The sequence below is a fragment of the Cinclus cinclus genome, chromosome 13 (genome assembly GCF_963662255.1).
Source record: "Cinclus cinclus chromosome 13, bCinCin1.1, whole genome shotgun sequence".
Taxonomy (NCBI): domain Eukaryota; kingdom Metazoa; phylum Chordata; class Aves; order Passeriformes; family Cinclidae; genus Cinclus; species Cinclus cinclus.
This window is the reverse complement of record NC_085058.1, coordinates 7,517,931-7,590,019: the sequence shown is the minus strand read 5'-3', so window position 1 is coordinate 7,590,019 and position 72,089 is coordinate 7,517,931. Positions and strand designations below refer to the sequence as shown.

Sequence of the window (72,089 nt, the reverse complement as noted above, 5' to 3'; positions counted from 1 at the left end):
AAGACCCTGTAAGCTTATAAATTGTTTTTATAACTTGAAAAAGTGTTTGCAAATTACATAATTCTTTCGGTGGCTATGAAAATAGCACAGGATATTAGCATATAAACACAGGAGCCTTTGTGGTTCTAATAAGCTTGCTTTCAAAAGCTGCACTGGAAAATCTTGACAAAATGAATTAATGCGACACTAATACCCAGCTCAACTTCAGTCCAAAGGCTGTGCTGTATAAACACTAGGAAATGCCTTTGCTGGATAATAAACTTTCTTTCCCTTCCGACTCACTGATGACACGAAGTAACCAAACCCAAGTGCTCATTTTTATGACCTAATTGTGGGCAGACACATGACTTCATGTCTGACCTCTGCTGCAGTGAACAACAGGGGTGTGGTGGGGAAAATGAAAGAAGAAGAAAAATTTAAGTCTCCATTTCACTGTCAAAATACACTTTATATATATTGTCGTAGTTGTGTGCAGGTTGGATACTAATAATAAGAAATAATACATACTTAAATGGTACCTGGTTTAGTAGATTACAAGAAAAAGCTTGAATAAAGTAATAATAAAATGGTATCTGAGGATACTGAATTACTGAAAAATTACGAGTGACATTTAAAATGTACATTAAATGTGACATACTGAGTTTTTATTTGCATATGAATGCTCTGTAGATGCTGCAGGAACAGATACGTGTCAGAGACAATCTCAGCTATGGAACAAATTCTACCCTGAAGAGTCTTGAAATGAGGCAGCTTTCTGGCCTAGGAGATCTTCGGGGAAGAGTTGCAAGGTAAAAGTCTCCATGAAGCTGTGTTTTGGGGTCTAGCCAATCTTGTTTTAATCCCAAAGTATTAATGATAATGGGTTGAATTCAACTTTGGCAAAATTCCAAGGACAATTTTTCTCTGCGTTTTCAAGAAAATGAGTAATAATACTTTGCATTCCAGTATTACATACTAAATGTGGCAATATCACCCTTAAATCCTAAAATTCCTGAAATTAGTTCTAAATAAATTGCTTGAAATTCCCTAGGAATTTGGGTTTGGTTCAGCTTTTAAAAAGTACTATGGTTAGACTCATGTGTCTTTGAAACACGTTAATTAGCACAATTAAAAAGGCAGCACAGAACAATCTGCACTTGTGAAGAACAAAATAGTTGCACATTTTTGCATATATTTCAGAAGTAAAAATCTGCACATTCAGATAGTGGTTAGCCATATTAAATCCCTCATGGGCTACATGACACATAAGGAGCAGAAAACTGTACAGTAACAGAGGTTTTACAGGATGCCCAAAGCTCCAGGTTACAATTCTGTGGCCACAAAGACTTCAGTTGTGCCATCAATGACACATTTACAAACCCCAGCCCAACAATATTTGCTTAAGTGCCTGTAAAGTTGAACACGAAAGACAGAGGCTATGTACAGCTATGTACATATTCTATATGTACAGGAAAAGGACATAATCTGGCCTACAGCTGCTTGGGTAATAACTTTGGTGGAGTTATACTTGTCCTGAATTTGACCTGTTATCTACATTGTACAGGTAATTTTGCTTCCTTTTCTGCATGCCACCTGATTCAGTGATAACCCTCAATAACATACAGAAATAATCAGAGAGGGATTTTCATTGGACTAATTTTCTCATATTATCTGAAGCTTCCACTGTAATTTTCATAGTCCATTTTGTAGACACTACTTTAAAGGGATCTCAAAAAGAATCGAACACTTAGTAAGTTATGCACTGTCCTTTACCAAACACAAATGAACTAATTTATTTTTTCAAAACAGAAAATTGATGGAAAAACCTAAAGAGAGATAGACATACACACACATATCCTGCTGAGAAACCCCCTCAAAATTTACATGCTTAGATCTTCCTGCTTCTTTCTATAAAAATACTTTGAAACCATACTATATCCTGAGAGGAGTTCTATGTGGAACAGCCCTGTTACTGACACCTTGGAAGGCAAAATGTGGTGCCTTTGCCCTCAGTCAGGGAAGAAACTCCTGCTGGTGTGGGTGTCACTGTCCTGGCCCAAGTACTCGGTGTGGGAGGGTGGGGACAGGGCACAGGGTGTGCCAGGGCTTCTTCCTTTATTTCCTTAGGACACCACCCTTGTGCTGTGCCTGGGTTGCAATTTATCTGCAAATTGAATGAGATGATACCTACGTGCCTTATGTCAGACTGTGCGACGAATGCAGGTTATTTGTAGTCATTCCTGTAAGAGAATCAGTTTATTGCCTTTTAACTGATACCTTTCATTCTGCATTCTATGCTTCTATTCAGCATGCTCTCTAACAAAAAAAAAAAAAAAAAAAAAAATTAAATGAATGTGGAAAAAAAATCCTCCCTTTATCAGAAAGCAATTCAAAGAAGTGGTCCTTGAGAGAAATCTATTTGCCTTTATTTACAAAACATATTCTACTTTGAAGTTAGTGTTCCAGTGAATAACACTTAAAGGACTAGTTGGAGATTATGGTCAAGACAGTGGTTTGTTATGCCTTTGGCACAATACAGAGACTTTCCCTGAGATAAACACCTTCTGATTACTTTAGCCAATGTTCCTTATATAAAATACACTTTTCTCACCTAATGTACTTTTACCTCTTGTGCTGCTAGTTTCCAGATGAGTTCAGAGTGAAACATCAGAAACACGATCAAGTTACTGTGGGTTATCAGCTTCCTGTGCATCACCTTCCAGCCAGTGAAGATACATTGAGAGGCTCAGGCTGCAGTAGCTCTGAGTACTGTGTTTGCTCCAGGCTGCCAGAAGGACAGTGGGAATCAGTTTAGACATTAAATCCCAAAGCCTGAGCCCTTTGTCATGTAATAGCTTTAGTGTCCATCTTAGGATTATGGCCAAATTTCAGTTTCAGTCATTTCATGCATACTAAACATCCTGTTTAAGTTCAGTATTGGAGAGAGGGGTGTTTATTTCCTAACACCAACTGTTCTGTAACATGTCAATATATCATCAAACAACTGTCTCATTATTTCTTGAGGGCTGGTGCTGTTATTGATGGGAACAAGGGATCCCTACATGCACATGCAGTTCTGAAGCACAGCTCCAAACCACACTCCTCACAACTGTGCAGGAGTGAGATTCCAACATACCTCACTCACATCACAGAATCAACTAATATTGCTATCAGAACATGACAGAATACACATTACAGGTCATGTTTCTGGATCCTTCCTCAATAAGCACAGTTTACTGTTGAATTTGTAAACCGTAATCACAGCCCTGAATTATTGATAAAAATCAGTATTATTATTAACTTTAAGAAAAAAATATTACTTCTATCAAATTCAGTAACATATGTAGCAGAAAATTAGATCGGTGCCAGTAGATCAAATTCTCCAGCCTCCTGTCCCTTATGTTGTCAATTTTGTATTATACAGATTTACCAATTCTTTTTTCTAATGATAACAGATCATAAAATTCATTAGTGCCTTATTATTTATTTAGAGAATTACTTGTGGATAATGAACATTTGCCTGGAAAGTTTAAATCCAGCAGCCTGGTTGGAACAATAGCTACTGCTATCTTCATAAAAGCTTCCTGAGAGCTGAACCATCCGGAGAAATGGCAATTATGTGTGTTCCAGCTGGGCCTACTTTGCATGTATAGATGATTTTTTTTTAATCTACATTATAGAGCTGATTCATTTCAGACAACCTGGACTCATTACACGTAGGCAGATTTTCCTGCTGCACAGATTATGAGTCTGGTGCATCTGGGCTTGCAGCACACTGCCAGCTCCCCAGGAACAATAAATGTGCTGCCCTCTGGCCCTTGCTGTGTGAGAGGTGACACCACCAGGGCAGCTCTGGGCTCCCTGTCCCAGCCCAGAACAATCCACCAGCTCTGCTGCTCCTGCCAAGTGCCCCCACTGGGCATTTCAACTTGCTTTTCACTACTTGTTCTCCAGCTACTTGTTTTTCTCTGAAACACTGGCATTTTAATTGAAACACCTCCTGTTAGAATAAACCAGGAACGTTAAAATCTCTCTCCATACCATTACAGCATGTGCATATAGCAGCCAGCTGCAGAGTACTGGCACAGTTCTCACTTTATCTATGTCCCAGTCATACTGAATGGAGCAACTATTTGTCTTTTGATTTCTTTGATGCTGAACACTAGTATTTTCTTCCAGGTCAAAACCAATCACGTACTTGCAAGTGTGTGCAACAGATACAGAAGATAAAGTGAAATAATCTGATCTGTGTGTACCAGGCAGACATTAAATTCACATAGTAAGAATCTTAATCTTTCAGTTACCATGGAACTACATGAACCCTTTGAGCGCATAACTGAACTCCATGAAGAAGAGAGATGCTCCGTGATTAAACCCAAAACACTAATTTACTTTAAAAACAATTACAGGTGCTTTCTGATCACATTTACTTCTGTAGTTTCAAAGCTGTTGTTTTTTATATTTTCTGCCACACCTCAGAGAAACAAAACTAACCATTTTTGGAGCCCACAGCCTTTTGGCGACTAGATGCAAGATAATTCCATTTTTCTGATTCTCTCTGATTGTAACAACATGGAGAGATTTGGCTTCTCTGGCCTTTCTTAAGAAACTGCCTGATTGTGAGCCTTACAAACTTTTCACTGCCATGTAAACCCTAGCCAGGCTTCCTGCAGATATTGCTAACGGGTCTCACAATGCTGGACTGCTGCACTAGAAATTAATTTCCTCAAGTTTTATAATGCCTATGCTATTTTACATCACTGTTTATTTTCATATTGAAACCATAATAATAAGCAGATGCTCCATTTGTCATTTTAGCTGTGACTTTCCTGTCATGTTTAATGACAATGGCACTTCGTGTAACTGAGGTGATGAAAATGCATGTTGAAATGAAAGCCTTCAAACTGGAATGTGACTAAAAAGGTGACAAAGTGTGTCATCGGTTTAGATAATGACTTAACATGCCTCAGCTTGTTCCATTTTACTGCCTTTTTCTCCCTCAGATTCTAACTGCTGTCTGTTCCTCATCAGTTTCCTATATCAAATTTGGTAACGCTAATGATTACATATTTCCCTTAGCAAAAAAAAAATTATATATGAGTCATACTTCACAGAGGTCTTACTCCTGAAATCACAGTACTGATATTTTTACAGCTCAGTTAATGCCCTTGCTGCATTACTGTAGATGAAATCCACCTGATCAAATTATTTTAAAAATCTGGTAGAAACACATATGTTCTATATCATATTTATCCTGAAAATGTTACAGCATCAAGAAATGTTCCAGTGTGAAGAAAGGAAACAATAATTATTATGTTCCAGGACATCATTTTATAGCCTTTTCTGAGACAAAATTGCCATTGCTTTCAATGACAATTTATTTATTCACCTAAACAAAGGCTAAGAACCATACAGTTTGCCCCACATTGTTAACTATGCATATCAGCTGTATACTACTATTTCACAAATAAAAATGCAAAGCTACAAGAATGAAAAAATGGTCCTCAGTTATTTAGGCTACTAATCATGTAGGGGAACTCATACACACCTTATCAGATATCTTCTGGAGTATGACAAAAAGATACAGGAATGAAATTCTGCATCTTTGCATTTCTGATGTGATTTCCCTGAGTGATAACACAGCCTACCCATATAATGTCAGTGCCAAGAGCAATGGAATTTGTGTGTCAGACTACTTGACCTGGAGGCCTATTTGGGAGCACTTTGCTGAACACTATAAGATGTATTGCCATTCTTACAGTCTCAAAGACATTGCTTCCCTAGCCAGCCAGGAATTCCACAGAAATGGCCAGTATGAAATGGATAATTTAAAAGGCCTGGACCTTATATTCTATTTGGCTGGTGCTTTGTTTTTTATCTGTTCAAACAGGTGTGATGCTGGGTTAGCCAGGCTGTCTGCAGAGCATAAAATTACGTATGAAAGGCTTCAGAGTCTAAGTAAAGACCAACACACCTCCAAGCTGATCTTAGAATCTAAAATCAAAGAGGCAGAAATACAGGTATGGTATTTAGACCAAGGCAATCCCTGCACAGGTAAGAGTTCTAGTCTAATTCACACTGTCAGTTATTATCCTGGGAGGCCACAGATTTACAAATTGAGAGGTCACAGTCCTTATTACACTGACCATTGGTACCTAGGTGCATTACTTACTGCTGTAGCTGAAAAAGGTCCTTAATTTCTGCCTGCAGCATGCTGTGCAGAAGGAATTAGTATGTAAAGGCACATGCTCAATGAAACTAAAACAATGCAAGCCTCTGTGTCTTTCACTGTATATTTTGGCCTTTCCAGGATGATCCTATATGTATTTGAACAGAGTTTTAGAAGGTCTGCAAAACAAAACTGGCTTTGGGTTCTGTGAATCCATTGATCTGTCTGTCAGGTTTCTCTTCCATTGGGTTTGAGAATGGAAGTGAGCACTAATAAGTGCTCACTTACAAGAGCAGAGACTTGGAGTTATGAAGAATCCTTTTCCTTAATGTCACATCTCAAGGCCCTCCCATTTTCTTGGTCAACAGAAGTATTTTAGATATTCATGTTGTGGTACGTAAATGGCTAAAATCCACTTTGCTTTCTCAGAAGCCTCAGTGTAGTATATTAGCATGCCAAGAGCATGTTGTCATGCAACTTGAAGTGAACCAGAACAGTATGCTTTGAGAAAGTGGGATGGTTATTTTGGTGACAAAAATTCTCTTGTAGTAATGACCTGGCCCCAGTTAAACCCAGCACTTCTATCACTGCAGTACCCCTCATACACAAAATGATGGAGGATATCCCTCAGTATTGGTGGAGTGCTTCAGCACTTGTTTATTCTGATTATGTGGCAGCTTGGAGATGTATGGTTCATTCAAATTCAGCTGTCTCAAGGGGGGACCAGGCAGAGATTTTCAAGGCAAAACCATTCACATTATTTAAGGCAAAAAAATTTGCAGTTTTCAATATGCTGATACCTACATATTGAGAGATAGCATATTTTCATGATAAAGTAAAAATATGCAAATTCAGTAATTTTTGAAATGTTAGCAAAAGTGAGTTCTCTCTAAGACCTCCTCCACTGTTATGAAAATGTCCCAAATGGAACTGTGATGCAATGATGTTGAAAAATAGTAAATTCTGAATTTTGTTTCAGATTTCTCATCTGCTGAGCAGAGTGGAGCAATCAATAATGCAACAAGAAGCAAAGCTGAAGATTGCCTATAAAGAGAGCAACCAACAGCTGCAAGTCCTGGACACAAAGTAAGTGCCTGGGAAGCTTTGCTGCTGCTGTGTACCCTGGGAGTAGGGCCTCAGTTTTCCCAGTCTGGTGTAATCCTCAGGTGTATAAAAACAGGAGCTTCTATGAAATACATGTGTTTACTCCACAGATATTACAAAAGCTGACTGTCAAGAGATCAAGAGGGACTTGCTTTCACCAAGAAGTCTGCCCCTGTTGTGGTTAGGCAGTTCTGAGAAGTTGATTAAGTTGTTGTTAAGCATTCAGGCAGAACTTATGTTAGAGGACACAACTAAGAGTTTTTGTCAGAGTGGCCTGGTGCCTTTCTGCAAGAACTGTCTGAAGCAATGAATACTGGAGGTGGCTGTCCAGAGCAGGGGGGAAAGTTCAGCTGAAGCAAGCAGGAAGCAAAACACAGCACTCATAGAGTGCTACTGCTTTGAACTGGCTTCAAACATGAATATAACTGGAATACCTAAACTATTAGTGATAAGATACTCTGTACAATTAGACATCACATGGGGTTGTTCTATTCAATTCAGATGTTAACTCCTTTCCAGGCATTTTGCTCAGCAGCAGTCCTGGTATAAGCCATCCACATCCTCATTTCTGACTGCTTACCACTGTCCTCATGCAGTCCAGGTTTCACATATTCACTGGAGGAAAGAAACAGTTTCATTGGCACAGTTGGTTGGTGTAAAGTTGAGGTGGGTATAGGCAATGTAAGTGGAGCTACAGGAACCAGCATTGTCACCAGAATAAGTGGCTACCAAATCTTTGCTGAGATTTAATGCATATAGACATGAAGTTTATAATCTGAATGGATGACCATATTCTGTTTCCAATGTCACAATGAATTTTCATCTACTGTGATTCAAATTTTGTAATGCATTTCATATAAATTTGCTGTGAACTTTCACCTTTTTTATCTAAACCAATGTTACCATATACAGTTTAATAGCCTTAAAATTCAAAGGCTCACCTTAACATGATGTGAAGAATATATTAAATGGCCATTTTGTGTTTTTATGAACACGTTCATGAAAAAGTCACTGTTGAATGACCAGTTCTTTTCTTTTGTATCTTCAAATTTCTATTGTGCTCCTAGATTAAAAGATGCTGTTGAGGAGCTCAGCAATCAGATTTTGTCTGCACGGAGCTGGTTGGAACAGGAACACGGAAGGACTGAAAAAGAGCTCGTGCAAAAAATTGACCAACTCTCACTGACTTTCAAGGAAAGCACTGTAGGTTTCATTCAAATGTCCTGTAATACTTCCCAGGAAGAATTCAAAAGCATTATTAATAACTAAGGTGATGTAATTGAGATATTATTTGAGTGAGATTTTCAGATAGCCTCTGAATTTGCCAAGTGTAATACCTACAACCTGAGAATCTTTAAATAAATCTGGTCACTGCTAAATAGATCAGTATTTTAGCATACACTAATCAAATAATTTGAAATGATTTTGTGGAAAATTGTAATTCCTTACATTTTGAATTCTGGATAAAAGATGATTAATCAATATCTATTTTATATTTTTAAAAGACCACTGTTATTCCACATGCAGGGCAAATTATGAGCATTCTTTTTTCTGGCTCCAGGAAATGAGTGAGAGAGGTATTGAGATGAAATTCAACCAAATGGCAGAGAAAATTGAGAGAATAGAAGAAATGCAGAAGATAACCATGGAAGCACATGAAGCAAAACAGACTGAAGAAAAGATAAATATTCGCATTGCCAAACTTCAGAATGAGATAAATGAAGATATAAAGGAAATGAAAGCTGAAGTTAATGCTGGTAGGACCATAGCTTTCCAGTTCTTTATTCTGAATTGTAGTGACAGTGACCAACTCATGCTAATACACAAAATGTCTTTGCTTGTATCAAAGTAATTTAAATACTTTTGGGGCAGCTATAATGGCTACACTTGTGGCATTAAGAAGGATTTTCATTTCTTGCAAAAAGTTGAGTAATAAGGGGTGACAACCAGCTTAGAAGTGCTCTCCCCAGAGCAGGCACAGCCACAGCTGGGCATTTCTGCTATCAGCACACAGCTGCCTCCCATTTTCCATCAGAACTTTTGCAGTGTCCCTAGTGCAAAGCAGACCATTATAGAAGTGCATTCTGATAGCAGTGATGTGACACTCTTGCTGCTCATGATGAACTAATGGAATTCTCACCTGCAATTAGGTTTTGCAGCTATCTATGAGAGCATTGGGTCTCTACGGCAAGTTCTAGAAGCAAAAATGAAGCTGGACAGAGATGAACTGCAGAAGCAGATCCACCAAATGAAGCAGGAGGTTCCAAGATGGGGAGAAGCTGGACCATGACTGCAAGATTTTGTTGGAGAGATTAGTGTTTACCTGGCTAACTAGGCAGACTCTAGTGTTGTTCCAGTCTGTAATGCCAATTTCCTGCATGTACCAAATGACATGCTGCTGCTGCTGCTGCTGCTGCTGCTGCTGCTGCTGCTGCACAGGTGTTTGCTCACAGCAGTAAATGCAGGCTGTTCATACATAACTGGCAATGAGCCTTTGGAGCTGAGGTGTTGCTTTGCCCCTGCATTACTCCAGTTGCTGTCAGGAAATTTAGCACTGTGTAAAACTGGAGTAATACAGTGGTGAAGCTGGCACCTAGTTTGCTAAAGGCATTCCAGTTTTGCAGGCTTGATCAGGCAGCTATATGCTTTTATATGCACCTGTACCCCTGTACCTTTAAAAAAAGAAAAAAGGTAAGTCGCTATCATTTGCTTCATAAGAATTTGGCAAGCTTCTCCACCTTGATACAAATTACTTGAAATCAATGGACATTTTTAGAGTGACTTTCTCTACTGTTGATTTCCTGGGAAGACAGAATTGGCACTAAACAGACTAATCTTCAAAATCTAGGCACCATCAGAAAATCTTTGTTTAGGTTTGCAAATATCCTGTGTGTGGAAACTAGGTAGTGTTGCATAATATAGTTGTAGACTAAGATGATTAATGAACAACATAAGAAACTTAACTTACATGGTCTTAAGTATTGTAACCTTTTAAAATAATAACCAAGGGGTGTTGACACAAGATAAAAGATGCAGATAGAGTATTTTTTACTGGACATGTGTTCCTGTGACTTGCTTCATTATATTGATAAAAACTTAGAAAGGTTTGAAAACTAAAGACAAGGTAATAACCTAATCTAGTCTGGAGACTGTAATGTAAAATAAAATGCAGTTTATGATCTCCTTAGAAATTTTTATTGAGGTAAAAAATTGATTAATCATATTAGTAGACTTTAATTATTTAGCAGACTCAAATTGCTAATTGCATTCACATTTTTTCCTGATAATAATTTCCACTCCCAGAAGAGACTACATAATGAAAATCAGCACCCATGTGGCATATTATCTAGATAGGAAAAAAATATATGTTTTTTTTATTTCTTCATTCATAGCATGATATATCGCTCCTCATGTTTCGAAGTTTGTAAGTTTTTAATGCAGGATTAAACCCTCATGAAAAATAAAAGACTTTATCCAGCATCCTATTAATTGGTACAATTAACAGCAATTAATATACAAAAATAATATTAATTCACAGAATTTACAGTACTGTTAACCTGAATAAATTAATAGGATGTCTCTACACTGCCCTTAATGGACCTTTCATTCAGCTAGTATTGGAAAAATACATATTTTAGTTGGAAAATCAGTGGCAAATATCACTTCCATAAAAGACATTTTGATCCACAGAGTCACCATATATAAAACAAAGAATATTAAAAACTGCTTCAAGAACTTACAGTCATTAACTTCAGTATGTCAGTGTAGAGGGTAAAAATCAAGTAAATGCATATGTTTTTACAGGATTAACACCTAAATTTATTTTCACTTCCTCTACAGCTGAAAGTCATTGAAGTCTCAAAGATCCATTAAGCATTTGCAGCTCTGGCTTCCAAAGCTCTCTGATACAAAATAGGAATACCAGAGGCACTTTTGTTATCATCGGTGTCCAGCGAAATAAATTTACAATGGCAGCTAAGGGGAAAGCCCAGTTCCCTAAAGAGAGACAATTAAATGCTTGTAGATATTTCTCAGGAATTGTCTTCAAAATTCAGTCTTAATTCATGTATGTATTCTTATCTATTCTTAAATATTTAGCCATCTGCAGTAGAAAAGCTATCACTGTTGTTTTATTAAAAAAAAAAAGGAACAAAAAGGAAAGAAACTAAAAGAGACAGACCAAAACCAGAATAATTTTTTTAATTCTGTAATTGGAAGTCTGTACCTGAGAAAAGCTGGTATGACATGAAGAATATACAAGGTATCAGAAACAATTTATATAGGACTTTAGTAAGTTGTTTCTCTTGTAAAAATCATGTGTGATTGATCCAGATACAAAACAACTCATGAAAGCCTATCCAATTTTACTTTTTCTGTCTTAATTTTTTTTTATTTTTCCCCTAAATCTCAGCTAAAGCAAATAAGTAAAAGCTCAATTCAAAAAATACTCAAGTGATTGCCAAGCAGTGTCTCCAAACCCCAAAGTGGTGAGTGGAGGGAAGCCCAGGTGAACCATGTCTTGTTGGAATTGGCTGCCAGGGAGTGCTGCTATGTGATGAGTGAGTCCTTCAAGGGGGAGCTCAGAGCCTCTTCTGAGGGCTGGAGTGTCCTCTGACCATCTCAGCATGCTGGGGCAGAATCCTCTCCTCAGACACAGCATCTCCTCTGGGGAACAGCTGAGAAGCCACAGGGGCAGTGCTGAAGACACTGAGCTATGGAAGCTTCAGTTTGCCAAATGGAAACTGGTTTTGAAAACTGACCCGCAGATATCCTGTAAAGCCAAATAGAAGGAAACAGTGCTTGAAAGCAGAGCAGCTCCTTTTTTTTCCCCCTTCCATGCTGGTGTCCAGTGGAATTCCTGTGTTCCAGTCCTTCAGGGTCACAAGGTCCTCTTTGGATGGTGGAAATAATGTGCTTTGTTTGTTCAGCACAAGCACTCATGCGATGAGCCTCGGGTTTGTGCACCAAGTGCAAGCTTACCAAGCTCACAAAAGGAGCAAGGCAGTGAGGGAGTGCTTGTGTGGATGGCACTCGAGCAACAGAATGAGATTTGGGAAAGTATAATACTAGATGTTCACAAAGTACTATTTAAATCACAAAGCTCACTGACAGCCATAAACTCACTGAAGGAAGGTCTGGGAGCAGCCTTAGGAAGTCATCTGTTCCACCTCTCTACTTTGAAATAGATCCAACTCTACCTAAAAATGTTTGCCATAGACACCTCTGTAACTTGCTTATAACAATCTTTTAAGAATAAGCCATTGATTAATGCAGTCTATTCCACTGCTTAAAGAAGATTGCCTTGCCACCCAAACATCTCAACTAGGACAAGATGTAGTAGCCTTAAATTTCAAGCACAGAGGACACAAAACCCAATTTACTACCTTTTCTCCTTCATGTTCATTAGTTTTTTAAGGCAATCTGTGTATAACGGATGATTCAAATGGAGCTTCACAGGGATATTTACCCAATATTTCTTACTTTTTTCTCCTGCTTACATCCATATAAAGCCAACCAAACCAGCAACACCCAATCCAAAGAAACCACCACCACAAAACCCCCAAAACAGCCAAAAGCAGACCGCTTGCTCTCATGAAGTTTTAAAATCTTTCTTTTGTCAGCTATTCCACCTGCATGAGGCTTAAATCACTTGCAGCATGCAGACCATACTGTTCAGTCAGCTATGTAGCACATACAGTAAACACTGGAAAATGTTTAACTGAGGTACATGGCTTTTACATTAGTATGTGATAACACAGTAGAACCATGGTACTGTGCAGTGAGGGAATTGGCTGGAATCAGAATTATGTCAGTAATTACAGAGCAATTGTGCTGTTTATACTCATTAAACAAACCAAAGGAATGGTGCAAGTAAGAAGTTCAAAGGATGACCCTAACTTCCACATGCAGTTATTTATGTAGTAAGTTTTGTGTTGTGGATACCTTTATATTGTGGATATCTTTGTCATTAGAATCTGATATAGTTCATTAGACAGTTGCCATGTTAGAGGAAAGCAGTATGAATGATAATGAAGAGCAGTGTATTCCTGTAACATCAATCTAAAGTGAAATGCAAAATTCTCTTTTCTCAATTTCTGTTTTGTGTTTCCCCTCCACAAGCATCTGGCCATCTGGGGCAGAGTATTCTCTAAGAATTAAAGTGCTCATTAGACATGCCTTCCAATAATGGAAACATCTAATAAGGGACGCTGAAGCCCTCCTATGCGAAGGGGAGATTCCTCCAGTGACACTCCCACGGTGTAAGAAAATAGGAGGCAAATTTTAGAGAAACCAAGGGAAAGGAGCGCACGGCCTCTACTCAATTTGCCACAGGGTGTCACTGTTACTCTTGGCAAGTGAAGGACGGGTCCCGATGTACCCGTGTGATCCATAGATGCTGCAATTCCACTGGGATGGGGTTGAAAGTATTTACCATGTATTTTGACAAAAGAAAAAAAAATTCTAAAGACGTCACTCTGTAAAATCACAATAAAGACAGATGATTAATTGAGTAAAATATTCTGATTGTCATGCTCCTTTAGACAATCTGTGCAGAATGCTGAGTGGGGACCAAAGCTCTCTGCTGCTTGTTCTGTCAGCAGGACTCTGTCAGGTCAACAGAAACCATCAAAAAGCCCCAAACAAACTCCCTAATCCAGAAAAAAAATAGGGAACAGTTCTAAAGCACCAGATCTTAAATAACGTACAGCTGAAAGAGCAATGTGCCTTTCACACTGCTGCAGATGTGCAGAAGAGGCTCCTCCTGCACTGCCTCCTGCTCTGAGACTGGCTTGGGCTGAAAGAGCTCAGGATAACCTCAACACTTACACCAGCACAAAAAGCTGCTCTCAATCCATGCAAGGATTATCTCAACAAATAATACAGTGAAATAGCCTCAAATATTGCAAAATATGTGAGAGAGCCATGAGTTTTTGGCACAGATCAGTGAAAAACTGCTTTGAGCTCAGTGTAGTACAGAGAACCAGGACCAAGTTTAAGAAGAAAACTTAGTAGCAATTGTCATAATACAACAATGAAATGTATGAGAGGGTGAGTAGGAATTGCTGGTGAGAGAGGAGAAAGATTTACTTCTAGTAGGAAGGAATTAAAATAGAACACATCATGCTCTGCTGCACATACTCCAAACAGTTACTCTCATTAAACCTGACTTCAGCTTCTGCTAAGGCTCATTTTCTAACGCCAGGGCAGTAAACAGGCTTCCATTCTACGTGACTGAAGTTGAAGCAGACTGTAAATGAAGACATCTTTCAGTGCCTGTGCTGCCTCGTTGTTGTGCTGACACTTCCTGATAGTATCAGGACAGAGAGGCAGGCACCCACCCTGCCAGGTGGCCTTTGTGATCTTGCCATCTCCCCTAAGAATAACTTAGAGGTTCAATAATTGCATATTAGAGTTTATATATAGCTGCATAAATAACACTGAATTTCCATGACCATGCTCCCTCATTCTTCACTAGCTTTGAGAATTGTAATTTCAGTACATTGCAAGTATCTTGTCTTACATAAATCATAACATTCAGGAAAGGTATAATGATTCTAAGCAGAGCTTTTAAAATGCAAATAACTGGAAACAACAAAAGTTAAAACATATTTTATGCCACTGCCATGCTTTGAAAAGCTAAATGCCAGCCTGTTTACTGCTATAAATAATAAACCTTGTTCACTTTATAAAGATCTTACAGGGATTGATCACTCTGTATCTTACACAAGCTTGAATACGTGAAGTGCTGTGACCCAGTTCCACATATGCTTTCCTTTGTGAGATTAATCTCCCCAAAATGAATGTGGCAGCTCACATTGTAAACTGCTTGCTTACCTCTTTGCATGTATAATGTCTTATGTTTCAAAACAAAAGGGACTGCTGGTCTCTAGTATGGTCTCCTGGTATCTTAGAATCATAGAATCGCTTAGTTTGGAAAAGATCTTTCATTAATAGCAAAATCCTAAACATTATTTAATATTTTGTGTTTCCAGTTATTGAGGACTAACAAGACAAAAAAAAAAAGAAAGAATAGTATAATATTATCAGTGTATATTTTAGTAATATATCTCCATTTTCCAGAGGGAGAGGAGATAAGGAAAATCCGATACTGACATCATGAGACAGAGTACAGTGGTGGGATACTGAATCTCTTGATAGATTTTGGCCTAGTCTGGGCCCATTATGTATAGCTCTGTGCCATTTATTTCAGTAAACTACCTAGTGGGAAATTAATTATTTACATTTATCAGGCTGTTCCAGACCGCAATAATTTCCACACCATGTTAAATTAAAAAAAAAAAAAAGGAAAAGGTAAAAAGTAGCATCTATAGTACCTCTATCCCTGAGGTCCCACTACCACCTGATGTCACTATTCTCATCAGGCAAAGGCAGGCAAGCTGCGAGTCTGCAAGAACTGACAGCTCTGGAAAGGATTCCAGCAGGTAGGAAGCCCCAGGGAAAGTCATACAAATTATTTCACTAAGTCAAAAGATTATGCCTTATGGACAGCACTTGTTAAGACAAATCCATTAACCAGGGCAAACACAGAGATTCAGTTAAGGGTGAGTCTCCTTGAGGTCTTCTGGGGATAGGCTGGCACTGCCTGGCACAAATGGGCAGGAACTCCACATGGCAAACAGCTCAGTGGGGCAAAAAGTCCTCCCCCCTTGCATTAATTACTACAGCTTGGCTCCTAGTAAAGCACACTAAAGTGGGAGAAACTCCACAAATAAGACACGTCTCTGACACAAAGTCCAGGCAGACACCAAAAGCCTCACACATTTAGTATTGGCTGTGAAGCTCCTCCTGCCTGTCATTGGCCCCAGAGAGTCCTCACTGAGCTACAGGGGAACAGTCTAGGATTCAAGGCAAGATTTAAGTGACAGGGACAGGAATGGAGTCACCTGCACACTGAGGTAATCATCTGTGTTTGCATCTGGAAAACTCAAGGGAATATTACGGCATCAGAAACAGAACAGCATGATTTTCAGTGAGAAGGTATTTTAATTGGCATTCAGAAGTAGAAGGATAAATAAGCAATGTGCCCAGCAATGCTCACTTGAGAGCCTTTAGCTTCACGAGCAGAAGCACAAGGGAGGTCTGAAGGAACATTGGCAGAGGGTCTGGCTCTCTGGCCATGTGGTATGACTGGGACTATTTGCAAATGATTAACAGCTTCAACTCATACACACACTCTGGCTCACAGAAACATATAGTGGTTAAAACTGAAATGTCTACACATGTGGCATCTACAGTACATCTTATATCTTGGATCTAAACAAATTTTCCACTTTGTGGAGCTTGGTTTTCCCAAGCACAAAACATATTTTAAATACTTGGCTCTCCTGGGCTGTCAGACACCTTTCTGTAACCCTGGTTTTAATTATACTATTGGCCAACAACTCATAGTCCCAGAACATGTTTTATTCCCCCTAAGGTTTCTTGTAACAATCAGTCAAATCCCTATCTCTGCACAAGGTAAAAAAAAAAAAAAAAAAAAAGAAGAAAAAACAGAAAAAAAAGGTATTAGAGACATTAATGGCCCAGTTTGGTACAGATAAAAAAATACTACAAAACAGTGTTCCAGACAAGTAAGGGTTGTTCTTTCTAATTTTTTTTTCCTTTACTCAAGGCAATTTATTTTGTATATTAATGGAGTCTGGTTAGCCAGTAGCTTTAATTCACCCACTGTGGAATTTAATGGTTTCAAATTCCCAGAAGCTGAAGAACTCTGCAAACGTGTTCTTGTTGCTCTATAGTTATGTGTAAGCACACCAATACAATTTTGCTGTATGATAAAACAATTATCAGTTTTGTAATAGCCCTGTTAGATAGGGATTATAACAATTCAGGTTAGAGGAATGGCATACCATTAATTGTAGTCATCTCTCAAGACTACACAGTGGAGCTATGACACAGCAAGTGTAGCAGTCACTACCAGCTCCTGTGTACCAGTGTCAACCATCCTCAAACATAAAACTTTCAATTAAACCATGGTAGTGAGTAAATGCTATTTATACAGAGCTTGCAGCTTGACTGGTTTATAAATGAGTATGTGGGAAGCAATGTGAAATATCAACTGATAGTTAATATTTAAATCACTGCTCATTTATACTTTAGGCAAGTTTCATTGCTATTTGCAGGGAGTTTCAAAGTTCAGAATTCTGTGAATCACTTCAAGAACTTTTATAAAATACACTCTGTTATAAGGGAAAAAAATAAAACCAACTCACGATGAGTAAAACTTTCTCCCAGGAGAAAAGAATGTTTTTTAAAGACAGTGATCATTTTTTTTACTTGTAGAAATAACAGGTTCTTTGGTCTGTCTTAAAAAATCATTCAGGAAGAGGAATGCTTCACCTTAACAGAATTCATCCAGAAAGTCAGGAAATTGACTGTACATAGGATAATCTGCAGTTAGAAATAACAATACCTTTGCAATGTCATTGCTCACCCAGAGGGTGGTTGGGCACTGGAAGAGGCTCCCCAGGGAAGTGGTCACAGCACCAAGCCTGCCAGAGTTCCAGAAGCATTTGGACAATGTTCTCAGACCCATGGGGACTCCTGGGGTAGTTCTGGGCAGGGTCAGGAGCTGGGCTTGGTGATCCTCGTGAGTCCCTCCAGCTGAGGATATCCCACGATTCCATGATCATATACTCTAACTAGTGATGGCTCTTGCCATACACGTAAGCATGCCTTGTTATTAACACTCAATTCCACCAGAAATGCAAGCATCAGTTTAAGCAATCATACTCATTTTTTCTAGTGAATTTTGAATCCATTTCTCTAAGGCACTCCAGAGAGTCAGGGCATGGATGCCTTTAGCACAAATGGAGAGAGGGGAGCACACTTAATTTCCTGCATGTTTTCCCAGTATTTATTTACCTCTGCCTTGGATGGCTCTCCACCCATATACTGCTCTTCTCAGAGCCTACTCCAAGTTTTCCACATGTACCTACCAGGCACCTTAATGAAACTGGGGAGCTCACAGGTTGGTACCACAGCTTGGAATGAATATAGGTTCTTTTTGTTAGCTCCTGATCATTAATGAAGAGGAAATTGAGAAGCAGAGCTCTGCTAAATGTTGTACCAAACTTCCTTTCAATCCTATTTTGTTTCAATTTAATGGAATTTTTGTAAAGGAAGACTGTCTAGAATCATGTGGCTCTAGCAAGATGTTCAAAGAAAAAAATTCAAATCTTACCTGGCTGTCATCTTCTTCCAATTTGCCTTGTGTCTTAGTCCCATCTTTGACAAGTAGATTCTAATTTTCTTCATGGTCTATGCAGTCCCTGTGGAAGAAATTGGATGCATTTAAAATATCTCAATAATCCTCACTGGTTTATTATTACAGGAGTACATTTCCTAAAGTATTAACCTGAATATGTGCTAACACTGACAATAAGATGCTCTATTATTTCCCAGATGTGATTAAAACAAAAAAGAGAAAAGGACCCCAAAAAGAGCAGTTCTGCAATTACTACTTTCCTAACAAACAAACATCACTAAAGTTTAATCCAAAAATCAGTTCATCCTTTTACTAAAGATCAGCTATATTAAGCAGCTAAGCATATAGCAGTTCAACTCAAAAAGGGAAAAGAAATTGAGTATATATATGAAGACAGTCAATACTGTAATGAAGCCAGTGATCTCAAGATCTCTTGATCTCTGTCCCTTCTGTTCCTGTCCTTAATCCTAAAACCCAGTCAGGTGGGGAACCTGTCAGCATCCTGGGCACTTCCACATTCACAGAACAACTCAATTTTCTCCTCCTCCTAAAGGAATCCTGTCACCACTTCTTCAAAACTAGGAAAATGCTACAGTGAAACTGGAATTTGTGGCTGAATCTAGCAATACAATGCGCCAACCCCACGAACTGTACATCAGGATTAAAAGGCAGGGGCAAACCTAGAGCAGCTCAGGACCTGTCTGGGGCACGGAAGGATTTCCTGCAGAGCAGTGAGCAGCAGCGTGTCCCTGCCAGGCTGCTGTGCAGGAACACCAGGGTCACACTGGCAGGGCAGAGAGCCCCGAGCAGGCTGCAGCACCTGAGCTTGGCTCCCACTCTGCCTGCTCAGCTGAGCTCCCTCTGCCAGGGAAACCTGGGGAACTGTCCTTGTAACACACCCAGCTGGGCACTCCTGGGCTTGGACATTCACAGCTTCAAGTCAACAGGTTCAATGTGTTCATTACACAATATCTGAACTTCAAAAATTAAAATTAATACCAGTGGTAGGGTAAATTTTTAAAATACAGTTTGGTAATTATTATTTGTTTTATTGCCAAGAATAAAATGCAGCTACCTGCTTAGAAAACTCACTTTTTGGCATTCAAATGTATTGGGTTCCCCTAAGACTGAAGCTCCCAGGCGATCTGAATCTCTTAAAAAAAGTATGACATAGGCTCTAAATCAGTGCAGGGCTTTTAAAAATTGTACTATTACTAATATTTTCTTATGATCGTCATCATGAAAACATTGACATTTTTGCATTATAAAAATCACTATCACAGACAATCCATCAATAAACAGATAATTTAATTACTCAAAATACTCAAGCCATCTCAGCTACTTACAGGCTAACCTTGCAGCCTGGCATTAGCAATGTCATTGTTGCCTCTGACCTGCCACATTGCATTATCTTCACAATTAACCGGGAACCCAGAAGAAGAATTTTGACCATGATAAAAAGATAGCCTCGAATTACAGCCATTAAAGAGACCCATGGAATTTTTATTTAGGCATCCCAAAAGATTTAATAGGAGTAATAGTTTTTAAATAGTAATTAAAAATTAAGGTTAATTTATGTAAATTAGTGAAGGTGGAAACACAGTTTTAGGTAAGTAGATGTTCATGTAGAGAGCAAAACCAGACAAATCTCTGAAAGTCTGGTTTCATTAAAAGGCATCTGGGTATCCAAACATCCCTGGTTAAAAATGAACTTGAAATGCAAAAATAGAAAGCTGCTGTAAGCTTTTTTTTTTTTATTTGCCTGGCTCAGGTAGCTGTGTTAATTTTTCTCATGCTCTCATAGCATATCAAACAGATCACCAGCAAGACATATAGAAAAAGATACTCCTAGAGCTGTGTGAGGCAAAATTCTCTCTGAACATAAGAAGAAAATCCAAACATGTTTGTCTAATTGGTAGGCAAATTTTAATTCAGATTTTAACTTTATTTTTATCATATTTTTAAACTTCTAATTAGTCATTAAAATAATCAGTGTTCTAAAATTTCCCCTGCAAAAAAATGCTTAAGCAAATACCTAGAAGTTTATCCAAGCTTGAAAAATCCTCCTACCTAATTAAAAGCATTGAGAAAACTAGACAGTTGCTTCCTCCCTCTCTGTCCCAATTCTCCCTTTTTTTCATCTTCTCTGTCATAATAAAAAGACATTTTGGAAAAAAATTGTCCATAATAAATGTATGAACTATCCACAGATAGTTTTTTAAATCTTCAAGAAAAACACACTAAAAGCAATTTGCATTCAATCGTGACTAACAAAAACCCTTTTGATGTTACTGGAAAAGAGGGAAGTTTTATTTTGAGAGCTAGCTATCACCAAAAAGAAAAGCAGGTCTAATACTGGAAAAGTCTTCCCTCTGTGCATGTGTGCACTACGGCTCATGAAATGGTTCCTTACACATCTGTGCTGGGGCTGTTCCTCAGTCCTTTACCCTGCCAGGTTCTGCAGTGCGTGCATCCCATGGGACCGAGGGCTGCATTTCCAATCCAACGTGTGATTACAAGACATCCATTCACCCGAGGGCAGCAGCCCCGTCTCTGGCCGCTGGGCAGGGGCTGGTGTTAGGGCAGTGCTGGGCACAGGGCCTTGGGGTGTGCTCTGTCCCTTCCTGCAGCCCCGCTCCCCGAGCCGTGCTCCGACACCGGGCACCCAGCTGCGCTCGCTGCCTCCGCACAGGACGTGACCCAGCCCGGCGGGTACAGCTGTGAAACCAGATGTGCCAGGAGCGACGGTGGGCTGGACGCTGGGCATGGAAGGAGACCAGAGATCTCCCGAAGCCAGGGCTTGGAAATCGTGGTTTATTGCAAAGGGCCTGGGTGCAAGGGCCACAGCTTGGAGCAGGCACCAAAGAGCAAGAGAGCAAGAGCAAGAAAGAGTAAGTGCAAGAGCAAGAAAGAGTAAGTGCAAGAGCAAGAAGAGTAAGTGTAAGAGCAAGAAGAAGAGTAAGAGCAATAGTAAGAGTAAGAGCAAGAGAGCGATGTTCCCATTACAGTACAATAAATTATCTTCTGTGCTGAAGAGTCTAATTTTCACTGACCAATCTAATACAAGATAAAAATCCTATAGCATTTACTCACAGCCTATAAGAATCATTATATTACCATACTGTGTTACATTTTAAACCCTAAAAACTGTTCTTTGGACCCCTTCTGCCAAGCTGGTAGGGTCTGCTCTGACTCTTGAACCTGTCTGCAAGAAGAGGGAATTGTTCAATCAAAAGAGGATTGCTCTCATCTGGCCATACTATTGTTTTCCAGTTGTTCAGTAGCTAAGCTTTGGTATTTCAGAGATGGCTTTCATTTCAATCTCTCTTAGAGTTTCCATATTCTCAAAATCTTTTGCCAGGCAATCATATTTGTAAGGTTTTCCTGTTCCATCCTCCCCAGCAAGCTGTGAGCAGGGAGTAGTCCCAGTGACTGTGTCACAAACAACAGCATCAGGAGCCCAGCTGGAAGAGGGAACCACTACTCCCACACACTTGGCCATTCCAGCAAGCCTAGGAGCCAGCAGGCACTTTCTGCTGCTCACATCTGCTGTGTCTGGGAAATCAGAGCACAGCTGCTCCATGCTGGGCTGCCCATGAGGAAAAACATGGCCTCCATTCCATGGCAAACCCACAACCCATCTCCAGTGCTCCAGAAACACACCAATGAAGACTCCATTTCTATAAGGGATTCAGATAAAATAGATCATATCTCGTGTTTTGAATTGCTTGTTGCAAATTTTCCATCAAACCCTCTATTTAAAGTAGTTTCAGTCCCTCCTCCAGAGGTCCACAGCTCTCCATCAATGAAACAATCTAGCAATCGCTTTGAGAGTTCCTTTGAGTCCAGTAAGGAATCTCACTTTGAAAATCTGCCTGTCTCTAAAGCATCCACAGCCTCCAAATATGCTCTGTTCTGACAACAAAAATTATTCATGTTTGTTTCCATTCTCTGAATGCTCCCATTTGCAATAGCTTCCATGAAGGACTGTCACCAGCTGGCTGGAGACAGCATTTTGCACTGAGTCACGACTGGCTGCTGCTCTCCAGGGCTGAGAGCAATGAATTCCTCTCTGAATTCCTCTCCGGATTTCTCCCTGACTCCAGTGACTCACCAGGGCATTTGCCCTTTGTAGCCCTGCTGGTTCTCACAGTGTGCTGTGCCAGTATAGAGGGGCAATTACAGAAAACACAAGATCTCATTTCAAACAGAATATGATACATGATGTTTGTTGTTTCACATGGTTGAAAAACACCAGCTTCACCAGTGACTGGTTAAAATAAATCACACAAGGACTGGATTGATGTCCTTAGTAGCGATACTGAGACTTTGCAGAAGTTAGGAAGGCATATTAGGGAGTGCTGGTTTTATGCAAGGTAAGAGATACAGTCGTAAATTTGTAATCCATGCATTTCAAGACAAAAAAATAAAAAAATTCTCCCCAAAGCCATATTAAAAATGTATGTGTTTGGTGAACTGAAAACTTAACCATTAGGATTCTAAAGGCCAAAATTCAGTATTCTCTAGCAGATGAGGGAACCCTTACTAGTTTTCCTTTTACTAAACTTGGCTGTAGAAATTTGGCTTTGCAAGACTAAACTGTCCCATGTCCCCTGGCTCAAATATAAGTCCAAAGTTTAAATTAATTTGCTCTCAGTTTTGCTACAACATTCTGTCTTTGAAAGGGTTTGAGCTTGGCTTTATGGTCAAAAGCCTTATTACAATGGTCTTTACAAACAAAGTGACCATTTCTATCACATTCATGTTAGTTATTTAAATTGCAGCAGATGGTAATTTTTTCAGAAAAGAAAAATTTCTAGTGTGTTGCTTTAGGACAAGATAAATAAGCTTGATCTTCAGATGCTTATAGATGAGGATCTGTTAAAGCTGTAGGCCTAAAATGCAGATTTCCTGTCAACTTTAATTAGCTTCTATGAACCTTAAATTATGTAGCTGTTTAAAATTAACCAGGGTGCAGAAAAGTAGTTTTGTCAACTTTCTGTTATTCACGCTCATCCAAAAAAAGATGGCAAAGCAACCCTGTAATGCGACTTGTATGTCAGTGAGAAATGAATGTCAAGCCCTGGAATTACAAAATGCATCAGAAGGACCTGACAGAGGCAGAAATGAGAGGAACAATAATTCCTTATACAGAAATCAAAGTGCAAATGTGCTGAGCATGATGGCAGCGAAAATGTGTGATATTCCTTTGGACAGAGAAAAGCATCTGTAGGGCAGATATGCTGAGAAATCTCTCTGGTTACAGCATTTGAGATGCTTCATTCACAAGAACACAGCAGTGCTGCCACTGTTGTTTAATATGCTCACACTTTAATGTGAGTGTATGCTAACAGTAATAAAAATGACCACAGGTCTTACTCATTAGTTTTACAGTCATTAGGCAAATTTGACAAATCCTTACTGCTCACATCTGAGCACTGTTCAGAAACACTCTCTGTAATTACTTTTTACAAAGTAGCAGGGTGGCAGCTTTGTTATTTTTAAACAACAGAAAAGTCTGTGCTCTTCTTTATCCTTCCCAACAGATGACAATTTGGGGAATGCATAATTTTCTGGAAATCACATACTGGTGTAGGAACTAAGAATTTGGGGAAGACACTGCCTTTGTGAACCTCTGTTCAAATTAGCGTGTAGATAATATAAAGTTCAATCACAAAATTAACCATATTTCACATCACTAATTCATCCTTCAATAGAAAACTCAACATCAAACCTACTTGCTACCTCCTGTAAGGAAGAAATATATAATGTTTCAGGACATTTTACAGAAAAAAATCAAGTTTGTCACATGTGCATTCTCAATCCCTGAGACAACTCATTGGGCAAAGTAAACAACAGAGAATAACTAATAACATGGGCTGCAATTACTAGGACTATATAAAAAAACCCTGCAGCTAACAAATAAAGAGGTAATTTAATCCAAATAACATTCAAGAAAATATGGGCATCTAACAGGTGCTGTAAGCTACCATTTAAAAATCCCAGTTTATTTTACTTATTTCACTAAAAAGAAGGAAAAAGAAGGAAAAGCAGATTATTTTCTGATGTGGAGCCACAGGTCATTGCAGATGCACAATAATTAGATCAAAGTCAGAAAGTGCTGCAGTCACCCTAGATGGATACAGTACAAGATGGTCACATCTTCACTATCAGCCTCAGGCTGATAGTGAAGAATTTATCATCTTCTGTCACATTACAAAGATGCACAATTTTTTTCATCTGCAAATCTGTTCAAAGAGAAAAATAGGGTATTTCTCACAGTTCTGGAATATTACAAACCTTGGGCAACTGCAACATCTTGTAATGACTGCATGAGTCATTCTGGATGTTCTTCAGTCCCTGGCTCTTTTCACTGACCAATGCACGAGATTAGCCTTGTAAACTGAGCTAGGAGGATGGTCCTTGGGTATAAACAATCATCTTACAGCCATGATGAGGGTCTCTTCAACAGACCCACTAATTCAGAATCCTGTAGCTGTTTCTCTAGTAGCTCTGTGCCTCTCTCAGACTCAAAATAGACCTGAAATAGCACTTGGGTGAAACTTTTTGTACATTGATGTATTTACTTCTTTGCTTCTCAGATAAAGAAGCAATAGACAGCACACCAGTACTAGATGCACGCTATGACCACACACATTTTCTATACCTGACCTTGATACACGTGATGTGATCTGTGCATAATGTTGTGTCCTTGAGCAGTTGGTTATTCACAAACAGGCAGACACACAATTGGATGTGTCTAATTATGTCCCACGTATGTGAGAAACAAACAGACATTAAGAGCAGGTTTATATTCTGACAATCACCCAGCTGTGGAAGGTTTGCTGGGAGACCAAACATAGTTTCTACAGCCTGTAACTGCAAAGTGAGCACATATTCATCATTGTGTCCAAGCAGTTATGTCTAGGAGGGGAAACAGCTGCCTCCAAATCACCTGGCTGGATAGCAGAGAGAAGAATCAAAGCTCAGAGAGAGTGGGAATTGTCTCTGGTGGGCCCTGCAGGCAAAGAAAGCCTCTGCTGGTCACAGGCTGTACCGCTTGCTTTTAAATTGTAAACACCGAATTCTACAGAGAAAACCAGTGCCATAAATAACGGCTTTCAGAGGACTTCAGTATACTGGTTTTTTATCTTTCTTTGCTAGTATCTACACAATATCTATAAATGTTTGTGAAATTAACTTTAATTAGCCAGAATGTCTACAGAAAGCAGATAAGACTTCTTCCTGCCATTTATGTGCATTCACAGCAGAATGTCTGACTTGAAAGGTAAAACCTTTAGTAAGAATGCACCTGATTGAACACAGTTTAATCGAGGAGTTGAGGTGCTCATTGCTATTAAAGAATATCAAAAGAATTCCTGAAGTGCCTATGAAATTCAATTTGCTAACATCAGATGAAAACAAAACTGCGGCAAACAAAATATAAATCAAGATTTATCATGGAAATAGTTAAAATTATTATTTCCTCATTTATACTACAGGAATTTGGGGTTTCAGCACCATCCCCTAAAGGGTTTGCTTTTTGAGACTTTGGGCTGTGCACTATGCTGACAGTGTGTTCACCACGGAGGGGTGAGGCAGTTGTCAATAAAGCGAAGTGTAAAGCAGAAACATGAGCCAACAGTAGAGGTCAGCCACGAACTGTAGATTTCCTCTCCAAATTTCTTGCCTGAACAACTCACGGTGTTTACTGAACACCCACAAATATCTGGGGCACCTGTGCCAAAACAGCAGTGCACAACAGTAGAAGGAGGAAAGAAAATGAGCCTTCTTTCCAAAATAAGACAAGGCAAAAATCCAGATACTAAGAGCATTGCCACGGGAAGGTTGAAGTACAAATGAACAATAACCCTTTTTTTTTCTGAGAATAACACAGAGTTCCCCTAGCAACTCTTGTTGCTGGCTGGTCCAAAAAGGTCAATATCTCATGGGAACAAAAAAAGAAACAACCACCAGCTCTTACTTGGCTTTTGGAGAGTTGGCTTTACCACTTACTGGTTTCTATTACACCTTGGTAAAGTTGTCTGGCATGTCGGCTCATTTGAAAAGGGGAAGGTTTCAGTCCTGCTGTATGTGACAGCTGGAACACGCGATGTCCCAATTGCTGAAATACTCAGGTTGCCCCAAGATGCATCTGCTTTTGTGCTCAACATTTAAAAATACTTAAACAGTAGCTACATAAATTAGGTCAGTACTTAAGCCGAAATAGATAACCTGGATTTTTAAAGCTGAGAATTAACATGGGCTAAAGAAACTGCTGTGTGATAGTCATTTGAAAAATAAGCACTTAGTTACCCCTTGCAAATGACGACATTCTTCAATACCATTCTTTTTTAAGTGCAGCTGCCTAGGACATTCATTTAATGTAGCAACTGGATTTGAAGGACAGGCATTTGGACTGAAAGAAAGAACCCATCCACGGTCTCAAAACTGCGCTTAGAGTTGCAGATGGGGACCAGACAATCAACAAAATGGGTTGAATGTTCTAGGCTTGCTTTCCAACTGTGGTGCATTACACCTGTCCCAGGCAAGAGCTCAAGCCACCATTTTACTGTCATGGGTTTGTCAAGCACTAAACACAGTGCCCCTCAGCCATGGTTTTTTTTTCCGATATCTAGACAAAACATCCATCACCTGAGCCCCCAACCCTGTATCTCCGCTGGGGATTTAACAGCCATGTGTGCAATATCATCGTGGCCATCGCTCTCCCCCTGGACGTGACCTAAGCCAAGCTGCTGGCTGAAGCCAGCAAGGACCGGCCCTGCCCTGGTCCGTGCCCTGGCCGCCTTCCCCTCCCTCTGCCCTCCTCGCCCCCGGCAGGGGTTATCCTGCTCGGGGCACTCTGCTGCCCCTTGGGCTAATTCGCGCCTCGCACATCAGCAGCAGCCGCTGCCGAAGGTGAAGGAGAATGACCTGTGCCGAGGAGAGCCGGGGAGCGGCGGGGGCTTGGGGGTGGCCGATGTCCCCTGGCTTTTGGGGCAGCGCGGGCAGGGCGCGCTCCCCGGGGCGGTCGGGCCGGCTCCCCTGCCCGGCTCCCTGTCCGGCTCCCCTGCCCGGCTCCCCTGCCCGGCTCCCCTGCCCGGCTCCGCCGTCCCCGGACAGCCGGGGCTCCCCGCGGCGCCGCTGCGGGCTCGGGGAGGGCAGCGGGTGCCCGCCGGGGGAGGGGGCCGCCCCCGCTCTCGGCTCTATAATGCCGGGGCCCCTCGCTCAGCCGCACCGTATCTGCCGCAGCAGCCTGCGAGCGGCTCCGCTCCCTCCCCTCCGGCCCGGAGACGCTCGAGGATTAGGGAAGGGAGGGAAATCCATCAGGCGAGAGGCAGGGCGGGGAGGCGGGCCGTCAGCACCGCTCCGCTCCGCCCGGGCCGGCGGCGCCGTAGGGCGAGCTCCGGTGAGGGCGCAGGAAGGGCCCGAGCTCCCGGCGGCTCTCACCGGCGGCTCTCACCGGCGGCTCTCACCGGCGGCTCTCACCGGCGGCTCTCACCGGCGGCTCTCACCGGCGGCTCTCACCGGCGGCTCTCACCGGTCCCCACCGGCTCCCACCGGCCCGGATCCGCGGCTCGGAGCTGGCGGGGCTCGGCAGCGGGAGAAGCCGCCGCTGCTGTTGGCGTGTCCGTCCCTCGCAGCGCCGGCTCTCCCGGGATGGGCCTCCCGGGGCTGGCGCTGTGGCTGCTGGCGGCGGCGGGGCTCGTACGCGGTGAGTGCGAGTGGTTCGGGCGGGTCCTCCCCGGCACGGCCGCTCTCCGGCCCCGGCCTCACCGAGGGCTGGCCAGCGCTGGGACCGGCCGGGAAGGGACGCGGGAGGGGGACGGTGGGAATGGGGGAGCGAACTCTGTCAAGGGATTTTAATGGTGCTTGTCCGAGGGCAAAGGCTGCGCCTTTTTGTGGGGGGAGTTGAGGACTAGAAAACTGAGAAGAGGGAAGTCCGCCTGGAGTGGGACAGAGAGGGTTCACACCCAGAGCACCTGTTCCTACCCTGTCGCGCATTCCCCTGCATTGGAAAACTGCCTCTGTCCCTGGTCTTCTCTGCTCCATTCATGTAGACTTGCTCCTTCTCTCCACAGAAAGAAGGCAGAATAAACATCCTCCCTGGATTTGAAGCATAAAAAGGACAGAACCCCCCAAATAGTACCATGTATAATAATGTAATGACTATCATTTCTGCCAGAAACCCTGTATCCCACTTCATTTGTAACTGCATGAACAGAGAATGGAGTGTACTTGCCCCAAGAGTTCTCTGTCTGAAGCAGCCCAGAAACAGTGTTCAGTCAGTCTAACCTGTGGCCATTTTTCTCCTATTGTGTTGCTGATGCCCTCTGCCATATCACTGTTCTACTGCTCTGGTTATAGCTATGCCAGGACAAGTGTCAAATCACAGGTACTGTATTTCCTCTTCATCACTTCTTGCTGCTGGACCAAAGGGTACATGGAGAAAGCATCCTGATCATTTAGAGTGTACCAGTCCTGGCCAGTCAAGAAATGATCAAAGAGGTAATCCCCTTTACAGGCTGGGATGAACATTTGGGATTAGGATTTTGTTGTAGTAGCTAATGAACTGTTTGAAGTGGAATTTTTTTTTCTGGAAATGCAGCAGGTGTAATAATAGATACCTAATATCTGATAGGAGTGAAAAAAGCATGCCAGAGCTTTTTCTGATGTAGAATCTTTATTATTTATCTTTTTATTCCTATGCCCAAAGAGTCTCTGCAAGGCGAGTTCCAAAGGAAGCTTTACAAGGAGCTGCTGAAAAATTACAACCCGTTGGAGCGTCCGGTTGCAAATGATTCCCAGCCACTCACTGTGTATTTTACCCTCAGCCTCATGCAGATCATGGATGTGGTAAGTCCGTAACCTTCTAGGAAACTGTTTCAAAGGGTGGATTTTTCTTTCCTGGAAGGGACATTTGGGAGAGCAAAGTTAGATTACAAGAAATTGGAAGGCATAACTAATTCAAGACACAATGCCGAATTTTGTCTGCATCTTTAAAGAGCTAAACTTAGAAGTACAATTTACCTCTTTCTTAGATCTCTTCTCAGAAGTTCTCAACACTTTTAGCAGTAGAAGATATTTCAAGGGGAGCTCAAAATGCACACTTTGCCGTTTGAATCCTTAACTGTCCTTAGAACCAACAAGCAGTATAGTCTGGGAGAGATTTGCAAAACCAAAGTTCTTGATTTCTGCTAGTCACTTAAGAGCTACCTATTTTGGAAGATGGAGGGGAGAGGAAATCCCAACCAAATCCAAATTATGTTGTTTCCTTTGGTATGTAGATGAGATTGCTACATTCTATATGCTTAAATACTGTATTTACAACCACACCTGACTGATATATCAATAGGTATTTCTGTGCTGCACTTGTACAATGCACTTTAGACTTTTTTGGGTTCAAATACGACTATTTTAAGCTTCACTCTGTCACAGTGGCGCAGAGATGCAACTCAGCATATATAAGTGGATTTATAGCATTTGTTTTTACTGAATCAGACTAGCTATGACAACTAATAAATAAGTTAAAGTCTTAAAAATGTACTTAACCTCAAAATTGCATTATCTTCCCATCTGATAAAGCTCAAGACACGGAGTTAATTTCTTCTGGAGTTGTCAAATTTAATTAAAACCCATACAAAATGAAAGGAAAATACCCACTGATCACTAGCCAATCTGGGTGTAGTCAATGACTGGAAATCTTTGGTAATAGGATTCAAAAGGGAGCTTTTGATCCTATATGCCTTTCAAGAGCCAGCCTTCCTATCAGTCAGAAACCTTAGTTTTTGTACTGGCTGTTTAGCTGCTGCTCATTCTGCTTGCCATAAAACTCTCTGCATTTCTTCCTCCGAGATCTGGGATTGACAGCCAAAGAAAGAAACTAACCATGAAGTAAATTAAGCTTCACACTATAAAACAAATGAGTTTTCTTCATTGTCAACAAGAAGCAAATGGTGGTGGGAATGACAGCTACTTGCAATAACAATTACTGGTTTAACAAGCTAGAAACAAAACATGTCACCATCACACTTTCCTGTAGTTTATATATTCACTTTAATGGCTTCTCAGCTGATAGCCACTGAGTCTAATTGGGAGTTAGTCCTCTCCAGAGCCAGCCCATCAAATCACTGCCAGAACAGATTGAGCCAGGCTGGATCTGGCTGCTGCTATTCCTTAGGTGAAGTCTCTTCCATTCCACTCTGACTTTGCTGACAGAAAAAGGGAGACAGTATATGAAATCTTTTCTGAACATGATGGATGTTTCCTATGTTATATTTCTAGTTTTAACCTGTCCTGTTAAACCTATAAATTTTCTACCCCATGGCTGTAGATATGTTTTTCTTTTAATGGCATTACACATTAATATGCATGCTAGTATCAGCAGTACATAATGAAGGATCTGTAAGTGCCAATTGCCCCAGCTTAGTGGAGTTCACTAAAAAATAGAATTAATTAATTGTCTGATGAGAATGAAAGCTGACATAGTAAATTATACAAAATGTTTCTAAATGGGGAGGAAAAGCAGTGGCAGCACAAGAAAAATGCAGTTTGGGGATGCATGACTGAAGAGGAGAGCTGGGAAACCACGGGAGAATTTAGGGAAGAAGTGGGAGTACATGATAGGCCTGAGATACAGCAAAAGAATTTGGAAGAGGGGTGAAGAGGATGGAAGAGAATGGGGTGCAAAATGGAAAGTAAGAGGTTTGAAAGAGTGGACTTCAAAAAGAAAAAATCTTAAGAGACAAAGACTAAGGCACACCTTAGTGGAAGGAAAGGAAGAGGGGCTAATGGATGGTCATAGCTTCAGTACAATGACAGTAAAAATAAAGAATAGGATATAGAGAAGCTACTTATTTTTCTCTGCTTCTCATTGAAACCCCTCAATCTGCACATAAAGCTGGTCTTTGGCTTCTGCTTGTCTGGTATTTCAGTGCTGGTATGGAATCTTAACCTAGCTTAAGCTTAGGAAAATTTCTAGCATATACATTTTTGGGAAACAGATTATTGAAATACACTGATAAAATTTCCATACTGGAAAAAATTACAGCCACCACATTTTTAAACAATGAATGGGGGTAAATACCTTCTGACCTTTTTGTTTTCTCTTAAACATCCATCCCAATAGTAGTATCAGAGGAGAACATTCAGCCACTGCCTATTGGTTTGGAGGGAACACCAGGAATATACACATCAGCAGTGCTGTTCCTGCTCTGCTACATCTCATACAAAATAGGGAATGGCACAGAAAAACAAATGCAGTGAGCATGAAGGTGTGAAGTTTGTGCCTAGCCTAGCATTTTTAATACAGACATATCTGTATCAACTGTAATTTAATGCAATTAAGAGAAATGTATCAGGGGGTTTTTCATCCCCAAAAGCCAGAAGATGAAACCTTCAAAATTAAGTGGTCACACATTTATGCTGCAAATGACTGCTTTGAGACACAAGCCTGAAGAACTGGAATACACTGAGGTATAGAGTGGTAGTTCAAACACAATTTTTACTGCTATCTAAATGAGTAGAAAAATCACAATCTTATTTTAGTTTGGACAGGGCCTCTAGAGGTTATCTTGTCCACTCCCCTGCTGCAAAGATGTCTTAAATGGATCATGTTAATCAGGGCTGTGTCCAGTCATGTGCTGACCACTTTGGCAGCAAGAGTTTCCACAACCTTGCTGGGTAGTCAGTATTCAACTAGCATCATGGTAGATTTTTCCTAACATCTAAACATAACTTCTATTTTTCAACTTGGGAATAGTACTAAAAAACAGCTCTAGAAAAATGAAACATCTTTTCTTCTTTGGGAAAATAATAAGAATAATAAAAAAAATATACTTTTGGTGAAGTATTCAGATTTCTTGACCACTTGCAGCAATGTGTGCGTATTTCAGAATAACATAGCAGAAAGCTAGAGAATGAAAACTTGTTAAACCCACATGGCAGAACTCATTCTTTGAGTAGCTGTCAATGGTTCACCCTCAATATATAAGCTTTTCAGCTGTCTGGCTGGTATCTAGAATTTTTGCCAGCTTTCTATGAGGAACTTGGGGCAGCACTTTGGGAGGGTCCTAAGCTGATCTCAGCCTTTGCTACTGGAAGAAATCTCTCTGAGTTCTGGGCTCATGCTCCCATGGCTTTGGCTTCTACCAGTGCCTCTCTGAGTGAGAGTTACCTTATCCTTTTCTGAGGAGTCAGTTCTCTACATGACCTGTACTTTGGCTTTAGATTAGCTTAAACTGCTCACAAAGTTACCTGTGGTGGTTCTTCACTTAACGTGTCATTTATTTCAAAAAACACAAGTGAGCTCTAGCTCTGATTCAAGTTGCATAACTTGGGAGAATGCTGGATCAATACTGTCTTAGCTTATGACTTCTTCAACAGCACTCATGGTGACAAACATTTTTGGTGGGTATGAGTGTGACGATTTTGGACTATTCTGATCATAAATCATTTAATTTTTTAGAGTCAACATTTAATCACATATTTAAGAAAGTTGAATTAAGCTACTTCTCTGCATGAATATTCAAATTCTTACTCATGTTGTATAACACTGTTTAGTCAGGAATCTTTCATGTTTCCTGAAGACACTTGCTGGCCAGTTAAATAATTTACTACATAACAGGTTTTGCTTATTTTCCAGTTTCCCTTGTTCCCTTTTTTAAAAAATTCTAGTTAGGGGAAAGAAAAGCGCTGAATAGTTGTTTGTATGTAGTGAGCAGTAGCAGAATCTCAAGGGAAATCCTGTTCCTTTAGGCTCTTCAGCTCACTTGTGCAGACCAAAGGATAAATGAAGGCATGCAAACTTTTTTACATTTACCTGAACTTAGTCAAATTTGCTTATCTTACATTGCCCTTGGTTACTTGCATGACTTGGTTTCATACATTCAAGGGCTTTTGTCCTTGTTTTGCTCTACACAGTGAAGTGATCCAGCTGACTACAATGACTTACATGCAATGCTTTGCAAAGGCTCTGTGTAAGGATCTTCAAATCAATATTTTCAACCCAATACCCTGGATCCACTGGGAAAGACAGTAATGTCAAATATCTTAAAATTTTGAAAAGAAAATCATGCTGTCATTCAAAGAAGCAGAAGAGCTTCTGTAAAGAAACAGACATTAAAACAAACATCTTGCCCACCAAAAGAGGGGGGAAAAAGAAAAAAAAATAATTTAAATCTGGAAAAACAAATAAAACAACCAAATTAAGAGGCTCATTGAAAAATGGTGCTAATGAAGTTCCTAAGCTGTTTATCAGACCTCAGCAGCCTCTTTGAAAACAATGGCTGTGGCAGAAGCTCATCAAATCTGCATTATTCTTTTAATTTCAACATCCATTTGTGTACATTAGAAAATATCTCTCCAAGCTTTATTTTCCTGTCAGTTTGTTGCTTGAACTTTTTTCCCACCATGCTAAAGGGAGAAACTGTTTGCACTTTCATTTTGCAGCCATTTCCATTCCACCATAATTTATTCCTGAGAGTTTAGAAAACTGGAAAGATGCTGGGATATGCCTTCTGATATTTTTAGTTAGTTTAATACCATGAAACTTACAGATTATAACAGAAAACAGAGTATTCTATTTTTCGATGAAATCTGAAGAACAGATCAGACAAGACTCTAAAATATTCTGATAATTGATCTACTTTAACAAGCAGACAACACCTCTCCCTAACCTACTGTGGTGAGATATTAATATACTAAGAGAAACTGCAACCTTATTTCTGTGATATTTGTCCATCTTTCCTGTGCTTCTGAATATCTTCTGGATTTTTTTAACTTTTCCATCAGCATTTTACCTAGTCTCCTCAAACAGTGTTAGATCTGGAAAGATATTTTAAACACAGGAGGATGTGTAGGATGGACTGGGAAGCAATGAATGTACACTAATTAAAGGCAGTTTGCAGGAAGGAAAAAAGGACTGACTAAAGGCTATAAAAAACCCTCCTGATAATAGTTCACTTAAGGACATTAGGGATGTTCATTGTATGTGAAAATCAGAACTTCTGTTCTGCTTTCTGGTTCCATAGGAGAGATGGTTTGAACTTTTTTTGTAGTACAAATCAGCTGGGGTTTTTCTGTTTGTGTGGGTTTTCTTTCTAATATGAGTAAGGTGAAGCATTTTCTCAGACATTTTTCTTGTTCTTTGTAATATAAATAATCAGTTTTAATCATTAAAACTCCGTACCTCATATTTTGTTTTCTAACTGTGTTGGTATGGATGCCTCATTAACTTAAAAAGTGACTAAACATCTACTTCTGTGCTGGTTGTGAAGAAAAGGGCTTGTAACCTTCCTGTGGAAAGCATAGCTAAGGTGCTAGGAAACAGATTTCTCTGTGACACTGCTGTGGAGCACAGGGACCACCACATAAAACCTTCACATTTTGCACAGGGCCTCTTACTAGAACAACAGAACCCACAAAGTCACATTATCTGGTAACTGTTAGTAATCCTCAGTAATCAGCTAATGAAATAAAAGTACAGTCCATGATGTAGTTCCTGGGAGTCAGATCTGGATAATACTTGGTCTCATGCAGAGCTTTTAATTCACAGAATTTTGGGTCTGAAATGAATATACTCTTTGCAATATTCAGAGATTTTACTCTTTCTAAAAAAGACCGTCGTGTTCTAGACAGTAGCCAATACAGGATGTCACTATATGATACACAAGTTCACATGTTTCGTTTTGACCAATATGGATCAGCTTGTTGTGGTCTCTGGTAATTTCTACGGACAGATTAAAGACCCAACATCATGAATGTTCATGTCGTTGGCAGTGGAACACCACTGACCTGCACTGGCCAAGGATGTGTACCTGGAGTCCAAGCAGAGCTGAGCACTTGCAGCCCCGTGTGCCTGCTGGATGGTTTCCCTGTTGCCACGTTCCTGGGAGAGCTGCAGGCTCAGTCCCAGCCAGGAGGAGCCCCCTGTGCGTGGTTTGGTCTCTGCTCGCACAGACCAATTACACGCTCCAGAAACCTGCTGCTCCTTGGGAAAGCCTCTTCTGCTGTGCACAGGGCCATGGGAGTGCCCTGCTTCCTCCTGGGCTGCACTGGCCTCTGTCTGCAGGGTCAGCGTGCACCAGAAGGAAGTTCAAGTGCAGGTGGCTGCTCCTGCTGACCCGTTTCTTTTCTGGGAAGGTTTCTGGAAGTGCTGTGGGAGGATGCTGTGGGCTGGGTGAATTATGAGGGAAGAAGCAGCTCCCAAGTAACCATCACGGCCTCAGCCCCACTCCTGTGGTGTGATCTGCGTGGGTCTCTACGTTGGCAGGAATGTGCTGTGGCAGTTCTGGGGATGATGGCAAGGGAAGGCAGGAAGCGCAGCTGAAGCAAGGTGGTATTTCTGTTCCTGTTCTCTGTCTCTGCTCAGGGCTGCATGCTCACAGCCCTGTGGATACAGTGCCTGCTTTTCTCTCAGCAAAGCACAAGTTTCCAAGAGTTTCCAGTCATTTACAAATCTAATATTGCTGACAGCAGTTGAACAAAGTATTGTCGATGGATTAGAAGCAAACAATTCTGTATCTCTGAACGGCATATTAACATAAATACATTCAAATGTTAATTACTGCGAATGTTAATTACTTCAAATTTAGACGATACAGATGTGAATTCTTTGGTTTCTCCTGAACTCTGCTGTATTCAATAGCCTGAATAGACTACTAAACAATCCAACCGTTCTCAATCTAAATATATCTGTGAGTTACAAAAATGGAAAAGAAAGAAAGGAAGGAAGAAAGAGAAATAAGAAAGAAAGAAAAAGAAAGAAAGAGAAAGTCACAATGAGTAGGCAGCAGGGAGCCTATTTGTACAAGCACTTATATAGAAAAAGAAATCTTTTAAAATTCACTTTGAATTTTAATTGCTTAAATAATTTACTTTACTGTGTTAACCAATTTATTTTTAATTTATTCAAAATTAAAAGATTTATTTTCGAAGAATAACCAGAATCAGTCTGAAGTATATGTCTATTCAGATTTAACCTTCACTTTTGCTTGCATTTTCATGCCTGTTACTGCAACTAGAATTTGATTTGTAAAAAGAAAAGGCTGGTAACCCTGGCTTCAACAACAGCTAACTGTGCAGCACTAAGAGCATGGCATGGAGCCATGCTGCTGCTCATTGGCAGCAAGATAAGAATATGATGTTCATCCAGTTCATCTCTCCCAAATCTTCTGGTAGTAATGTGAAGCCACATTTGCATGGTTTATAATCCTGTCTCCTCATTCTTTGTGTGCTTCTCATAAAAAACTCCCCTGAAGGGAAGATGATCAATAACCATGTGCAGACTTGGGGGATCCACACACATGTTTAAGTATATACAGCACTGGTACCTTGAACTTTTATTGGCTTGTTCTCTGCGTTCAGTCAGAAGAGTTTGCACATTTCTATGCTTGCCATCCCCTTGACTGCTCTCAGTAACTACACAGGTGTGCTGGTTTAGGGTTTGAGAGGAAGGCAGGAAGGAAGGAATGAGGCCTCTCACCCACCATCTCCAAAATTACTAAATGCAAGTATGAGGACAGAAAAAGTAATGAGCACTGACAAGAGCTCAAGAAATTCAGATGAGCATTTTTATGGATTTTGGAGTACTCACTAAATCTCTGTCCCCACAGACAGAAATAATATTTTCACAGAGGAGAATTTGCTCTTTTGTGCTGTGGAAAAAGCAGCCTGAAGGACCGTGTAGGTGTTCTGACATTTCAGTCATGATGCTTGTTGCATTTGTGAAGAAACAGAGATGTGGTTGATTTCCATCAAAGTATTCCTCTCAGCTAAGCTCACAGTTTCTCAGTGCCTTTGTGAGTGATTCTCTACAGGCATATCAGAGAAGTGGGGGCAAGATGGGTTTTCATGGGGAGCAGGAAAGGAAGAAAGGAAGACCCTTTACAAGAGGACTCTGGAGTGTGTCCATCAGAGGACGTAGGGTAAGCAATAATTAGAACCTCTGTAATATGACTCATCTCGAGCTATTATCTCAAAGTGTCTTAGCAATACTTCTGTGTCAAGAGTTGCAGACATTCAGCAGGATAAGCAATGTATTTTGTACTCTGCCCCTCCCCAGGAAGTTTTTAAATTGCCATGGTCGTGTCTGTGCTGTATCCTAGATTGAACAGAGAGCCCAAGACATCCAAGATAATGAGTAATGTTACATATCACAGGAATTTTGGAGCAACTCCTCCTTGCTTAATTTTCTTATACTTGGGAAGATGGAGGTAGGATGTATATAGTATAGAGATACTGTCTGGGATCAGTAATAGCATTTTGCTAGCTTGATACCTTGGGGTTTAGCTTTCAGCTTTTTTAGCAGATTCTCTGCTGCGTGGTATGTAACTCTGAAACTTCATATTAGGTGTTAGTAAGTTCTCTTCACAGGGTAGTTAGACAAAACAATCCCTTCCCAGCTAGAGAATCAAGGACAACCAGAACCCAAAAAGTATAACCAACATTGAAGGGAAGGGGGCAAGCCAGGGGGTTGAGGCTTCATAGGCTGGGGCTGTAACTGGACAATTAACCCCAATATACAGATGAACCAAAACTTTTAAAAGTGTAAAAACTCGTGAGCAGGATCTGTCTTGGATTCATCCTGGGTGCAGCCCTGGCCAGGCTCTTGCACTGCCCAGGGTGTATCCTTTTCAGACCCTTCAGTAAATACCTATTTTGTCCTTTTAGCTTTGTCTAGTCTCTGTTCCAGGTCAGCCTTTCTAGGTATCAATCTGACTCTCTGAAGCTGGCTTTACCTGTGTCCATTTGTAGTGCACAGAGCTATTCCTTGGAGTTGTGTAAGATGCCTCTGTGGCTCTGGTGTTCCTCAAAGGTTTTGGCTGATGCTGAATCATGGAAAATATGCTCTGGTCAGGTGTGCAAATTTTTTGTTGCTGTTACTCACAAAAATAGGATAGATGAATGCCAGCAGCAGGCTGGTACTGGAGCCATGTGCTCTGATCACACACAGGGAGAGGAAGAGACAGCTTGGGGTTCAGCTCCTTGTTCTCCCATAACTTTCTCTTCTCTCCTTGAAGAAATAACACACACACTTACCTTCCACTTCAGTCTGCTGGTACATTCAAGTGTAACAACCTGACCTTTCAATTTCAGTGTTTTGCAGCTAACCTCTAGGAAAATAAATCAAGTTCAAAGGCTTTGATTCCCTCTGGTTTTAGCACCATGTAATGAGTGGGGCTATGGTGGCTCTATTGCTTGATCTTATCTTGTGGTACTGTTGTTAATTCCCAGATGTGTTCAGAGCTGGGATGCCTATCTGTGCCAGACTGGCAATGGTAATCAGCACCTAGAGCCAGTATTTAAAACTAATTCAGGGTTCAGTCCTCTCATCAGGAGTCTGCTACAAAATATGCTGGAATCAAGAATTATTTGTAAATAAAGCAACCGAAGACAGTTATTACTTTGCATGTTTGCAAGAAATTTAAGTGCACTTTAAGCTCTATGCTGTATTCAAAAATTGAACTGAGTGAAACCTACAGTTAATCACAGAAATTCATAAGGTAACTTGAAAAATGCAACTTGCTCCTCAAAATAATTTTTTCATGCAAGATGTGCTGATGTATGTCATTAGTTATGCTATACTCTGCTCATTTCATGTGCCTTATCCCTGCTTATCTTTGCAAAAATGAATGCATTCATATCTAAATACAATCTCTTGTTAACAATGATGTAGTGGGAAAAAAAAAAAAAGGAGAGGCTGCTGTTACAATTACGTCCCCATGGTAACAAAAATGGTACATCGTGAGGCTCTCACACATATTTATAATCTCAGCTTCTTTTTCCTGGAACTGGGTGAAAGCCACTTCTGCAGCCCACTGTCAGGACAAAGCCCTGGTGCAGCCAGTGGCAGCACAGCTCAGGCCTGACAGAGCACATCTACATCCTGAGAAGCTCCTCTCACAGATGCTCTGCTCAAAGCTAAGCTCAGTCTTTCATGCTCTTTCTGCAGCAGCTTTTGCTGTGATGGATTTGCATCTGTCTTGGGAGACCTGTGTATGGTCTGAGCAAACTGCCTTTCTTTTAAAGCAATATAAAGAAACTTGGGAGAAAGCAAATGTTTTTTGCAAAAACATGTAAGATGAGTTGGTGTGGAAAATGCTGGCCTTTTTCAGACACAAACAGCATAAGTTAAAAAAAAAAAAAGGCAAGACAAACAACCCCCCTGAGAGTTCACCTGAATTGGGTTAAGGAAAGTAATCAGATTCCTTATCTCATACTCCAAACTCAACCTTAACCCAAGTAAAATTGAAATGGTATTTTTCTAATTTTTAAGAGAAAAAAAAAGAAATTCAAAAAGCCAAAAATGAACATCTAGCCCTATCCCAGCAGCACAGAATGCTGTAGTAATATTTTAGCATTTTAACTTTAGAAACCTTTCCAACACTCCCAGAGCTTTAGCTCCAAGCAGAGGCATACTTGTCTGTTGTATTCAGGTTAACTTCCTCACTGTTTCGTTTCACTCCATGTACAAGAATGAAACAGGAACTCCAGGCTTCAATGCCCATGCAGAACATATCTGAAAATCCCCATTTTTTTTCAGATTTCTAGATAGGTCAAACTCTACAATTACTGAAGTCTGAATCGTAACTATGTGTAAGCTCACAGTAAACCTTGTATTAAATATGTGCTGGCTCAAGTGTTAAACCCAGAGCAGAGCTGTAAACTAGGGCACCTGTGCACCACTCTTTCCTCTCCTCCTCTCCCATTCCCTCCCTCCCAGCTGCTGGATGCTTTTCCTCAGGAGGTGGCTGAGTGACTTGCAGAGTTTCCTCCCACAGTTTCCATCCCATGGAACCTGAGGCTTGCTGTGGCTCAAGCACAGCTTCTGCACCCCCTGCCCCAGAGGCTGCTTCCCATTCACACTGCTCTGCTCAGCCTGGCCCTTCTCTTGCTAAAGAGGAACAGTTTTCCTTATGTTTAATTTGCTGAAAATAACGTGCTTGTGGGTTAGAGGTAAGATTTACAAAGTATCTTTGAAAAAATCCATTTGTTGATTTTCTACTCTTATATTCACATTTATAATAATTTAATTAACAAAAAAACCCCACAAGAGAATAAATAGTCTGAACAATTTCACATATTACAGATGGGACATGTTTACAAACTATCAAGAAAGGAAAATACTCAATAAACACTAGGCAACACATTCTGTAAAGTAATTTTTAAAATGGTATCACATGCATATACATAGGCCAGCCTGGATGAGTGTATTTCAAAGGAAAATGATGTAAGAAGGCATTGCTTTGAAATAAAACTTCCATAAATTGAACTTTAAACAGTACAGTCTAATTAAGAAAACATTTATGAAGATAGGACATATTTTGAAGGTGAGAAGCTGCACAAAATTGAAGTAACAACACCAACAGAGCACTCTGCTAACAAGAGGTAACTTGAGCTGGAATGTTTTGTTTATCCAGCATTATTTCTAGTAAGTGGGGCCCACTCCTTGATTTATAGAAGAAATAGTTCTAGTAAATGTGGCCAGGCAGATGAATTACTGAATGTAGGACACAGTTCCAAAACAAAAAATAAATAGAATGAGGGTGCAGAATCCAGCCTTAATCCCACCTGTCCCATGCAGGAAAACTCCACTAGATTAACAATGGTCCTCTCCTACAAATATTTTAAATTTGTTTATAAAATTGAGCCTACACATACAAGAGCCATCTGCCCTAACATTCTGCTTTCAGCTTTTTCACACTCTTCCACTGCATTCTCCTTTCCTCCCGTACATTCTAGCCTTGGTTCTTGTTCACCACTGACAGGATTTGGACAGGAAACAGAGGAGCTGTCACTGCATCTGGTACTGCCACTCTACCCTCAGGGTTATGCAACAAAGGACAGCAGGCTGAGCTGAGGCTGTGCCTGGCATGGTGTAACCCCAGCCAGAAACTAAAACAATGCCTGCAGTTGCTCACTCAGCCCATCCCCTGGTGGGGTGGAGAATCAGAAAGAAAAGGTGAAACACATGGGTTGAAATAAGAAAAAATTGAATAAATGAAACCAGCCCAAACCAGGAAAATGCTAAAGATTAGGGGACCTCAATAACCTTTATTCACTGTATCACAAATTACTGGGAGGAGGAGGTGTTCATAGAGGGAAACTCGACCTGTTCCCCATATATAACAATTAACTATCTCAATTAGCCTCAGAATAGCCATTTATTTCCTTGTTCCTCATTACATTTACAGTCCAAAGTCAGCTTTCCTAAAAAATCAAAACGGATAATGGCAGCAATCTGTGCCAGTCTGTGTTATCTCTATCAACAAAACTCCACTTTTCCTAGTTAGCAGCAATTCCCCTGAGCTGTTCTTTACTTCAAAGACCTTCAGCATGCAGACTGCCTGAAGAGCCATTTGCATGCCATCCATCACAAATCTAATATACCTAAGAACTCAGTGGAAGAGAAGTTTTCAAATTTCATTTTAATTAACTACTCACATTTTGGTTGGCCTTTATAGTTTAATTCTTTGATTAAGAAAAGCTATTAAAAATTAAATCAAAGGTCAGGAAGCACACCAATAATGAAGATATTTTCAGGCTGGATTTTGGAGATTTCACTACAAAGCTCACCTTAATGCTACAGGAGATACTTAACTAAATCCTGAGCACAGCTGCAATTATCCCTAAAGGTTTGAAGAAGCCAGAGTCTGAGTAGAGGGTGGCAAGAGTTAGGCAGGTATCATCCCAGCTGTGAAGGTGTCTCAGGCTAAATTTGCTTTGGAGTGGAATGTGGGAAAGAACGTGATGCCCTAAACATCTTCAGCTTTCAGTTACATCATCAGTTAGGGGCTGAGTACAAAATAACAAAGACCAGCTTCCAGGGGACTCTGCACCAGCAGAATCAGGGCAAATTAGCAGCTGATGGAAAGAGAGTGGCCCTCGTTTTACATTAACACCCCAAGGCCAGGTGATGCAGAACTGTCACTGCATCCTGACTCTGCTGCTCAGCTCTGGCTCAGCAACCCTTTGCAGCAGTTGCTGTAGTTTTGAAGGAGCGTGGTATTCCCAGCAGGAGACTGTGCCACTACAAGATTAGGTCATAAACACCAGAGCTCTGCTTTTATGCAGAAATGTCACCGGTATGGCAAAAGTCGAAACACCAAATAAAAATGTGTGTTTAAGTTTGAAATGGTATCAAAAATGTGGTGCAACAGTGGAAATGTATATTTTTCACTTCTGACATCTTATTGAATATTTTTCTGTCTTTTGCACCTATTTTTAAGAAATCCGAGACATTCTGTCATCTGTTCCTGATGTTGAATCTCGCATGCTGGATCATGGGATATTATTAATATTATTTATGCAGTGGTAATAACTGTTTACACAGTATTTTCTGCATAATTGGAAATATGTGCTGTAAGCTGAGCCAAAACCATTTTACTGTATAAAAAGGTCTATTGCTGACCACTGGAGAAGTGAAGGGTAATTGCACTGACATCCTGAAAAGGAAGTCAGGTGGAAAAGAGACATCAGGAATTCCAATCTTTTTTGTCAGAAATCATGTACACTGACGTTTTCTCCATCTTTATATGGCTTGAACAACTGTTTTCACATTGACAACTCTTTATGTGGCTTTTTATTCCTATACAAACCTCTCCAAAATTTTTAATTCCCTCTACTACCTTCGTCAAGATCAAGACTGGCTGCAGCTCCAGCCCACACCTACAGGTGATTAGGGGTAGTCCTTTGGCCAGCAGCTGCAATCTTCATTTCAGTGTCTCCCTGCAGAAGCACCAGGATGGCTTTTTTTAAGTAACTGACTTTTATCCTCACCACTGAGATAGCAAAATTCCATTTTGCCTGCATGACTAAGAAGCCCTGAGCCACCTTTAACAGGTAAGTTTAGCTTTAACCTTGGCACACGGAGAGGGTATTTGCATAGACCCCCACGCTGACTTGGTGTGGGAGGACTGAGAGGTCACGGTGCTGCTCTCAGGGCTGCAGGTGGGAGAAGCTGGAGCAGACACTGCTCTGGCCTCTCCTGCAGGCTGTCCACACAGGGAGCTGCTGTGCACCAGCACCACGGGCAGGGATGGGAAATGCAGCCCTTTCACTACTCCCCATGACTTTTGAGGATCTTGGATTCATCCTGCCATTATGGCTGTCTGAAGCAGACATAGCAACAACCTATTGCCACCTGGCCAGTTTATGAGTGCTTAACTCACCCTCCAGCCCATCCTCTCAGTACTAATCCTGTAGGAATTCAGGCTTTTTCAGCTGACACAGTTTAGTGAGCTCAGTGCATGACCCTGAAAAGGAACAGGAAGAAAACCCCAAGCTGTGTGAAGCAAAAATTAAACATAACAGGACTTTAAATGATGGGGGAGAAATGTAATTAGGCACAGGTAATTTGACATTGTGGATCAGATGATGTTGAGAATACTTAATGAGCAAGTGCTGAGACAATAAGAGCTAATGAACTGACTAACCTGCCGGTTTCAGTAGGATGGCATTCAAGCGCACAAAAATGAAAATCAGTAAAGAAAGTGTTTTACATGTTTCTCACTGGCTGTCAGGGTGTTGTTAACTTCAGACTACAGTTATTAGCTTCAGTTTTGCCAGAGGGTACCAGTCAGGAACATAGTATTATGGTGTAACAAGCGATGTCTTAAAATGTTCTCCTGAAGTCTTTATTAAGGTTCAATGTAATTGAAGCCCAGTTCAAAGAGACATAACTTTTTCTATAATTTAGGTGAGATTTAACCATGTAAAAATAAAGAATCTAAATTTGAAGTGCAGAAATTACAGTTTATAGATTTTAGTCAGGATATCACCTTATGCTAGTCCCTGGGAAGTAGGTGTTTCTTGCTAGGTGCTGCACATCACTGCATGCCACTCTATGCATGCAGTTTTATTTTAGTTCTTTTTCCCCTTGCAGTTGCCGCATAGCTTTTGTAATGTAGATACTACATGTGCTGGAATCCATTTGAAAGTTCTACAGATGTCTTTACAGAGTTTATAATATCCAGGCTAACACCTTTCACAAAGCATTATCAAGTTTTTATCACTTCTTTTATATATTCTGATGAGCACAGGGTAAGGGCAAGATAGTTTGAGACTCTGGTAACTGTGTTTCCAAAGGTGACCAGTCTGATGGATTGTGTAAATTGAAGAAATAGACAAAATCAGGAGTGGGAACTGGAAGAATGGAGACAGTGCAATTTCCTTCAAAGATTTGCAGAAATTATTATCTCTACCTTCAAAAATGAATGAAGGACCATTCAAGTCGCCTGATGTGAGCTACTTTCCCTTCGTTAACTGCACTGCCACAAAATAACATGACAAGCAGTCCAGTAGCAATTTGCCATCTGTCCTCTCAGATCTTGACTGCAGTTATGGAGAGAGATGAACAAAGCAGCCTCCATCCCACTCCCACTGTGCCAAGGAAACCTAACTCTCCATTAGCAGGGCTACTTGGCCAGTACTGTCTGAAAAGCAAGTGACTTAAAGCAGCTGGCGTGGAGGAAAATCCACACCAATCCAAACAACATGATACAGTGTCTGGTGTCATTCACTGTTTTGAGGACTCTCCAATATCTCTGATTATACTGTGAAGCCATTTTTCTTTCCTCCTTTATAGCAAAAAGGGTTTGTAATAGGGGCTTCCTTTTTTGTGTGTGTGTTCAAAACACATAAAATGTTCTGTAAGTGTTTCCAAAACGAAGCAGCAAAAACTGGTCAAGTTCTATGAAGCATTTCAAGCCCACCCGTAACTTTACAGGGAGGTACTGCACAACTCTGTTGAAAAGAGTGTCAATGTAGTTTGCTGTGAAGCATTTAAAACAGTGTCCAAAAACCTCTGCTAAGCAGAGAGAAGCCCTGCAGGATGTCTCGTGCCCCACCTTTCACCAGTTTCACTTGGGGCCACAGAGAGTGACAAACCCTCTAAAATCAGAACCTTTCCTCTTGTGATAGATGAGTCAATCCAACAATGACTAAAACCTCAAAACACTGCTATAAACTGAGCCTCAGCAGGCAGTGAAGTTTTTATAGCTGAGGAGCAATGGCAGGATTTATGATTCAAACACTGATGGAACCTTAAATATAGTGATCCACGTGGAAATTACTTAGTTCATATGTAGCCCTCTTTCAGGCTCTAAATACTTCAAATAACAGAAAGAATACCATGAAAACAGCATGGGCCATCTTCACTCAGGGCTTATCTTCACAGTACAAGTCACATTTGAGTCAGTGCTCCCGGAAGAGGCTCTTTGAACTAGGTTTGAGTGCAAGATCACACTTCAGAATAACTCCTGGCTTTCAGAATATGCTTGCAGTGTCCTGCATGCCAGCCTGCGATGGCTCTGCCATGTGCCTGGCAGTGGCAGGCAGCTGAATCATGCTGCCAGCAGCACAGCTGGTTTAAAAGTCTGCTGTCCCCCCCAGCTCTGCTACTTTGAGTGCTCAGTGGCAGCTCTCTGTCCTGGGTCTGTGATGTGCACTGATGGCAGAGTTCCTTCCTGCTACTCCTGAAATAGTTGCCATGCCTGTGATGTGGGCTCAGGCCCTCCCAGCAGATCCCTGTGGCACAGCATCAGCTCAAGCACCAGCAACACTCTGGCTTCAGGACAATCTCTTCAACCTCTTCCTGGCTGCTGAAAAGGACATTTTGAAGCATCACTTATTTAAAGCTGGGGCCATTCATGTGCAAAAAGAGATCGTACTGGGAACAAAATGAGAATTTAACTCGGGATTTAACCATGCAGGAATACATGCCATTCAGCTAATAGTCCTGAAACAGGCTTCCCACAACATAATGGATTCTGAATTGCTCTGCACCTCTGACGAGCCAGTTATATCTGTGCAGAGAAACCACCCACCAGTGGCACTCAGCTTTGTTCAGGTGCTGAGCCAGGGTATTGCATTATAATCTGGAACTTGTTATGTTCACCTGGGACAGCACATAGAGCTTTGAGAAAATGTTACCAAACTTTGGAGGATAAGTTATCATTGGCAGTATTTCCATTTAATGTAAAATTGCCTATGATGAATAGAATCATGTAGGTTTTACACGCCTGGAACTGACAACCCTTCTCAATAGACTTTATTCATGGTGATATGAATAATCTCTTAAAGATTGTTTCTTCATTCATGAATTAAAGATCCCATACAAACTAATTTTGTAGTGCTCTAACACTATAAGCAGGTTGTTAGAGAGGTTCCAAATTAATGTTTATGTGGCTAGAGAATAACAGCTACTAGTGCAAATTAATTTCTGCTTTGCCTGGCTGACATCTTCAGCAATACCTTCACCATGCAGATTCAGTGGAGCTTAATAATGGATTTCTGAAACCAAATGGTTAGAGACCTGTTTCCCCAGGATGCCATTTAAATGAGTTGCTCACTTAGATAGTTCACTTATATAGTTTTTGAAAAAGGTTCATGGAGGTGATGAAGCAGAAAATAGAGGGGAAAAGTGCTGAATGACTAGCTGTGGTCTGTGATTATTTCTATTTTTTATTTTACTTTTTGTTTTAAAGCAAGGTAGGAGTGTGCATGAAGGTAGACTTTATTCATGCACATTGCCATCTCTATTTAAAATCTTTCTATTTGTATGTTGTGCATTTAGTTGTGATTACACACAGCCTAGTAATACTGTCATACATTTACTGATGCTGCCCCTCAAAAGGTTTCTCTTGCTTTAAAAATGCCACTGTCCCTTGCAGGGTATTTGATTTTACATGCTGTGTAACTTCCTACTACTGTGCTGATCTAAAATGGCTGCAATGAAAGGTCTCTCAGGAGTTCTTTTTGCTTAGTAGTTCATGAAACAAGAGCAGAAGAGGAAAAATATTGACCTTCAGTAAAGAGTGTTATTAAAAACACTCTTAAAACACTCTTTTAAAAGGGTTTTTTATTGTATGAAATGTAATTAAACATTTTTGGCCTTTTTTGGCATTTAGGAATGATGTTTAAGTTCAAGAGTGACAGATTTAAGTTCAGAGGTCTGAACATATGAGTTCTGGACATATGAACAACTCTGGCAGTTGAGGCTGTACAGGTGACTGAATTTCCTGTCACACTTTCTCAGACTGTAAAAGGAGCTTTGACTGGTGTTGGGACAGGGGTTGTGTGCTCAAATTGAAACATGTGGAATACTGACCACATATATAGTATATTCCATTAGCTTCACACAACCCAACTGTGGATGCTGATACAGTACCTCCACAGAAAAGGTCACTGATGTTTTCCTGTGTCTGACAGTAAAGAATTAAAGTCTACAACTTCAGCATTAAGATGCCTGCTGTGTCACCTGAACTTACATCATTCACAGGAGTCCAGAGGAAAGGCCTTCAAAGAATAATAATATTCTGCCCTGACAACAGTTTTCTGGTAAAGCTGATGCAATACTTTTTATATAGTTCCACTGGTGTTTCTTGCCTTAAGAAGCTCCTCAGAATGGCCTCAACACACCTCACCTGAGCTTAGCCTCAACACACATCACCTGAGCTTATCCACAACACACCTCACCTGAGCTTGGCCTCAACACACCTCACCTGATCTTAGCCACAACACACCCCACCTGAGCTTATCCACAACACACCTCACCTGATCTTAGCCACAACACACCCCACCTGAGCTTAGCCACAACACACCTCACCTGATCTTAGCCACACTTTGCTGATTACTTTTTCTGCTGCCTGCAGATGTCTGGTGGATAGGGTTAATTAATGAGAGAGCTGCTCCTAAGAAAGGTGTTGCAGGCAGCCCCTACTGCAGTGTGCCTTGCCTTTAGACTGTTTATTAAAAAGGTTTCTCAGGGAAGAGTCTGGGAGAAGGATACCCCCAGGAAACAGTTCGGCTGATAGTGGTAATATGGAATTGAATTTTAAAAGTACCTGTGAAAACTTCTGTTCCAATAAGTAGAAATGATTCCCAGTGTTTTGAAAGGTAGTTTAGCACAACTGGCTATTTTATGATAGTCAAATGCATTCAATGCCATTATTTTATCTGTATAGTACTAAGATGTGGTTTGGTTTTTTTTCTTCTTTCTCTCTTCCTTCCCTCCAGGATGAAAAGAATCAAGTATTAACAACAAATATTTGGCTACAAATGGTAAGTTTTGAAACAAAGTATGTTTGTTTTTTCTTTTCAGTCTTAGAGTTTAATCCAGCAAAGGGTTTTAATTTTAGAAAACTTTCAGGTCTGTAAGGAATTATAAATTGACTTCTAATTCTGTGTCAGATTTTTTTTGCTGCCACTAGATACCACAGCAGAGAATTTTGTCCTCATTAACTCAGGGCTAGCATTGCTGAGCAGGAGTCAATTTTTACTCACTTTTTAATAAATGGAACAGATAATAGACAATTCAAGAGCTTTGTTGAGAGTATTTTGAAATTGTTTTCTCTGAAAGGTTACGTTATGACTCAGAATTAACAAGGTGCTTCTTAGCATGCTGGCTCCTGTGGAGTCCTAATGTATCCACAAACACTTCCACCAAATGTTTGTCTTAAGCTCTGCAAAGACAGGGTGATGGGGATTTTTCTCCATCTATAGCAGCATGAATGAGAATTTGCCATTAGTTGAATTCCCATCAGTATTACAGAAACTGAACTGTTTGGGTTAAGTAAAGGAAGTTATGGAAGTTACAGAAGATTTCCATTATTCCAGACAAATCATATGGCTTTTGGAGAAACTTTACATATTTCTGTTTCTTTTACTAGCTCATTCAGTTTAAAGGCATTATTTTTTCTTTTGTTATAACATTTCAGATAGAGCAGCTCACTTGCACTGGGATAGGCCTTGAGAAACAAATGAAAGACTGTTCTGGTGCCCTGCAAAGATAGCATGGCTATTCATATATTCACAAAGAAAATCTGACATGGAAGAAGCACTCAAATCATGCTTTTTTACAGGCCTGATGTACAGCAGGATTAAAACTGTCAAATATAATATGTTTTTGGCTTTTAGCTACAAGACCATAGTTGCTATGATATCTTACCAGTGGAAGAGACAACAATTCATACTCAAGAGGATCTAATTTATTTTCCTTCTCTCTTATCTCACAGCATCCTTATCCTTTTTGAGTTTGTTTGTTTTTCCCCTTAGAAATTTTTTATTATATTATCCATTCGGTATTTCTTTTTGTTTATTCACCTTAGCACATATTGGATATGAAGCACATTAAGACTGCAATGAACAGAGCACTTGGTTACCACGAAAAATGTTGCCACTCCTCGTGGCCTGTGCACACATAAAAATAAAAGTGTTTGATATTAACTGTCTGTTAAGGGTGTTCTAGACAGATTAAAAGCATGCTTAAGGCAAACATGTCACTTTATTATTCTAAATGGTCTGAAATAAGTTTTTTCCCTGAAATCACTCTCCACTGCATTCCTTGATATATATGTGTAAACAGCGATGTATCTTAAATGTACTTTATGTATTTATCCCTAAAATACTTAAATACAAAAAGTAACTTGAGAGAAAAGGGAATATAAATCTAGTATTTATACATGCAGACTATTTCATCTGACCACTGGCCACTCCATGGCAATACCATTCAGCATCAAAAAATCTCAAACTTAATCTAAATGATAGCAGGAGTCTTGCCTGATCACACTGATTGGTACTAACCAAAGCACCCTGAGCTCTTTGCTGTTATAATCCAAATTAAATGTGCTTCAGCTCCTCTAATGGTAGCTCTGAAGTTAAAGCAAAATGAAGCAGGTACTACCCTCTGGATGGGTGAGCACTTTGTACACAGGGCTAACCAAGCAACCATAAAATCTGCTTAATGTTATCTCTAACACAGGCTTGAATATTAAGTTTTGCTTTGCCCTTGGACTGTCTTTACATCACTCAGCATCACCCTGCACTACAGTGTAGTGGCCATGGTAACTCCTAACGTAAGCTGGGATAAGAAATGATTGGATGTGTTGATATCCAGGATGCATTCTGCTGGCAGTAAATGCAGCCTGCCAGTCCTGGCCCTGCCATGGTGGCTGTGAGTGACCTGCTCTGGCCACTCCTGAGAACGAGTCACCCAAACCATGAGAGCCGTGGCTTTCAGTGCCTCAAACCCACACAGCTCATTTGCTTCCATTGCTGGGAAAAACAGATGTATCCTGGGCATCTCAGGATTTCTACATTACACAGAGATGAACTGGTAAAAAATCACAGTGACATTTGTCAACCAGGAAGTTCATGTAAAACAGTTTACTGGGAAAATGCATGTAAGATTTCTGAAAAAATATGAGAAGCAGTTGCCCAGCTTACAGAAGCTGTGTATGGATGGCTGTGAGCAACAGATGTAGCTTAAGTAGTGAACTGTGAAAACAAAAACTATGCACAGAGCCAAATAATTGAAGATTTCCATTAAAAACTATTATCTGTAAAGCTAAAGGAAAAATTATGCACAACTCAGATCTTTTGTCTGGTTTTGCTACAAACTCATTGTAAAAACAAATGAGATAAATATAGAAGCACAAGCTAAGTATAAGTATAGTAAACACTTCACAAAAGCTGCATGATGAATGCTGTTGGCTGTGTTGAATGCATCAGAAGGATCATTTATGTTGTTGTAAAAGTAGGAGAATGTATTTGAAAACCTGCAGCGTGAGGCTAACTGGGGACTTGGTGTATCACACCAAAGCTTCCCTGTGACTGTAATGCAAGGAATTACACAGACCAGCTTGATGTGAACACCCCATGAGAATGACCAATAACATTTACCTCCACAATATCCATTGGCAATTTTTCCTGACCTTAATGTCTATCAAACATTTTGACAAAGACCACTACACTGAAGGAGTAAATGTTGAACATTTACTCACCCGTTTAGAAGCTTACATTTAAGAAATTAACATTTGGCATTGCAACAGCTTGGTAAATCTGGACAAGTACTCACTGTAAGTTAAGTAATGCCTACAGCCAAGTGAAGTTAATATAAAAAACAAAAGAACAGAGACACAGAGAAGTGCATTATAGTGGACCATAGACAGAAAAGAAAATCCTGTAAATTTTGTAAAGTGAATTGAACTTTATTCCTTATACCCTTGGTGAGCAACAGAACTGCACTAGTAGCATGACGAGTCGTTTGTATAGTAAGGAGTGATGTACAGCCTCAATTTCAGGAAAATGCAGGAGCTTGTGCTGCTATTTTCCTGGGGCACAGGAGGTAAGCAGCTTGCTGGGGCTGCCACAGTGTTCAGGTGGCTGCAGTCTGGGGCTCTGCTCTTGTTTATGGCTGTGCACCACCATATGTTTCAATGGCAGAGTGTGGATTTAGCAGTGCTGAGCTCAGATCAAAGCCCTGCTGGTGCAACTGTGCCAGTAGCCAGCCTGTGCCAGTAGCCAGGCTGGGCTGAAAGGAGCACAGACAGCCCAGGGCAGCCACCTCCAGCTCAGGAAGTGCCAGCCAGGGAGGAAATTTGTGGGAGCAGTGCTACAGAGCAGCTGCCTCAGAGTTTGCCCAATGCCAGGTCCCAGGAGCTGCCAAGACCTTCTGCTGGCATTAACTTTGTGCCATCAGTCATCTTCTGCCAGCAGTGAATGCTGAATGCTCTACCCCGTGGCTATTAGCAAGGTGCTACAACCTGAACATTTCCAACCACGAAAAACAGTTGTCTATGAAGATAATGGAATTTACTGTATGAATTATAAAGCAGTTCGATCCCAAACTGGCACCTGAGACAGTGTGAGGAATAAAATACAAGCACTCCAAATCTCTTCTAGGCTGTTATGTGCACTGCAGTGGGAGTTGAAATTGTGGGCTTTGAGTTCCATTGTGCTCTAGGACGCTCAATTCACTCTTTCCAAAACTTTCAGTCCCTGAAGCTAAACAAGAGAACACGTATTGTTTCAGCCCTTCCAGTCCCTAGAGAACTACAGTAAACCAGTGGATGAGATGACCTAACTTACTTTTTGTGTGTATGGCTTAGTACTGGACAGATCATTATCTGCAGTGGAATGTGTCTGAATACCCAGGGGTGAAGAACGTTCGTTTTCCTGATGGACTCATTTGGAAGCCTGATATCCTTCTCTATAACAGGTAAATACAGTTTTCTTTGGGGGGGTGGGGGGAGTGGCTGGAGGGAAGCTCATAGAATTATAGATTTGCAAAATATCCCTTGAAAGCTCAGTTGCTCCAACCTTCCCTGGAAAAGGGAAGTCTACATGAACTTTCCTAGCACCCTGTCCAAACACAAAGATAAGGGAAGGTAAATAATACATAATCATCTTATCAAAATGCCTAGATTTTAAAACAGTTTTCCAAAACTTTCTAAGTGTTTGGAATACTGGACAATTACCAGTCTCTTGTTCACAATATTTGCAGATATTTTGTGACTAGCCATATTGTCCCCATTACCATTCTAATTGAGTAGCTTTTATGAGATGGTGTTTAATGGTATGCCTAGTGATAATTTTCTCAGAATTTTTTTGGTCTAAATGATTACTGGTGAATTAAAATCTGATGTTTGCCTGCTTGTCAGGGTTGAGTTTGGGTTTCAGTACAGACAGGAGAGGTAATTGCCAGGAAGGATCTTTGGATTTTTCTTCATCCACTTTTGGTGTTGCTCTTTCCTCCTGCTACAAAAATAGCAATAGGGATATTTGCTGCTCTCCATATCAGAGTGTTCTGAGTTGGGCCTATTTCAGGGACAGACAAATTGCCATCAATCCACTGCAGAACCTTTGGCTGACATTGAGAGATTCTTTGGCTGTATTGTTATATGGTAGTTCCCACTGTGGAATTTATTTAGTTCAAAATATGAAACACTGAGAGCTGCCTGTTCAAGTGTACAAGTTGCCTTTTGCTGCAGTTGTTGTGTGCTGTTGCCCAGGTACTGGAAAGAGCTTACATCTGCTCTGCACATGGAGCACTGGCTCTTCTGTGGTAGCCAGGGTACATTGTTTTGCTGTCTGTGCAGGTGACATGGACCTTTTGTTTTCCTAATGGTGTTCTTTCCTTTGTTTCTCTGCCATATGTCTCATAAGAACACACCCTGCCGTGCTCATCAACCTGATCCCCCTTCCCACTTTGCTTCAGCTGCTGCTTTTTATTGCTACAAGACCTAGGGAAGAGCTGTTCCCAATGTCAGCTGCAGCTTTGCTCCCCATTGAATTGGTGAGCACCTTTATGGTCAGTGTCACAGGTGCCGTTGCATTGCAGTCTTGGGATAACAGCACCAGTGGCAGCATTTGGCAGTCACTGGGTGCTTCTCCAGGGGTGCATGGTGGCAGTGCTTGTCCCAGGGGTGCAGCCACCACTGAGTGATCTGAGGGGAGCTCCAATGCACTTCACCATACTCAGGGAAACTGCCTGGCAAGGTCACTGCTCACTTCTGGCTTCAGCATGGCAAGTTGTCCACAAACCAGCCTAGAAAAACTCCTTCAAATGCTCTGTACACAAAATGGAGCAGCCTGATACCTGAGACAGGTCTTTTTTTGAAACGTTAATCTTAATGTAGTTTTCAATGCAAATTTGTTTTCTTGAGCAATTATCTCTAGCAACCTTGAGTCCATAAATGACAGTGTTCTTGGGAGAATCTGACAAATGACACCTTCATTTCCATTGTCCTGATGAATGACACACTCTGTATACCATAAAACTGGTACTCTACAACAGCAACTTAGTGATTTCCAAAAAAATGAGTATGACAATAGTCTTCCTCTTATATATCACATACCCAAGAGAGACTTGCAATGTGCCTGACGATTTAGACTTCGGTATTTAAGTATATCCAAAATGAAAGGGGAATATTTTAGAAATTAGTGATACTAATATAGGCATGCTAACAGTAGCTGGAGTGGTTTATATAATGAGAAGGGTCACAATAACCTGGAAAACTGAAACCACAATTTTTCTGTTAATACAGGTTTTCAAATCTTCAGATTGTTAACTATGACTCACTCATGAAATAATTATTCTATGGTTTCTCCATTACAAACACATATTTAATCCAAAAATCTTATGCAGAGTTTAGTCAGAGAGCAAAGCTATTTAAGATAAATTCTTATTCCTGTATGAAATTACACTGAAGGAATATTATGATGTTCCCTTCTAGTGACATGCCATTTTGAGATAGATGCTTTCAATTCATATGCTTCACTAGGGACATGCATCTGCAGTTACAGGGAAATTAATGAACCATAAATTCACTTTCCATTTTAATGAATGCATATTTCACTATGTCTTGAGTTCTTGCACATCTTGCTGCAGCTTAAATTGCTGCAGAGAAATTGTAGCATCTGTATTAAGTTTTACATCCAGTCTATGGTGTGGGGAGAGCAGGGCCAGTTTATCTGTAATTTTTGTGAGGAAAGAAAATCTAGGCCTTTGTATGAATTCCAGGGTTGACTGTGTTAGTGTCATGTGGACTGTCTTCCACTTCTAACTACACTCATTAAAAGTGCTCATTTCTGGTGGAATTATTTTCCAAATGGCCACACAGGGTTCAGTACTTAATAGAATAACAAAAATTCTGTAAAGTATGTCTCATTTTAACAGTTTCATTTTGCCAGTTTTATAAACATGAGGTTAGGTCCCAGTGGGATTCTATCTGCTAGGTACAACTTTGTCATCTCAGTGTCCTGTAATCAATATCTGTTTTCAAGTGGTTATATCCTGGAGAGGAAATGTAGCAGAAATGGTTTCTATCATTACATTTCTGTCCAGTCTGTTCAAGCTACTTAGTGCATTCCCAATAGAAGCAGTGCATTTCAAAAAATGATTAGAAGCACAGCATAGAAAACCCATGGTCCTTTTTCATAAAAAAAGAATTTCATATGTGAATCTGAGTACCACTGGACATTCTTTAAAGAATGTGCCTGTGAAAGGCAAAGTCATGTGCCAATGGAATCAAGGTTCCTTGATCATTTGTGTTCTTGTGAAAATTCTGTTTTTGCCAATTACCAGAAACAGCAGCAAGGTCTTAGAATCAGCTCCCTGGTGTTTAACTGCCCTCCACTCCAGAGGAAGAGAACAGAACCTAGCCCAGGAGTCATTAATTTCCACTTAACAAGTGATTTGCGTGGCATGGATAATTTCACATCCTAAGTTTGACTACTTATTTGAATTCCATCATCTAACCCTCATTAATTTCAAGTCAAAGCAATTATTTGTCTAATACAGAGTGTTGTTGGAGGACTTTAGGTCTGGTTTTCTAAGGAAATGAGACCCATGCACCCTATGTGTATGCACACCTGTGTGAATGTGTGTGTGATCTTGCTGCCTCTCTCTAGCATCCTCTATGAACTGTGGCAGTGCAATCAGTAGAGATTTTTGCAGCATTAGTTTCTTACAAATATCACAAAAACAGGCAGCCTACATGTGGAGGGAGAAGAATTAGAGCTCCAGCTGGAAGAAGAGCTGCAACACAGACAGGGAGAATGCAGCCATGAGCTGTGAAGCTGCAGGAGTGGCTCACTCTGTTCCATGGCCTTAGGACTGAGCTGCCTTTTCCTTCCAGCGTGCTACAGTCAGGCAGCATATATACACAATTCTGAGACTTCTCTGCTTCTCTTCAAAGTTCTAATTAAATACTTGCACGCATTTTCAACACTTGTGAGCCTTCTGCCCACCACAGGAAAAAGTGCAATTCCAGATTGGCAAGTAATTATTTGGATTTTGGCTTTTTCTTGTCTGCAAATTTCACAAACCAGCCCAGATATTTTTTAAAATCTAAGTTCTTCTAATGAATAAGAGGGAAATAAAATGCAAATTTAAAAATGCAAATTAAAAATGTCTTAAATAACAGTTGCTTTATTTTTGCTTCTGAGACACAAAATTTGCATCAGAATAGGTCAAATATTAAATTCCTCTTTTCAAAAAAAGAATATTTCTATAAGGGTTTTCCTGCTAAGAAACACCTTTTAATATACTTGATTTTCTGCTAGAGTTATGAATATTTCACTTTATGACCATCTCTGATTTTAACTCTTTTTCTGATGATATCTTAAAAGGTGATTAGAAAATTATGAGATACTAAACCACTAATAGTCCAAGAGACATGAGAGTCTTGTAGTGTTCCAGTCAATCTGGTTTTGAAAGTCCAGGTTGCTGCAGGACCCTGAGGCTCGTGTGACTGCTCTGCCCTGCCCAGTACAGCTGGCCCTGCCTTTGCCTCACGTGCCACCCCAACCCACAAGGTGACAGGTTGGAGACTACAACAGTACAACAAATACACTAGCCTGTGTCTCATTGTGTTTCCCACATAGAGGTCCTTAAAATGTTAATGCCTGGAAAATTCCTGGGACACAGTGCCAGACAGAATTGAGATATTCCTTGGCAGCAGATGCCAATTTATAATCTATAATCCAAATAACGTTATGATTCTTTTTCTAGAGACTGTAAGGACAGCACAGCAGGCAGTGCTGGCCACACCCCTACACTGACACCTCGAATAGGGCTACTTACTTTTTTTCTTGTCTGAACAGTTTGTGGCTTCTGAGGAAGATAATGAAGGCTGGAGATGCATTACAGGGTCTTCTGTATGACACGTAGTAATAATGTGCACCCATGCAAAGAGGTGGGAAGACACAGACACTGAAGTATCCATCTCCTCAGTATTCATTAGCTGCTGTTAATGTAGACAGCAAAAGAACAGATTTCCCTGCACTTGCTTGAGAAGTTTTTAAAAAGGTGCTTACTTTCCAAAAGGAAATCAATAGAGCCAAGGCACTATAATGAATCTAGTGGGCAGGTGAGCAGCAAGAATGAGGTGGCTGACCTTCACTTACAGTTCTTAATCAGGAGCAAACCCAGAAGTATCAGGCCAGTTACTCTGAGGCCACAGAAAACTGATGACAAGAACAAAGCTGTCAAGTTTTTGAAGTGACATTGCCCTTTTATGAGAATAGATTTATCTCAGACATTCTTCAGCCAGTCAAAGAGCAAATAACCCATTTTGTTTTTCCCCTGCTCTAGTGCTGATGAAAGATTTGATGCTACTTTTCACACTAATGTTTTAGTCAATTCTTCAGGACATTGCCAATACCTGCCACCAGGTAGGCTGTTTGCATATCATACATTTTGATAGATTACTGTGTATGGTGTGGTTTCATAAATGTGGTTGCCATAAATTCTCTTACATTTTATTTGTTTAGCCAGCATCATTTGACAGATGCAAGCCTAGACGCATAATGGGTATATGGTTAACACCTTTGCATGAAAACTGTCAGACAAGTTTTATTACAATTATGGAAATTCTTCTGTCATAATGCACAATTCCAGAAGTTTATAAATCCTTTCTATAAAAAGATGTTGTTTATTAAAGTCATGGTAATGCCTCAATAAATTTTTATTTCATTATTTTAGTGTTTCTTTTATTAATATCTTAACTTTACAGTAAGATGTTTAGTAACGTCTTGGAGGCATTTCTGTTTGAAATGATCAAAACAATTTTTGGTCTGGATGTACAGCAGTGGAGCACTGTTTTTCTTCCCCAACTCAATTAGCATAATCATCAGAATTAACTCTTCCTAGCATCTGAATTTTGTAAACTACAGCAGTAGAGCCAATGCTTTCCAGACAAATTAGGTTTTCTGCCTAAGATGTCCAGAGGGTTTCAGGGTTTTTCTTCTTGATTTAACATGCTTTGTTAGGATGTTCCATTTGGTGGGGGTTTTTCAATTCAGTTCTGAAAGCTGCTGAAGGACAGGGTCTGACTCAACAAGTGAAAAAGAAGAAGCTAGCTTTCCTGAGTAAATCAAGATCATATGAATCTAATAAAACAGCAAATAAATATTTCAGGATTTCTTGCGTTTCCAGATTTCTTACTTCAGTCAGAAAAAGAAATAGAAACAGATTACATATTCTGCTTCATTTCTTCCTGAAATACTGTATTTAGAAATCTGAGTTCTTCTCTGAATATTCTTCTGCTATGTGCCAAAACAGAAGAGTATCTTTAAAAATAGTTAACAACATCAATACATTAATGGTACTGTTCTTTCCCTTCTTTATGACTGACTTCTCTTTACATGTCAACACAGGACTGAGATTAAATATGCTTTATAAATGAAAAACAGAAGGACAAGGTAGAACAGGTTCTGGTTACAAAATGTATTTGAAATTATGTGGAACAAACATTTAAATTAAATGTTCTTGTTTAAAATCCCATGTAGGCATATTTAAGAGCTCATGCTACATAGATGTGCGCTGGTTTCCATTTGATGTTCAGAAATGCAACCTGAAGTTTGGATCCTGGACTTATGGAGGCTGGTCTTTGGACTTACAAATGCAAGAAGCAGATATATCTGGCTATATTTCAAATGGAGAGTGGGATTTAGTAGGTAAGCTCTCAATACCTTATTCACATTGTGAACTTGCAGCCTTTTCTCCACTGCTGAAATGGATGGATTAACAACTGGGAAATGAAGACAGAAATTAAATTAATAAATGACCTAACCAGTGGCATTTGAAAGTCTTGAGAACAGATCTCAGATGCAAATCAACATAAAGAAAAAAAAAAAGACAAATTTGCTGCTTATGTTCTTTAAGTATCTTTTATCTGATTTTCCTTTACCATCTGAGAAAAAGTGGGAATTAAGCTTAAGTAGTTTTACCTGTAGTAAAACATGGAAAACTCCATTTATCCTTTTAAAAACAAAGCACTATATAATATACAAGTTTATTCACATTAATTTCTGGTTTTCTTCCTCTTTTCTCCTACGCAGGAGTTCCTGGGAAGAGAACTGAGAGCTTTTATGAATGCTGTAAAGAACCCTACCCAGATGTAACCTTCACAGTTACTATGAGACGTAGGACTCTTTACTATGGGCTCAATCTCCTTATTCCTTGTGTCCTGATATCAGCACTTGCCTTGTTGGTTTTCCTGCTTCCAGCAGACTCGGGAGAAAAGATCTCACTAGGTAAAGTATCAATAGGATACTGTAAATATGACTAAACCAAAATGAGTTGTCTTTTTAAAGTTTCTTTTTAAACAGTCTTAGGCAGGAGGAATGGTTTGTGTGTCCTGTTATGGCTCATGAGCTACTTTTAGTGTTTGATGCTGAACCAGCAGAGGTATAAACCATTTCTGAGCATCTTCCTCAAGAAGCAGGCTTTAATTTTTTGACATTTATTTGCTGAATCTCACATTCAGTAGGTAAAGCTTAAGTTTACAAATACACATTTGAACACTTTAACACTGAATTCTTCTTAATACTTCCTTTTAATATTGAGTTGTATTAAGAACCTATGGTGCCTTCTCAGAAAGACTGATTCTCAGAAAGATTGATTCTAATTGCTCCTATTTTACTTTTTATTGTGAATTTTAACTTAAGCAATAGTTTGTGAAACAAATCTGGTTTTGAGTACTTGATCTTTAAGATGGAGTTTATGTAAAGAAATATTTTGTCCCATGCAAAATTCAAATGACTGACTTCTACCAAGTAAGCACTGCTGTTTAAAGGTAGAAAAATTGACATTTCTCCAGAATATGGTTTAACTGAGGAGTAACAGATTCCTTAATTAAGTTGTGCTTCACTATATTTTAAGATGAATTGTTTGTTTCTTAATCCTTTCCCACCTTACAGTTACTCTTTATTGTTTAAGCCTGGTTCTGAGAAGAGAGTTAAGTCTTTTTCCAGAAAGATGAGAACTTGCCATTGAACAACAGAAGTCAAACGCCAAAAATCAACAGTCAATACTGCTTGGGCATAATTCCCTGCAAAACCCAACACTAATATCAAAAGATACCAAACTCTGTCCAAGGCAGCAAATCTGCTTTTGAGGAAATTTATGCATTACACCACCTATAGCTTCTATGACAATTAATGAAGTGGCACATGCTCAAATACTCAGATTCACACCATGTTTCTCAAGCTAATACAGTGCAAGAATTGCTGCTTTGATTTGCCTCAGCTAATTAGCAAATGATGATGATAAAAGTTGAACCATTACAAGGCTCTAAAAATACCCATGTCTGTGCAGGCATTGCCACTGGTTTGGCAGCACTGCTACCCTGAACTTGGGGGAGTCCCGGGAAGGACAGGGGTCCCAGGGAAGGACAGGGGTCCCAGGGAAGGACAGGGGTCCCAGGATAGGACAGGGGTCCCAGGGAAGGACAGGGGTCCCAGGGAAGGACAGGAGTCCCAGGGAAGGACAGGGGTCCCAGGGAAGGACAGGGGTCCCAGGGAAGGACAGGGGTCCCAGGATAGGACAGGGGTCCCAGGGAAGGACAGGGGTCCCAGGGAAGGACAGGAGTCCCAGGGAAGGACAGGGGTCCCAGGATAGGACAGGGGTCCCAGGGAAGGACAGGAGTCCCAGGGAAGGACAGGGGTCCCAGGATAGGACAGGGGTCCCAGGGAAGGACAGGGGTCCCAGGATAGGACAGGGGTCCCAGGGAAGGACAGGGGTCCCAGGATAGGACAGGAGTCCCAGGGAAGGACAGGGGTCCCAGGATAGGACAGGAGTCCCAGGGAAGGACAGGGGTCCAAGGGAAGGACAGGGGTCCCAGGATAGGACAGGGGTCCCAGGGAAGGACAGGACTCCCAGGGAAGGACAGGGGTCCCAGGATAGGACAGGGGTCCCAGGGAAGGACAGGAGTCCCAGGGAAGGACAGGGGTCCCAGGATAGGACAGGAGTCCCAGGGAAGGACAGGGGTCCCAGGATAGGACAGGGGTCCCAGGGAAGGACAGGGGTCCCAGGGAAGGACAGGAGTCCCAGGGAAGGACAGGGGTCCCAGGGAAGGACAGGGGTCCCAGGGAAGGACAGGGGTCCCAGGATAGGACAGGGGTCCCAGGGAAGGACAGGGGTCCCAGGATAGGACAGGAGTCCCAGGGAAGGACAGGGGTCCCAGGGAAGGACAGGGGTCCAAGGGAAGGACAGGGGTCCCAGGATAGGACAGGGGTCCCAGGGAAGGACAGGACTCCCAGGGAAGGACAGGGGTCCCAGGATAGGACAGGGGTCCCAGGGAAGGACAGGAGTCCCAGGGAAGGACAGGGGTCCCAGGATAGGACAGGGGTCCCAGGGGAGGACAGGGGTCCCAGGGGAAGGACAGGGGTCCCAGGGAAGGACAGGGGTCCCAGGATAGGACAGGGGTCCCAGGGAAGGACAGGGGTCCCAGGATAGGACAGGAGTCCCAGGGAAGGACAGGAGTCCCAGGGAAGGACAGGGGTCCCAGGATAGGACAGGGGTCCCAGGGGAGGACAGGGGTCCCAGGATAGGACAGGGGTCCCAGGATAGGACAGGGGTCCCAGGGAAGGACAGGGGTCCCAGGATAGGACAGGGGTCCCAGGGAAGGACAGGGGTCCCAGGGAAGGACAGGGGTCCCAGGATAGGACAGGGGTCCCAGGGAAGGACAGGAGTCCCAGGGAAGGACAGGGGTCCCAGGATAGGACAGGGGTCCCAGGGAAGGACAGGGGTCCCAGGGAAGGGCAGGGGTCCCAGGATAGGACAGGGGTCCCAGGGAAGGACAGGGGTCCCAGGGAAGGACAGGGGTCCCAGGATAGGACAGGAGTCCCAGGGAAGGACAGGGGTCCCAGGATAGGACAGGAGTACCAGGATAGGACAGGGGTCCCAGGGAAGGACAGGGGTCCCAGGATAGGATAGGGGTCCCAGGGAAGGACAGGGGTCCCAGGATAGGACAGGGGTCCCAGGATAGGACAGGGGTCCCAGGGAAGGACAGGAGTCCCAGGGAAGGACAGGGGTCCCAGGATAGGACAGGGGTCCCAGGGAAGGACAGGAGTCCCAGGGAAGGACAGGGGTCCCAGGATAGGACAGGGGTCCCAGGGAAGGACAGGAGTCCCAGGGAAGGACAGGGGTCCCAGGATAGGACAGGGGTCCCAGGAAGGACAGGAGTGCCACAAGCATGCTGGAGCAAAGTTACAGGGGGATTGCATCTTGCAGAGAACACTCCTGCAGATTCATTTTGTTTCTCTCCCTGTTGTAATCACAAGCTAGTGATATGCTTTCATACCTTATGTTTATCTTTCAGGTATAACAGTTTTATTGTCGCTCACTGTCTTCATGCTGCTTGTGGCTGAAATTATGCCAGCAACCTCTGACTCTGTGCCCTTAATTGGTAAGCTTTTAGTCACTTGGATTTTTTTAGCAAACAATGTGCAGTGACTTTGTGCAAAGGCCAGCATTAAGGCAAATCACCAGCTGTACAATGGACGACTGAAATTGAATTAGACAAATCTTGCCAGTTGATGAGAGGCTCTTATGGCTCTGAATGAAATAGAGAACCTGTATGTATTTGGGGAAAGCGTAAGAGAATCAATTTTCCATGGAAGAATTTGTTCCAGTTTTGACACAGTTGGCCAGATTGTGTTCTGTATTCCTAATTCCGATTAGGAAATTGGAATACATGAGCTAAACATAATTAAATCTTCTCACTGTAATTGTTCAAACAAAAAGAGAAACTTTTCAAAGCAAGTACTAGTTAGTTTATATAATAAAGCTGAAAGAAAATTAGGAGGCAGCCTGTGTCTAGGTTTCTTAGAAAAGGTGAGTGCTCAGTTCCACAAGAGCAGCAGCTAGATGCTGGCTGTCCCCTCAAAACAATGTCCCATGTTTGTGCTGCTGAGAAATCTTAAAAAGCACATAGAGCAGCACTACACTGGGAAAAGAGCTAAATGCTTTGAATGCATATATAAACACCCTTTATTAAAGCTATGTCAGGCAAAATATGCTTCTGTAATTTTTTCATTATTTTGCAGCTCAGTATTTTGCCAGCACTATGATTATTGTTGGTCTTTCTGTTGTTGTCACCGTTATTGTTCTGCAATACCACCATCATGATCCAGATGGAGGAAAAATGCCTAAATGGGTAAGGTTTGATTTTTCCATTGCATCAATGTCCAGCTCAGGGATGTGATTGAGTAGCTAGTGGCCCATTATTTCCTCCTACTGTTAAAATCATATAAATCCTTCCCAGACATTTTGTTTAGAAAAGCTGTTTCACCACAGATGAGGTGTCCAGACATGTTCCATGTGGTTGGTTTCTTAGAAACTGTTTGGGTGCAAGAGAGAATGAATATACTTCCACCAACTTCTTATATCCTTCAAAACAACTACATGCAGCTCAGAGTTTTGTTAAAACCTAAACATATAAATGAAGGTGATTTTCAAATAAGCTCCAGGTGTTAGAAGTAAACCAGGTAGAAGAATAGAGTAAGGTGCTGATGGAGATGATAAATGCATGAAGTACACTACTCTGAAGGTGCAGCTGTGCAGCTGCTGCACACTCAGCTGCTGCCCAAACAGAAACATCTGTAGCCTAAAAAGCATCTGGTAAAGATGGCTGTTAAAGTGGAATTTGCTCTGAAAATCCTGATCTTTAGATCTCTGTTCAAGAGCATCTGTAAAGTCCAAATAATTTTTTATAAGCACAGAAGACTTTAAAAATAATGTCTTTCTATGAGGGGTGGGTTTTACAGAGAACATTGTGCTGATATTAGATAACTACACACTGCTGTCATCAGCTGAATGTCTTCTCCTTTGACTTCATCCAGCTCCTGGCAGCATCAGGACTTTCTGAAGATGGAAACCCCTTTCTTCTTTTTTCTCTCTAGAACAATGAGTTATTACTATCCTTACTAGCTGGAAAGAATGTGCACACAGCAGTACCCTGAAGACAAGAGATAATGAGATATTCCCTGGCTTGTTCTGGGGTGGTGACTTTAAAATAAATCTCAGTGAAAAGAATAAAAGGTAGATCTCTTTAGACGTGTGTTTGATGACCTAAAGGGGACAGTGTTTAGTACTGAGCCAAGCATCCTCAGAAAACAGAGTACTTGAGGTTGAGGAGCGAGCTCTAGTGTTGAGAGGCTTTAGTCCAGCCAACATTATTTGAACACTGGTAGATTTTGGATCAGGCCCTCAATTAACAGAATATTATCCTTCCTGGTGAAGCTTGATAGTGTAAAAAAAGTAATAGGGCAAGATCTGTCTCTGTCTGGGATATTTGCATGGATATAACATCGACTCTGAGAACAATCCAGAGTCAGAATAAATGGACCAAATATAATATTAATTACAGGAGAAGGCTTGCATATTATATGATACAATAATATTTCATTAGAACTCTAAAAAAGAAATGCTGGAATGAGCTCTTAAAATCTGATTTAAATAAATCACAGAAGCTTTCATTTGAAGTGGAACAGTCTCTGGCTTTCCTGCTCTTTCTGTAAGGCTTGATTAAGGCAATGTGGAAAACAGTAAAATGATGCACACAGATTAAATCTGCAAAGCATTTTTTTAAAAATTAAAGTATTTTTTCCATATTTTCTTCATGTTATATCCACATCTCTTTTCTAAAATCTGCAACCAACTGTTGTGAGCACAATATGAAAAGAGCCATAACATTTTAGACTTGGTGGTCCAGTCCAGTCCAAAATCTGTTTTAGCAGCCCCACCCAAACAGTAGCAGATGTGAATTTAATATTAGAGTACAAATAAGAGAAGAAAGAATTGTAACTTTATTGACTACCATCCAAAGCAGTGTTATTAAGACTATTAAAAAGTAACTCTTCTTCAGTAAGAGTTTGGTTTGGTTTGTCCAACCTGTGGTTTTTAGTAAAGGTGGAAAAGGCTGCCATGTCCCTGTTCAAGTTCTGGGAAGAATTAACACTATGGATACTTCCATCAGAGGAGGGGGGTCCCAGTACTGATAGTCAGCCTGAGGCAATCAGTATCACTGCTAGAATAAGAAAAGAACCCCAGTGATTGGTAAATTAATCAGCACACCTTCTAGAATGCAGTGCAGGCTAAGAGAGACCATGGACCAGTCACCCCAGCTGCCTGAATACCAGCAGCACCAGAGACAGTGGCTGTGTGAAGAGATGCTTATTCTCAGAAATTTTCTTTCAGACAAGAATCATCCTTCTGAACTGGTGTGCTTGGTTTCTGAGGATGAAGAGACCGGGGGAAGATAAAGTGCGTCCTGCCTGCCAGCATAAACAGCGTCGCTGCAGCCTGTCCAGTGTGGAGATGAACACTGTGAGTGGACAGCAATCCAGTAATGGGAACATGCTGTACATTGGGTTCAGGGGGCTGGAAGGGGTTCACTGCACACCCACCACTGATTCAGGCGTGATCTGTGGGAGGATGACCTGCTCACCAACAGATGAAGAAAACCTGCTGCACAGTGGCCACCCCTCTGAAGGTGACCCAGATTTGGCTAAGATTTTGGAAGAGGTCAGGTACATTGCAAACAGATTCAGAGACCAGGATGAAGAGGAAGCCATTTGCAATGAATGGAAATTTGCAGCCTCTGTAGTGGATCGGCTCTGCTTGATGGCCTTTTCAGTCTTCACAATCATTTGTACAATTGGTATTTTAATGTCAGCACCAAACTTTGTAGAGGCTGTGTCTAAAGATTTTGCTTAACTCCTAACGAAAATATGCTTCTCTGATTGGTATGTAGCAAAATAAGAATGTGGGGTCTTTTGAGTGCTTGTTTTTAATGAGTATAATGCTTCTCATTGTCCGCTTTCTTTTGCCTCCCCTCCGTTCCTGAGTTCCTTTTGGAAGAATGGTACCATTTCAGAAAGGAAGCCAACAGTTTCTCTCTGGGCTGTGTCTGTATACCTCCTCTGAGCACTCTTTTGTGGAAAATGCCAAGTGGCTGCAAGTCCCTTTAGAATGACGGGGAGTTGCACCACCACCTCTTACACATGTTCGAACTGGCTGTTCCAAAATAAGACGTAGGCAATGCCAGAAATGGCACCTCTTCCAGACTTTGTTATAAAGGATAGCACAGTCCATCTTATCTATTTGAGTGAGTGATCATAAACGTGTTTAGGAAAGGATTAAAGCCAAATGGCTGCTCAAACAGAGAAAAGGGAGAAATGTCTTATGTAGCACTTCAGCTCCTCACTCATACCCTGTAACTCCCTCCATGCACTTTGTATACAACATATATGAATTTCAGGATTTTGAATTTGTCTGAGACACGAGACACCTGAAAGTTCAGAGGACACACCCCATAACTTGCCCTTCATATCCTTCTGGATTTGACATAGAAATTTGGCTTGAATTCTAAAACATGCATCTCAGTAATTGTTGCGGTGTTTACTACATTTGCCTTCTCCCCAGAAAGGTATTCTTTCAACTAATAACCATTTTAACTATAAAAAAGAAAAATTATTGATTTATGATGCCTTCATTGTCGCTTGTTAAAAAAACCCAACCCCCACACTTGTGTCTTTCCTGTTAACTGGGTTCCAGTGTGGAAAAAGTAACTCAATGTCTTGTACAGGCTGAAGCATAAATGAAGAATCTAAGGCAAAAAAAGCCATTAAATCCTGAGATCAAGATTTTCATTTAAAAGTTAAATATTTGATCTGTTGTATGCTTAGCCTTTTATAGAACTCCTGTTGAGTCCACGTAACATTGTCTTACAAGAAAACTGCACCTTTTCTGCTCAGTCTGTCATCAGATGGGTACTAATGAATAATGAAGCTTCTTGCTTCTGATATAAACTATTAACTGTATAAATATATATATAAACTGCAGATGCATCCAAGGAAAGGATGATAAAAACTTACATACAAATTTTCCCAGTCTAAACAGACTTTTGCAAAGGCAAAACTAGTAGTTCAGCACTTATATGTTATCTTTTGTTCTGAAATTCTCGTCAATATACACTTAGTTTTGTTGTCACTTTGATGTCTCAATGAAAAGGGCTGAGCTGAGAATACCAGGATCTGAAACTTTATGTGGACAAAAGAGCTGAGAATGAGTCCCTCATTGGCACACCAGTATTCCTAACCAGTGCTGTAAGTGGTAAAAGATGTGGGAGAGGATTTGTTTAGCATTGGTTGCTTCCTTATCCTACAGAATCCAATTTCTTTGACTGTGGTCTTCAGAGACACAAACAGAGGCCTGTTTTTGTTCCATGTTTTACTGTGAAATAAACTCAAGGCCTCAGTTTATCTCTTAAAATATATTAAAATAAAGTGGCTGTAATACTTACCCTCTCTAGGTAATTATTGCCTTCTGGAGTCTGCTCCCTTGGAAGCAGGAGAATCAAATTTCATGGAAAGCAAGCCCAGAGTCACCCCAGGTATCACTCTTCACCTGATTGAACACCTTGTACAAGCACCTTTGTGCCTGAGATAGGGCAGGAGGAGTGGAAGGCAGGCAGGATATTTCTCAGTTTGTGAATTCTGTTTTTCCTGAAGGTGCATTCCAAAACTCACACTTGAAAGACAGAAGCAAAAGATTCAAAAGCTTCATGTAAGTTCATCCTGAAACCATGTGTCAGAATTATTTGTGAAGAAGTTATATTTTCAGGAGCAACTATTAACACTAACCCATGTAATAATTCCTGCAAATAGTTTCTAGTTTATAGATTGAATATGAATGGGAAACCATGAGTGCAAACTCTGAAATGTGAGTTTGGTTCATTTGTGAATAACTGCACATATCATGTGGCATGTGCTCCTCTTCTGGGTAATCTTTCTAGGCTAGGCTTCCTGATGAGAATGTTGATTTGCACTGGTATTTTTTCCTGCTGCAGGTATCCCTAAATAGCTATGTAGAGTGTTCCATTTAGACTGTGTAAAGTTTTGGGGTCCTCTTGGAGAATAGCTCTTCAAGAAAGATGAAGACTTTAGAGGACTACTTTGCACTCATAGTACATGATGCATGTGGTATAGGAAGCATGAGAGTCCCCATCTTTTCACCCAAATCTGTTTACAGTACCTGTGGAAATCATCTTTCTAAATTCAGGAGGATGGAGAAAGCAAGCCACGATTTGACAGTAAACCTCATTTTCAGTGGCAGACATGTACCCTTAAAAACTGGAGTTTGGCCTTAGGTGAAGTGCTGCCAGAATCTGTCCCAGTGGGTTGGTAGAACTGCCAGAGACCTGGGGGTGCTGACGAGGGGCTGTGAGACACCAGCATTCTGCCCACACTGCCTTCAGCGTTGGCAGGGTCAATGGAAATGCACCAAGGGGACAAGGGAACCCTCATTTTCCTACTGTTGACACAACCTGTAAACATTTGGTAATAACTTTATTATACATTTTAAATATAAGAGTGATTCCTCCCTTATGTTATTTGGCACCTATAAGTTAAATTTCCCTGTAACTGAGCTGAGCAAAATCGGTATGGTTCTTGTCAACTTGTGTGTGTCTTAAATATATTTGTGTATGCTCTAAACAATATTTTGATCTAAATGCTGTGAAAAAAAATATTTATTTACAATTCTGGGCATAGAGATGGAAATTAAATACTGTATACAGTATGTGTATATAATATTAAAGTCTACATATTGATGGTAAAGATCTGTTATAATCTTAAAGAGGCCAGATGGAGAATAAGAAGTGGTTCACCACAACTAAGCTATGACTTGCCTGACAAATTCAAAAGCTCACTCTAGAGCTCAGGTGTCATGTAAAATACTATGTGTGAACAATGTATATTACTTTTTCTGTTTTTATATTGAAATGTATTGAATATTTAAAAGACTTTTTATTATTAAAAAATTATTTAAGTGTTAATGCCAAAAAGGTTCCAAACATAAAATTTTAAACAAATTAGTTTGAAATATAGATAAATTATTTAAAAAGTATTTAAAACATTAAATTATTTTGTATAGGAATTGATAATACTATGTAAGACTTTTTTAAGAAAGATTTCTTTAAATTCTCTTTACATTCTCTAGCTGCAGGATGTAGTCTCAGTTCACCTGTGACAATTCAATTCTTCACCTTCTTTTACAAGACAGGAAGGTAAACCAAAGCCCCAGATTTTCTTTCCTTTGTTTTACTGTTTTTTACATTAAGAAGCATTGCATCTAGGGCATTAGAAAGGGATGTTACATCTGTCAGGTACTGATTGTCATATAAGCAACTCAATACCTTTTCAGTCTAGTAAAAATAAAAGATTTAGATCAAGAGATTTTTGATTCTTTTTCATTTTGCTAACATGGAAAAAAACTCAAGTGGTAGAAAACATGAATAGCCATAAAAGGAAGAAAGATGTCTTTGGTTATATCAGTCTGGGATGACAGAGTTCTTTGATAATTCAATGTAAATTCACATCCTCCTGCCAACCAGTCCCACACCAAACATATATTACTGCAGTCTTATATAAGCAATCAAGTCTAACTGAGAAGGACAGAAATACCATGTAAATTTTGGACTGGCCTCTATGCCAGTATTAATTTATTTTTTGAAGCTTAACACAGAAGAGAGAAAAAACAAATCCATACCAGCTGAATAAATTGTTGGTTTTGCCAGTTTTTTTTTTGTTGTTGTTGTTGTTGTTGTTTTTATTTTTTGTTGGCTACTATTAAAGAAATATCTAATTAACAGGATGTCCATCAGAAGCAAAAAGATGTGTCAATGCAGTTTCTTGCGAAGAGATGAGTTGTCCTGCCCACATGCTGAAACAGATTCCTTTCTGTACAGCACTCTGCTAAACATGTGCCAGAAGTAAAAGATCAAGGGCTGCTGAACCCAAGACTTCATTCTCTTCACACTTCCCTGAAGTAAGGAACAGGGGAGCCCAGTTTGGTCCAGGGCACCACAGGAGTCATACAAGCCTGGTTACAAGCCCAGAGTTGTTCCTGGCCCCAGGCTGTTCCTGGGAAGAGCTGCTGTGCTCACCATGTCAGACACTCAAGTGAGGCTCGTGCTGTGCTGCTCACCCTGCCAGTGTTCCCCACCCTTCTCCAGTGCTGAGGAGCAGCACAATCTGTGTCACATTCACTGTCAGCCTTCAACAAGTCCAAGAGGCTGAGCCGAGCGCACAGGGAAGGCAGGCAGGCTCCTGGCACTGTCCATGGACCCACATCACACACACTCCATCTCAGAAGCATCTGTGAGTGGGGATTAAAATCAGAGCACTCTGTGCTCCTGCTCTTGGGGCATCTGGGTGGGTCTGATGCAGACAGAGCTGCTGGGCTTTAGGAGCTTATTCATGTGCAGACCCAATGCCACTGCCCTCTGGGTGGCAATGCCCATCAGAGCACTGGCTCTTGTGGCTACAGAGATTAACAGTACCCGGCCACCCAGTTTAATCTTCAGTGGATCAGGGTGTATTTCACTTAAAGAATACTGATTTCTTAGCCTGACCTCATCTTAAAAAGTCAGTAAATCTTCAAAGGCTGTGAACAGAATCTCCACATTACAACAAACCTAACCTGGTAATCCAGCAGGATCTCAACAGCACTACAACCACAGATGAAAGCCCTATAGCATTTATGTGACATTGATATTGATTTATGCTATTAAGCAATTTGCAGATGATGGTGTAGAGAGAGAAGAAACAACAACCTCTCATGCCCCAATGAACACATTCAAAACTTCAGTTTATTCACAGAAAATGAAAGTATTGTGAAGGAGTCTGAAACTTAGCATCAGTGTAAAAATATCACAAGTAAATCACTGGGCTTTCAGGGCTGCATTGTCCATGTAGTGATGCTATACAGGAATAATAGTTTAAACTTCAAAACAATTTGAGCTATCTACTTATTTTTACCTTTAAAAACCCCCAACAAAACCAAAACCTGGCAGGAACTTGATAATTGCGATATGATATAATGCTGCTCTGGAAAATGTGTACATGAGAATAACATCTATAGAAGCTTTCCTCTTAGCTAAATAATTAAGGATATTACTCAATGCCTCAGTGCCTATATAAGGCAGAGAGATCTTTCTACTGAATCTGAAATTCTTGGATGAAGACCACATTTAATCTGACAAACCTCACAGTTATCATTTATGTATGTCTGGTTCATGGTAAGTATGTAAATTAATAAGAATAAGCCAAGTATTAAATATTTACATTAAATTGGTTTTAGACTAAAAAAAAGTCTGCATCCTAGAGCAGGATATATGCACAATATTCCTAAGACAATATTATCTCATCTCGGTATACATGTATTGCATACAGCCATGAAATATTTCAATAATAACTTTGGTTCCTGTAAAATAATTCTGGTTTGAGATTGATTTTGCTGGTGCAGCACGTGAACTGCTTCCTGTCCTTCTTTCAAAATCTAGCCACGTGAAACCTAATCAGCAGACTATTTTGATCAGAAGAAATGTTACAGGACTGACATTCAGAAACCCTGTGTAAGTTTAACACTTGACTAAAGTTTTCTGACTTGTCATCAAAAATCTGATAGTATTGTGCCAAGTTGTGGCAGAAGGAAGATGCTTCAATGGGAAGTTCATGCCAGCCCTGCAGTGCAGATGCCTGGGCAGTGGAGGAGGCCTTCCCAGATGGCAGGGCAGGCAAAGCAGGCTCTCCCATCCCTCCGTGGTGCAGGGAAAGTAAGTTCTGGTTCTTCTGACTGTGCTCTGTACGAGGATACAATGAGCCTATGCTGTCTGTACTTATCAGATAGCAAGGTTTTCTTTTCATGAGGAAACGTAAAATACTTAGAGGAATTAGGGAATATTTAGAGGGAATTAGAGGTTGCAATACACAGCTCAACTGATCTTTTCTTAACACCATCAGAAACTGTCTCAAACTGCATGAAGCTGAAACCAGGTTAACGATGAGGACAGTGGTTGTAGCTCTCTTTGCTAAGTACTTTCAAAACCTATAGAAGTTAATCTGCTTCATCTTTCTCTGCAGTCGAGGTTAACATTCATATTCCTGTTTGCAGTTAGCAAAGTGGTAACATTGCTTAATGGTACTTGATTTTTACACTGTCCATATTGTTTATAATTGAAAGGCTCTTGCAGT

The 72,089-nt window shown here is 40.7% G+C and overlaps 2 protein-coding genes across 2 annotated transcripts in view; both read left to right on the top strand.

The window, feature by feature from the left end:
• Positions 1–9,542, top strand: part of FAM81A (family with sequence similarity 81 member A) — an 11,160-nt gene extending 1,618 nt beyond the window's left edge. Inside the window, exons 3-8 of the mRNA XM_062501634.1 lie at positions 670–788; positions 5,870–5,999; positions 7,128–7,234; positions 8,320–8,455; positions 8,814–9,009; positions 9,403–9,542. Of these exons, the coding sequence (XP_062357618.1) occupies positions 670–788; positions 5,870–5,999; positions 7,128–7,234; positions 8,320–8,455; positions 8,814–9,009; positions 9,403–9,542 (828 nt within the window). The remainder of the gene's footprint in view (positions 1–669; positions 789–5,869; positions 6,000–7,127; positions 7,235–8,319; positions 8,456–8,813; positions 9,010–9,402) is intronic.
• Positions 9,543–28,142: 18,600 nt separating this feature from the next.
• On the top strand, positions 28,143–65,769 carry CHRFAM7A (CHRNA7 (exons 5-10) and FAM7A (exons A-E) fusion). Its single transcript, XM_062501433.1, has 10 exons — positions 28,143–28,197; positions 29,200–29,339; positions 48,501–48,545; positions 52,373–52,482; positions 57,361–57,440; positions 58,557–58,724; positions 59,109–59,303; positions 62,372–62,458; positions 63,099–63,208; positions 65,251–65,769. Exons 1-10 carry the CDS (start codon positions 28,143–28,145, stop codon positions 65,767–65,769), a joined length of 1,509 nt encoding a protein of 502 aa, XP_062357417.1.
• Positions 65,770–72,089: the final 6,320 nt, after the last annotated feature.

Coding starts and splice junctions, on each gene's coding strand:
- CHRFAM7A (XM_062501433.1), top strand. CDS start 28,143: ATGGGCCTCCCGGGGCTGGCGCTGTGGCTGCTGGCGGCGGCGGGGCTC. Junction 48,546..52,372: donor CAAATATTTGGCTACAAATG/GTAAGTTTTGAA, acceptor TGTATGGCTTAG/TACTGGACAGATCATTATCT. Junction 57,441..58,556: donor TTGCCAATACCTGCCACCAG/GTAGGCTGTTTG, acceptor AATCCCATGTAG/GCATATTTAAGAGCTCATGC.